The sequence below is a fragment of the Abrus precatorius genome, unplaced genomic scaffold, assembly GCF_003935025.1.
Source record: "Abrus precatorius isolate BTA unplaced genomic scaffold, Abrus_2018 Scaffold10, whole genome shotgun sequence".
Classification (NCBI taxonomy): domain Eukaryota; kingdom Viridiplantae; phylum Streptophyta; class Magnoliopsida; order Fabales; family Fabaceae; genus Abrus; species Abrus precatorius.
Window position 1 is genome coordinate 4,337,128 of NW_020874292.1, and position 71,923 is coordinate 4,409,050.

Genomic DNA, 71,923 nt, shown 5'->3' on the forward strand with positions numbered 1-71,923 from the left:
TATGCTGATATTGTTGAGGACAGTCTAGGGATTAGACCATCACGTGATGCTTTTGTTGGTAGCTTCCTGAAGATGAGTTGGTTAGACCAACATTTTACCCATGTCGCGATGTATGTATAGAATCCTTTACAGATCACCCGGTTTGCTAGGGCTTACATGTTGCGGTTGATTGGGGGTTTTATGTTGAGCGATCACTCCAGTAGTAGAGTGTCAGTACGGTACTTACCTCTACTAGAGGACTTTGCTGTTACTGGTGAATATAGTTGGGGATCTGCGGTATTGGCCGTATTGTATAGAGAGTTATGTATGGCCACCAACATTGATCGGCATGGTTTAGGTGGATTAGCTGCTTTACTTGTCATGTGGACATGGGATAGGTTTCCATTTCTAGCTCATGACAGTCCCCCCACACACAACTCCATCTTCCATATGCTAGCAGGTAATAATAAGACTCATTTTGAATTACTTTTATTAACATAAATTTGGTACTAACATTAGCTTAATTTTTTGTGCATGTGGTTGGCAAACCAAAGAAATAGAAAAGGGAGGAAGGACATATGTTATTATAGATATAAATTTGACATGCTTAGTCGTGAAGAGGTAAACCTTTCTGATTGATTTTGATATGAAAGTATAGTTAAATTGTGATTTTTTTTATCATTTATGAAAACTAACATTAATATTTTATCCTTTTTTACAGATAATTTGGCAACCATATTCGGTTGATTTGATTAATTCGTTACCACCTATATGTCGTGAGGGGATGGAACTGTGGAGGGCCGTAGTCCCTTTGATATGTTTTCAGGTGTGTGAGTGGCACCAACCAGATCGAGTAATGCGTCAATTTGGTATGTCCCAACATATACCTCGTACCCCATTCCAGCCAGATGCACTCATGACTTCACACTACGAGGGAAGACATAAGAGAATTGGCAAGAGAAGCTTAGGGATGTCTTAGACATTTGGGAGAGAAGGAGAGATTGGGTCATGACTAATGACCCCAGATTGGTCAGCTAAGTTCTAACTCTGAGTATATGCGGTGGTATAAAGCTCACACTAGACGTTGGATGACAAGAGAAGCAGCTATCTCATCATTACTTATAAGTGTAATCAACACACAGTTATATCATTGTTATTATGTTGTGTGGTGTTGATTTGTTATGCTATTGTGTTGTAGGGTGATGGTCTTGAGAGAGCCCACTATTTGATGACTGATGGCCATGATAACAAAAAACAAAACAAGTTAGTCCCTTTATTGTCAAAAGCCTTCACGAAATAACATTTAATGGAAAACTTACCAATGATGCATGAACAAATCAAATCTGAATCTAGCTTGGTATGATCTTGAGATATTGTTGGGTTGAGACACGTATGCTTACCCCCACACCTTGTTATTTTCCACTTTGTTGCATTTTTAAGCAATGATGCTCTTATTCTCCAAGGACAACCATTGTTATGGTTTAAACACCTCACATACAACTTTGTTGGTTTTGACTCAACAACATAATAACTTTGATGTATTTTCATTGCATGCTATTTTAAGGCATTTTTCACTTCCTCTTTCGATTCAAATAATAAACCCACATGTAACGCATCTCCAATAACCCATGAATTGTCATCACTAATTTCTTCTGCTTCAATTTCTTGGTCTGAGTGGTCCCAATTAATATAATTGTAGTGTAGGCTTATATTCCAAAAAGGTATTTCACCTACAACTGTATATAAATAGTAAATATTTATCCATAAAAAATAATTTATTTAATCAATATACTCTATAAATAATACCTCCAACACTTTCTTGTTGTAAATTTAAATTTGAATCAAAATCACCATCTACATTTGTGTCCGATGAGCTGTCTAACGGAATATGTCCTTCATCAATATCATAATAATCACTATTGACTTCATCTTCATCTTCATAACTGCATAATTCTGCACATCCTTCAAAATACATACACTTATTCAATATGTGTAGTCACTAAAAATAAAAAAATATATTAAAATTATAGTTTAATTTATACCTTCTGTAATATTTATATTCGTCATTTCCATAAGGTTAGGCGGTGACATTGATAAGCTTAAGTTCAACATATTTGACCCACCTCTTGAACTCTCACCAAATGCAATCTCCACATATAATTCAATAACAGTTGTAATACTTTGTTGTTGATACGCACTAATCATACAATCAATGTCTTCATCATCACATATATCCAATGCAGTATATTGTTTAGCGCTTGAATCAACCATAAAACGAGAAATTATTCTAGCTATAGAATTATTATTACTAAGATTCAACTTGTCATGAATCTTTTTTTTCAAATTCATAAAACTTATCCCTCTTCTTATCTTTATCATTTTTTTGTTACCTTCAAATGTCACACCTTCGTTTCCAACAACAATTTTTCCATTCCAATATACAATAATAATAATTTCACTCATCCTGCATTTATAAAAAACAAAAATAAATATCAATAAACAATTTAACTATACTTATTAATATAAATAATAAATTATTAAATCTTTATTAACATACACAAACATATTACAACATTTATATCATTTTATATTATAAATAATTTAATAGTTTATATACATATTTCACATATATAAAATAAATTCTTACAACAAATATAACATCATTTTTATTTATTACACAAGTTAATATTAACTATCTCCTAACTTTTATATTTTTTTAATAACATTTAAATAATTACATTTTCATTTTAACATTCATACTAATATATTTACTAAATATTCATAAATTTTAACTATCTTTATTTATTTTATTAATTAAAAAATTATAATTTTAATAAAATATTAATAACAAAAAAAGCCATAAAATATCTAAACTTTACTAACCTGGAGAAGAAGTCTTGGAAAGTTTGGATACGCTTCAGCACTTGAGCATGCTGGATTTTTGGATTTTTGGAAACTTTACTAACATAATATACTAAATGGCATGCTGGATTTTTGGGGGCAACAACGTACGAGGGACCCAGGAGTAATTGAGCAGATTGTGGCACGTTGCACAATCTTATGGTTTTGTCGAAGGTTGAGACGATTTGGACTTGATTTCGTCCAATTTCAAGACGAAATTAACAAGATTGGACCATGTGTCAATATCCAGTAGTTTTGTCCAAAACTCAGACGAATTTACCTACATACGGACACGTGTCAACATCCTACAATTACGTCTCACTGGTAGATGAAATTAACAGACTGTTTCGTCTCAGTCTTATACGAAATGCTTAAATAAAAAAAATATAAATTAGTTTCGTCTTATTTTTATACGAAACTAATGCTGAGTTGGCAAAAATTTGCCCCAGACAGGGAAATTGTTTGAATTTTAATTTATTTTGGTAATTTGTTTTTAAAAATATATTATTTTAATCTTTTAGCCTAGCTAGGGATTGAAAAAACAGTCAAGGATACGTGTAATTAAATTATGTAATTTAGAAACTTTTGAGAATTTCAAGCTCTCTCAACTTTATAAAAATTGTGTTTAAGATCAGGGTGCATGTTTGCACATGGCTATAAAAGTGTTATGGTTGTACTTGAATATGTATACGTTATCTTTCATTGTGATGAAATGAAGAAGGTTTAATTCATCCTTATTGAGGTTTCAACATTTTACATAAAAGAAATATACTTAGATTTTCAAATAGTTGTTTTAGCTTTTAGGTTGATGACGTAACTTGATTTGATTATTTTGTTTAAATTTATTCTATTTTAACTTAAAAGTTATGTGAAAATTTTATTTATGTCTATAAGGTGCTTTCGTAAAATTCTACTATTTTTTACGTTTAAAATGATTTGATATGATTTTTCTAAAATAATGGGTTCAAATTTGATGTGTAGTTCAAGGTTCTTCTACTGACCCATTAAAGGATTTTAATAAAATCTAACAAAATTATATTCAGATAAAAAAGATATAGTCATTTAATTTTGGATAGCTTTATGAAAGAATATATGATCATTTGATTATAGAGATAAATTAAAGTATGTGATTTGGACACAATCTAAATCAGAGTTAATATCTTGGATCTATTTTTTTTTCTATCTGGTTTAATCTGAATCCGATCTGAGTTGTGCACTTGAATGTAATAGATAAGTTTATTACTAGACATTTTTTGTATACACAATGACTTGAACTCGAAACATTACTTAAGTGATACCCAGCCGCTTGCGACTGGAACCAACCTCTGTTGGTTTTGAATCTACTTTTATGACCTATAATTCATCATAGATATTATTACACTGCTTAAATAATATTTATCTGAATTATTTTCTTCATACTAAAATTAAGGTGATTAAACTATTACATAGTACAACCATACAAATGCACCATACATTTCTGACACACTGACATTATTAGGCACATTGTCGCACATTGTCAAATACACATAATGGCCACAGCCACGTCCAACAACATGTGACAGGCGCACAATAAAAACAAAGTTACTCAAACCTATATATAAAGGATGAATATTCTTAAGACACGTATTTTTTTTAAACTAATTCATACCAAAATCTTGAATAACTCTTCTAACTTGGACATTTGAGTGTTTTCTTTTAGAACACCTACCATTGAAACATACGTGAGACCATTAAGCACCTTTTGTCACCCTAAACAACTGTCCATAAGGGAGAAGCTCCCACCCATATTATCCTACATAGAATAATATGGATAAGCAATTAATCTCACTTAATACTACTTTCTAAAATGATTAAGGTTCCTCTAATGTATATGGAACCTTATGATAAATGTTTATGGATAAGTGTACTTATCGAAAAGTAATAAAATATTTTTAAATTAAGTTTCTAAATTATGGTCTCACAAGAATTATTTCTAAGTACCAAGAAAGTCTTGATTTAATTGTTTAAATTTAAAAGAGCATTGGAAAGTAAATGAACTAATTAAACAAGTTAAAAATAATGAAGAGACACACTTTTAATTACTAATGGAAAAAGAACTTAAGGCTTATGAGTTCGCCTTTACACGTTTTGATGTTTTCTTTTAACTTAATTCTAATTCTAGTTTTCTTATGATTGTCAATCACTTATATAAATTTTATTGGCATCCAATGGTTATACAATATTGATAGTCTTTTCTTCAAATTATTACCCTTAATGATCATACAAGATAAAAAGATAAGAAAATGTGAATCACCTATGAGCTTGTTAATTAAATAATGATTGGAAAATAGTAGTTAAGTTTGGTCCACTTAATCTTTATCTCGTTTTATTCAATGAGTCCATTAATCATATTTGGTACGATCGCTTACTATGTAATTAATTACGACATGCTATAAGTGGTTAATTCCTAACATACAAATGTGCGCATTAGAATAAAAACTAATCACAAACTAAAACTGAAATTATTATTAAATACAAAGATCACACAAATTCATCCTTCAAACACATTCCCGATCACTTGCTTGGACTTTGAAAAAGCTTTCTTTGTCTTTGCTAGTGACCCTAGCTCTCTGACTCCAAACGTTTTCAAAGGTGTAAGTAAAAATCAAGATGTGTCTCATCGTTACTCTCAAGGTCCTTTTTGTAGAGGTTAGGGTATATTCCAAGATAATGCTAATGCAACTCACCAGTTTGATCTGATTTATTTTAAATTTTAAATCCTTTCCATGCAAATCAGATAAGAAACCTCATCACTTGGTTGTAATAGAAGACAAGCACGGTCACGCTTGCCATTATGCACGATCGTGCATAATCTCAAAGCATGGGTGCACTGGTTGCTTTAAGGTTTAGGCGTGCTTCATGCAAATTGGCATGATTCTCTTAAGTTTACTCTCAAAACATCTATGAATTTGTTGTATACTTAAACATATTCAACTATAGCAAATAACAATGTAATTAGTATAAAAATCTATTCAAATAAAGAATAAGTACATGTAAACATGTTGAAAAGATGTCAAAATACGATCTTATCAACCTCCTTATACTTAAGTTTTACTTGCCCTCAAGCAAAAAGTCATGAAAAAAAGTATAAGTAGACAATTTATAAACTTTATATCATGAAAATAATTTTTTACAAGAAAGAATAGAAAGAAAAATGAAGGTAAAATCACTTAATCTAAGCAATCAAAGAGGTACTTAATTAGAATCTTATGATCCTTGACTCTATTGTCTACACACCAACTAGGATACTTTCCTTGGCTTTCTTTCAAAGTGTTTATGGAACATATGAATTATCACTCAGATCCTCTAAAAGGAAATTCACTACTATATGCTTGACAATAAACCAACTTTTCATTGTATAGATTAAATACAAGTAAAAATTATGAGTTATTTTTAAGGTTACAATGGAGCCAGAGGTTTAACACATGGGTGAGATATATGAAAAGGAAAAAAATATACAAAGAGCAATAATCATCATAATCTAATCAATACCTAAGTTTATAAATGAAGCTCTTAAAGTACATTCACATTTATTTAGCCTCGTATTCCTTTTTTTCTCTCATTCATTTGTGACTCCAATTGTTTTTTTTGTGTTTTTGTTTATATATCTCTTTTATTTATTTATTTATTTATTTTTCTTTCTATGTGTTTGGAAGAAAGCAAAGGCATTTGCTACATCTCAACAATTTGCTGCAATTGCTCTAATTATAAACTCAAGGTCACAAATAATATAATGTAAGGGATCAAGAAATATCAATCAGGCTCAACGTAGGCAACTAAGTGAATTACAAAACATGCTAAAAGTCAGGAATAAAACAATCCTAATTTGCTTTAATCATATTAAAAACATGCAAATAATCAAAATAGTTTCAAGTTGGTTACAAGTCAAGTTCTATAGTTAAAGTCCTGAGGAGAAAAATGCACAATTCAATAAATAATAGGGTATATAGGTGTACCCTTAAAGGGTCAAAAACTCACATATGTAGCTAAGTATGGTGTAAAAACAAACATTTAATAAGTTTAGATAATTATCAATTTTCTTTTGGCTTACTTATATTTTTTGTCCCTATAAATATTGGACATTTTATGATAAGTTTTTATAAATTTTTTTGTTAGAATTTATTTCTTGAAAAGTTAAGAAATTAGGATTTAGTTCTTACCGTCAACTCCCTTATGTGAAGTGCTGAGCTGACTGAGTACTCTTACGTGACGCCATGTGGTATGTCATGTTATTTTTTTTTATTTTTTATTAGTTAAAATTATATAATTACAAATAAATCCCTAAACACATATATAATTACATAAAAGCCCTTTTAACTTTTTTTTCTTCTCTGCAGCCCCTCCCCTCCCCCACAAGCTCCTTCCAGCACCCTTTCTTCCTCCCTACTCCCACCCTCACCCTCCCCCTTCCCTCTTCCCCCTTTCTCTTCCCTCACTCCCACTCCTTCTCTACCCCCACTCATAGGTTGTGTATACTTCTTGATGTCTTAAGAGCTTCAGCATGGCTTCAATTTGTAAAGCATACACCTAGTACACATAACCAATTTTTAATCAGCATAAGACATACCAAAGTCGCTTATTGATCAATCATTATGGAACTTATATAAAATAAAGTGGAATTCTTGAATACCCATTTGAGAGCCTTGTTGGCCATATAGTGCCTATTAGATGAAAATGAATACAAAATCAAATGATATGTAGGAGTACCCAAAAAAAAGGCATAGGAAAAAAATCTCAAAAAATAAAACATTAGACCAAGAAAACTAACTTGTGGAGCTGAAAGAAGTTTCTTAAAGCTAAAGTTTATCAAAACCTACTTAAAGTCATCAATATCACAAGAACGGTTGAATGATCTCGCAATTTTATCGATTGAGAAAGAATTTTTGGAGAACATTGATGTGGATGTTATTATTAGTGATTTTACATCTTAGAATGCTCGTAGAACTCATTTTTAATAATTTTTGTATTTTTGTAGTTGATGATGACATAAGAGTTATTTGAATAAAAAAATATTTTTTTGTAATTTTATTAGAAAAAATTAAATTTGCTTAAAAATATATATTATTTTAATAGAATTATTAGTATATGCTTTTATTTTGTTTTGTTGCATTCGATAACTTTTTTGAAAGGGACTCCAATTTACTGTTTCACCTAGGGCTCCAAAAAGGTCAAGAACGGGCCTTAAAGTGTTATGCTTGATGTATTAGTATTCTTATCTTATGAATGTAGAATATAACCTCACCCTTTATGTTGCTTATGTGTTTTCTTTTTTGTCTTTCCTTTCTTCATGATAATTTTTACGTTAGATGGACCCTGTATTAATGAAGATACATGTGATGTTATTGGATAATGGAGTTTGGTTCTTTGATGCCTACACCTCTAAAGTAATGTACTATGGGTGAGTGTCAAATGACATATTCACCATTTGTGATGATGATAATGTATATACGTGTGAAAGGAAACATATTTTTTCAAGTTCATAATTTTGACTTGTGTGATCTTTGATAACGTAAGTAATAGCATGATTATCATGTCATAGGTTAAGTAATTATATTGCAATGATGTATTTATACTAGGGTGAGCATAAGAGGTCTCATAACAAGTATGAAATATTTATTTAAGAAAAGTCTACTTAAGTTTTAAGAAAATTAAATTGAACCCTACAAAATGATATGTTTCATGCTTTGTGTTTAATTTGATATAAGGACAAATGATCTAATCATACACATTGTCATATAACTGAATTATGTTAGTTTAATGACATTCTTAGTATTTTAAAATGATAATGTATTACTAGAAGTTGTTTACTATTTATGATATTATATATAAATTACTTATATTTAATCTCATAAACTAAACATTAAAAAAGCTAAGAAGTTGCATAAGAACAAGCTCACTAGAGAAGTTGGATTAGAATTATTATCTAATTAGGTTAAACTCATAAGGAATGAACTCATAAATTGAATTATGATTATTAGAAAATTTCTTATTATAAATGAACATTAAATGCATAACCCTAATCATATGTAATTGTATTCATTTTTTTGCAATTATTAGTATAATGATGATGAATGACTCTAATGAATTGTTTATAAGGATACCTAAAGAGACATTGTTGTAACTGTGATATTTATCATAAAAAAAACTTTAAAAATAAAATTGTATGTGCATATGTTTTTAAAATGTGAATACCTCGTAGACATTTAGAGATTATTATGTTCTATTATCATTATTATACATATGATTTTTAATAAAAATTAATACAAAAAAGTTTAATGATAATTTATTTTACAACTTTTGCAAATAACTAAATAGAGAATTTGAAATTTATTGAACAAAAGGTAGAGTAAAAAACTTTTATTTGGACTCAATTAATTATGTCTTAGGACAATTGACTTGGATAGGATTTGTGAAGTTAGTGAAGACTTAAAAGCTCATTAAATGAGTTATATAAGAAATTCGTTTTCTCTCTTCTTCATATTTTTTATTACTTTTTTTTTTTGTAAAGGCTTTATGGAAGGCAAAATACTTTGGATTGACTTGTTGGTGCATAATTTTAGAGCTTTGATCTTGAGGTTTGTATCTTTTTTAATTTCCCTAAATTCCTTTACATTATTAATATATCTTGCATTTTTTTTTTGAATTGACGAATCAATTTCGACTTGCATTCTATTTTTTTGGTAGTTAATCTAATCTAAAGATGAACTTGTGAGTTTTTTTAATGCATGAATTTCGGGTATGAATTAAGAAGATTTATAATTCTTTATTTTAGGTTTAATTGAATTTTAGTTCCTATAGTTGATTTAGTGCATTAAGTAATGCTTGGTTATTCAAATCTAAATTAATCAAAATTCTAGATGCTTAAATCAGCTAAGATTCTTAAATTTAATTTGTGCCTATTTAATTAAATTTGTATCAAACAAATTTTAGAGAAACAGTTGAGATTAATCTCTTTTAACTTACAATGGATCCACTTGAAAATTGAGCCAATAGGTTAATTTAACATTTAATTTGTTTTCTTCCTCGTGCTCTTAGCATTCTAAAATCTTTTAAAAAATTCCTCCCCTACCATCTTAGTTGATTAATTGCAATTAAATTTATCCTTGAAACAATTAAGATCATATTACTTTCTACTACACTTAATTGTAATTATTTTGAGCTGAACATGACATCAGTTTGTTAGCTCCCTCTGTCGGCTCCTTATTAAACCACCATCATGTTGCAAAACCAATTAAATTTACAAGCAGTAGGTATAAAAAATATAGAGAAAAATCAGAGGAAAAAAATAATACAAAATAACAGGATGAAGAATTTATTTAAACTAAAAAAGCTAATTTAAATAACCCAAGATACCTAACCATGAGAATAGTTCTAATCTATATAAACACCTTTTATTGGTTTGATTATTATTTTTTCTTAGTTTTCGAGTTACAAATATATATAAAACATATTTTGAGCTTGCATAATGCATTGCAATATTGTGCGTGCTCTCTCTCATGCTTTAATGGTAGCTCCTGCAGAAGCACAGGCAATCCAAATCTTATCGAGTTAGGATTATTATGAATTTATTATAGAAAACCAATTGCAGAGCATTTTAGTTGTGGCATTTTATTGCCGGAATTAGGAAAGGTGAGTTATTATGTATCTGAAGAGCACATCCCAAAAGCTTAACTACAAGCAAAGTGAGGATAAGATAACAGGGATAAAGAGAAGCGAATGAATGAGACGCTTGCACATATGGGTAGGTGACGGAGTGATGACGATGGATGGAAGAGTGAGAAGTGGTAAACGTTTTTGAAATTGAAACTGAAGCAATGGCAGGGCTTTTGGCTCATTCACAATAAATCTACCTACTTTTGGGGAGATTCTCAGCACTCTGATTATGGGCTTTTACTCTTCTCTTTACCAAAAAATAAAAAGGAAAAAATCAGCATTGTGTGGGTTGTGACTTGGTCATCTTCCTCTCGATAAGGTCTTCATTTAATAATAATATAGGAAGAGAAAGAGAAGGTGCCAAAAGTACAGAGTTTGAATCAGAAGCAGGCCAACATGCTTTTTCCATGTGTCTGTCTCTCTGTCCCTTCTTCAGCGGTTGAGTGTGTAATACTGAACACACTTCAAATTTCAAGATTCTATCAGACATTGAGCTGCGCGCCATGCCCAACAAACACACCACAATTTTCCCGCCTTTGCTCTTTGCAAACTCTTTGCTCCTTGCTCCATCACACTCGGAGAAACTTCCACCACGTGTCAAACACACATTCTCAATTAACGTTTGTTAAACAAAGTCACATGTTTTACCCTTCGAAATCTTTAAGACCTTTTTGTTGTTGTTGTTGTTCCCTTTCCGACTCCATTCTCCAAAATGTCTCTTATTTCCTCCGCACAATGGAGGTTAGACCCCCTGGGCAATGCTTAACTAAATAGCCTGTTAAATGTTAATATACTTCTTTGTCACTATTCCTAAATAACAATAATTTTAAAATTATATTAAAAAGTTTTTTATTAAATTTTTAAAGAGTATTTATTTTGTTTAATATAACAAAATATTCATCATTAATAATTCTAATGAAAATAAAACTAATTATATAATAATAAATTTAGAACTCATTCCATTTTAACATTGACATTATTTTTTCAATCTTCATCTTCATAAACAAGTTTGGAACAAACTTAAGTCTTGTTAAGACTTTACTCAATAGTTTTCTGGAAGAATAGACCAAGCAAGTAGAATGCCTAAATTAATTTTTTTCAAAAATTTATTCTATGACAAAAATACTTTTGCATAAAATGCACGAATCACGATCTTATCTTCAAAGGTTAATTATTAAGGGCAATGAGTAAAAAAAAAGGAATACTAAAATTCATATTGATCGACTTTCCAATAATCAGTGATATGTCAAATCTTTGATATGGTCTATTCCAAATGTGGTGAAGATTTTCACTAGTCTAATTATTAGAGTACAGGATAAATAATTTCATATCTCAAATATTATTCGAGAAACTTTAATAAATTCGAATACAAAGTACTCTTGTACACACTTCTACCGTACATATCTAATGTATTTATAGCCCATAATCTTGAGAGAACAATATTGCATCGATAAAAAAAAAATTATTTGTTTTAATACAGATCCTTTCACTGAGTTCACATAATTAGATGTAATAAGTGAGTTTATTATTTAAAATATTTTACATACACAATAATTTAAATTCAAAATTTTATTTAAACAATATTAAATTACTTGCTTGAATTAACTTCTATTAGTATTTACAAATATATTTTTAACATTACTATGTTTATTTAATGTATATTATTATTGAATACAAATGTTCTTATATAAAGGTTATTTTTTATTATTTTCTCTTATTGAATCAGTAGATGTCAGTGTCAGCGTATTTTCACTTATAGCTTTCAATTCTTAATTTAAATAGATACTAGAAAAACAAAGTTAATTTCTATCCCATCTTGCTTTTCTAGTTAGGTGTCAAGTTCAGGAAAAGTCTTTATAAAAATCGTTGATGATTTGGTTTTTCTTTTTAACTCTTTTTTTGTTTTACTTGTTTGTTTGATTTTTTTTATTTACTAGTTAAAGATGTAAAATAGATAAAATCCTAACACAATAGTTCAAAATTACAAGCAAGAAAAACACAGAATTTATTTTTTTTATTCTTTAAGTTAATTGGTACCCATGAACTTGTAGAAGCGTATAAGGGCAGCCTTTAAGACAGCTTTGAGACCATACAAGCCTAAAAATCTTTAGACGATGTGATTTTAGATTATCCCTTCATCTCAGTCTTGAGCATTTGTTTCCTCAAACATTTATTAGATAATGTGACTTAAGAAAATTTATTATTATTTATCTTAATTTTGAGAATCCTGCACGGTTAATACAAGTCGTCAATTTTCTTAATGCATTCAATTATACATTTGTTTATATTAGAACCGAAGGTTAAACGATCCTAGTTTTAACACATTCTAAATTTTGTAATATTATTTATAATAATTATACTTAATTTGTAAAGTTCTTTATAAATAAATGAAAAAACTTCTGATAAAATCATGCCTAAATTATTGGGCGACCCAAGTGAATCAATAGTAATGAAAAACTAAAGAGTTATTAAGAAAATTACGCTTAATATCAAATTTAATTTTGATTTGATGCAAAATATTTATGACAAAGGAGGATCAGGATTTGGATCTCCTCATGTTGAATGTCGAACATGAGGGTCATGTTCTGTTATTTTTTTGCATTCGCTTAAGCGAGTAAAATTTTCGCTTAAGCTAATGCAAAAAAATAATGGAACATGACCCTTATGTTCGACATTCAACATGAAAGGATCCTGGAACAAAGTATCATGTTAACTTGTGCATAGATAAATTACTTAAAAACATATAACATTTTTAATTAAATAGTCCCAATTATTTATAAAAATAAAGTATAAATACCTATTTAGTTTATATAATTTATTTTGATTTTAGTTTGCGTTTCTTTATTTTAAAAGTTTGGTCTTTGATATTTATCATTTTAAAAATTTTGGTTTTGACCGCTGTTATAACAATATGCCAAAACATATGCCTGGCAAAATTTTGAAAATGTTTCTTTAAAAGATATAATTACTTTATTTTTTCAATTCTTTTAGGAAGCATTAAATGAAAAAATTACCCCAAAATAAATTATCTCAAAACAATAGTTGATATTAAGTATTACAACTTCTATTTTTAAACACTCAAATAATATCAACACTTATTTAATACCTTGCATTCTTCTCCATCTCTCTCTTCATGCAAATTATATTATCTATAATTTCTCTTTTTTCTATATCTTTATCTCAAGGAATGGAATGCCTATCAATCATTTTAACGAAGTTTTGAGGCTAAATGATAAAAGATGGACTAATAGATCCAGCACCAGCTATTTGCTAACATGAGCAAGAACATGAAAAGTGAAAAGAGCGAGAAGTGGGCTGCAAGGATAATATAGATATAGCAAATGTTAAACAATAATTTACCGGTATTAATTAAAGAATTAAAAGTAAAATCATTTTAAAATGCTATCAATACACATCACCAGTAATTTTCAGTACAATCCAACATAACTTTTAATAAAATTTTCTAATTTCAATTTCTTTATCCGTGGCAGTAGTTCGCATTACCATTACATATATATAGAATTTGGTGCCAAAATTTCAAGACATAGTACCATACCATACCAACAAGACGTGTATTCAGCAAATATATGCACTAAATGGTTGTTTTGTCATTCTTTTTGGCGTCTTTCTTTCGCTTCCTCTCATATTGAGGATCTTTGGTCTTTAAATCATTAGAGAAGGTCCTCAACAAGCCAGAGAGATGTTCATTTCGATGACCTGAAACCAAAATAAGGAACATCAAAGAACATAATATCAGATACCAAAAGATGAACAAAGTCATTTCATTCGCATCGAAAATCAGCCAAAATTCAACGAAACTGACCACAGAGTATGACATCTTCCATATTTACAGATTTACGATTCGCATGCTGCGCAAAGAGCTGAACATCCTTAGCCACTCGCTCTGCTCACAAAACACATTGTTTAATTTCATTGTTTCAAACGACCATTATGTCATACATGTTGCAATCAAATTGTACTGATCTTCATAAACGGCATTTCCATTTGATGTCGTTTATCTTAATTTTAACAAGGAACAGCAAGAAAGGATTGTTCAGCAAACGATAGCGATAGTGATGTTACCCGCATATTTGAAGGCCAAATCAGCGACGCATGAGACTACGACTTTTGAAACTTCGATGCCGTTTTGTTTTGCTGCAAAGACGCATCGCCGTACACAAGAATTAGGAACTCGAGTGGGAAAAAAACGTGAAATTCATGAGATGAAGAATTGAACCTTGAGATTCGGCGATTGAGATAGCGGAGAGCCTGAATCTATCTCTCAAGAGCTTCATTTCCGAATCATTTTCCACTTCGCTGCTCCCATCCAAACCTTCCATCGAGTTTGTTTCCAATGGAGGGAAACCAAATGACTCCAAAAATGTGGAAGCAATATTAATGGGCTCCACTGAGAGTGCACATTCATATGGGTCCAATCTCTACATGCCTTTTGGGCCACTCCAATACAACTTGGTTCATAACACTGTGACCCGATTCAAATTCAGTTTTTACTCTTGACAAAAAAAAACACTCTCGAAATAAAGGGTCTGGCTAAATTTAAAACAGAAAAAAGAAATTATTATTTTTTAAAATAAAACGGTAAAAAACTCTAAAAATATTGATATAATTGATTTTGATGTTAGGTATTATTGATATTAATTTTGACATGTCCTTTTTTTTTTCTGGGTTTTAAAAATCTATTTCTTTACCCCCTTGGTTGATATCATTATCAGCAAGTACCATATGTGAAAGATGAATCCTGGAAAAAGAAGGAACGTAATATACCTCTGTATCAAAATTGGGTTCAATTAACGCACATTTCAGTGTTCATAAATTTGATATTAATCCTATAATTTTTTTATTGATTTTGATTTTCATAAAATTGTTTTCTTAAATGGTCCTTGTTAATTCTTAGCAATAACGTAATCTATATTTAACTTGATTTTGTATTTTATAGCATTTGACTGCAAGAATGTATATAAATATTAAAATTTATTTTATAAATAATTTTAAAAAATAATAAACTTTAAAGAAGTTATATGTTGAAGTAGGGTAAATTATACAACTACAGATGGATTTAATAAAAGACATGAAATGAGCATGATAACATCAAACTATGATATCACTTTTACATCTATCTCGTATTAGACTATAATATCTCGTATTTTGGATCCTAGTCCGAAGGAGAGGCTTGCTCTTATTTGATGCATTGATCAACCTAGTATGGTTTTGGAAGATTTTTCATACTTACGGGATGTAATAAGATTTATTTTTAATAAATGATGAATAAAATAATTTATTTTCTTATCCATTATAATTTAATTTGAAATTATTGCACCATCTATCTCATTACACACGAGTAAATTCAAAGAGGTAACGGGGCAAGGTTTCATTACGTTCATATATTTGTAAGTATTATTTTTTAATCCTACAATGTGCAATTCTTTTTTTTGACCGATAAAAATAGTGAACAAAAATTAGTTGTTAACTTTTTATATTTTGAGACAGCTTGTCATCTTTTGACATTGAACACAAAAACAAATAGGAAAATTATTAGTAAATAGTGTGAATAATCAATTTTATCTGGACTTCTTTTTAAAATAATTTTAAAAATTAAAAATTAAAGATAATGATTAAATTTTGTAAGAGGTTAAGATATAGATAAAAATATTTAAAAATTTAATTTTTAAATTTAAAATAGATAGTAGATTAATAAATAAAAACTAACTGTGTAGATTTTTAAGAGAATGCATGAGATAGTGGAGAAAAGAATTTATTGATGGTCATTGAAAAATAAATGATTGTGTAAAGTTGGAGTCTTTTATTTTAAAAAAAATGATATTAAATAGAATTTAGAGTTTGGGATGTGTGAACTGTAAATAAGAGTTGTATCCTCAAATAAAAGGAGAATTATAGAGAGTACGGGAAACAAAAAAAAAGGGGGGAAAAGAGAAAAAAAAAAGAAGAAAGAGAAAAAAATGAGAAAAAAATAAATATTCTGTGAGCATTATAATTTTCAAAGCAAGCATCTTAAAGCCAATTAGAAAAAACAAAAATTTAAAAGTTGAAATAGAAAGGTCGAATCAAAGAACCTAAATAATCAAGTCAACAAAAATAATGTGAAAGAAAACCTATTTTTTTTATTGGTCAAATTAAGTAAGAGTTCTAATATTTGTTTGCTTTTATTCTACTATATTTTTTCTTTGTGAGTTTCTCTCTTGTTTTCTACTTGTTCATTAAAAAAACTTAAACTTTTCTAACCAGACAAACATTTCCCTTTTGTTTTTGTAAATCCTAAAAACCTAATTTTTTCTAACCCTAAACATCTTTCTCTTTTACAAACTCTAAAAATACGTAATCTTTTCTAATCTTAAATATATTTCTTTTTTGTCAATATTAAAAAATTTAATTTTTCTATCCCTAAAAATCTTTACTTTTTTTTTTGTTAATTCTAAAAAGCTAATATTTTCTAATCTTAACAATATTTTTTTTTCTTTACAAACCCTAAAAACCTTTTTTTTTAATCTAAGACAAAATCTTTTTTTTTTGCAAACTCTAAAAACCTAAATTTTCTAACCCTACAAATCTTTTTTTTTTTTTTACAAACCCGAATTTTTCTAACTCTAAAAAGCTTTCCTTTTTCAAACCCTAAAAACCTAATCTTTCTAAACCCTAACAATCTTTTCTTTTTGCAAATCTTAAAAAACAATTTGATTCTTTCTATACATATGTTTTTTTTTCTCAAAAAAGGGGGAAGGGAGTTTGAATCCACGTAATGGCCAAGAGATATTGATAAAGTGGTGGATCTACCTTTAATATTGTTTAAATTGTAAGAGTTTGTTGAGTAGTTGTACGCTAACTTGAATCTTGTACAAAAGTGAATTTATTTTTAAAATAAGAAAAGTTTAATATTTTTAACATATTTTTGAATCCACGTAGCAACCAAGTGATGTTGATAAAGTGATGAATCTACTTTTAATGTTGTTTAAATCATAAGAATTTATTAAGTACTTGTATGCTAACTGGAATCCTGTACGCAAGAGTGAGTTTATTTTTAAAATAAGAAAAGTTGAATATTTTTATCATATTTTTGAATCTATGCAACAAGTGATGTTGATAAAATCATGAAATCAACCTTCAATATTGTTTAGATTGTAAGAGTTGATTAAGTAATTGTATGCTAACTCGAATCATGTGCAATAGTAAGTTTATTTCAAAAACAAGAAATCAAGGTGTATCCACCACTCTATCAAAATCACTTGACCGTCAGCGTAAATTCAAAATTATTTTAAAAATATTAAACTTATTTTAGAAATAAACTCACCCTTAGATTCAAGTTAACCATAACTACTCAATAAACTCTTACAATTCAAATAACATTGAAGGTGTATTTATCATTCTATCAATATTTCTTTGTCATTGCATAGATTCAAAATCTCTTTTTTTTTTCTTTAAGAAAAAAAATAGTGTGTATATATTTTCTAATAAAAGTAAACAAAAAGGAATTAATTTTTTTTAAGATTTGCAAAAAGAAAAAATTTTTAGGGTTTAGAAAGATTAGATTTTTAGGGTTTGGTTAGAAAAATTAGGTTTTTAGGGTTTGTAAAAAAGAAAGATTGAGTTTTAAAAAAATTAGGTTTTTAAGTTTACAAAAAAGGAAAGATTTTTAGGGTTAGAAAATGTTAGGTTTTTTGGACCAGTAAAAAAAGAAAAAAATTTTAGAGTTAGAAAAGATTAAGTTTTTTAAGATTTGCAAAAAAAAGAAAGATTTTGAGGATTATAAAAGATTAGAGTTTTTAGATTTTACAAAACAAAATATTTTTAAGGTTAGAAAAATAAATTTTTTAGGATTTGCAAAAAAAAAAAAAGATTTGTATGGTTATAAAAGAGTAGGTTTTTTTATTTTTTTTCTAATGAACAAGTAGAGATTCTTACTTGATTCGGCATATAGAGAGAAATAAATTCTCTTTTACGTTTGTTTTTGTTGAACTTTTTGTTATGGTTTAGGGTTCAAACTTTAGGCGTTCAGTTCTTTTTAATTCGTGAGTGCTTTAAAAATTGTATTACTTTCATAATGTTTGTTTCTCTTTCAGTTTCTCCTCTTTTTTCTTTCTTTATACTCTCCTTTTATTTCTTTTTATCTCTTGTACTCTCTAAAAAACTCATTTTTTTTTTCTCACAATACACCTCCTATTTATAGCTCACACTCTCTAAATCCTATTTAATATACATTTTTTTATTTTTAAAATAGATTTTCAACTTTTCATAATCTCTTATTTTTATGACTACTAATCAATTTTTTTCTCTACTATCTCATCTATTCTCCTAAAAATCTACACACTAACTTAATAATTTTTATTTTTTTAATTTTTATTCACTAATATATTATTTATTTTAAATTTTAAATTTAAAAATTTGAATTTTGAAATTTTAAATTAGTTTTTATTTATATCTTAACCTCATATAAAATCTAAGTATTATCTTTAATTTTTAAAATTTTAAATTATTTTGAAAATGGACTTTAATAAATTTGGTTATGCTGTAAATTGATTTGTGGTGTATTTGACTTTACAATTTAGACCCCAGATGAGTAATATAAGTGGTCAAATGTTCTTGTTTGGTTAAAAAAGATAATTTTGCTTTTAAAACATATTTAGATAACTATGAAAAATATTTTTTAATATAAAATTTCTATATGGTACTAGTTCATATGAAAAAAATAGCAACTTTTGATTAGAAAACATAAGAATACACTTATTCTCGTTATTTTTAATACATTTAACAAATACTATAACCAAATTTATTTTAAAATGGAAGTATTCATAAATAAATTACCTAAATTTAATTTTAAATAAAGATAATTTTATAAAATTAAAATAATCTAAAATTAAATTTATAATTATTAGTTCAAATATACTATTAGTTGTCAATTTAGATTATTAGATTCACTTCGACGATGCAAGTAACATAAATTTTATAAAATATTTAAGAAAAGAACAAATAATTTAAACTAGTGAAAGAAATAAAAAAAATGAAGATTTATGTTTTAAACAACCTAAACAGATGTCTATGCAAGAAACTAGTCTAGGAGTCTAAGTCTATGCAAAGAATATTTTAGATACAAAGAATAAATGATTTGAACTAGTAAAAGAAAAAAAAAGAAGAAATTTATATAACATTTTAGATACAAAGAATAAATGATTTGAGCTAGTAAAAGGTAAAAAAAAGAAGAAGAAAGGATTTGTTTCAAAGAACCTAAATTGATCTTGTAAAAAGGTAGCAACATAAAAAAAAGTTATGCAAACAATATTAATTTAATATAAATTGTCATATACAATGCGCTGAACAAAGAGTCCAATAAAAATGTAGTCTTTTCTCTTCTAACATTTTATCAGTTAAGACATAATTGCTTTAATTATTTGTTATAACTAGTACAACTTTATCCTCTTTAATCTTCTCCACAAGAGCATCAAACATCTTAAATAACTTTCACCGGTCTTCACAAAATTAGATCCATTAATGGATCTCACAAACATAATCCCAACAGGAAAGTTGACTAAAAAAATTAATCAAACATCTTTGCTTTCGATTAGCTCATGCATATTGTTCCTTTTGATCTTTTATAAGAGAGCAAGTATAATTTAGCTCTTTCTTAAGAAGTAGAACTCTAATATCATGATAACTCAGAGATGACAAATTTGGACTAAAGGCACTAATAGTTGTATGCATTTCTTGAAAGATTTTCATTTTAACAAGATTAAAGGAAAGACTAGATTGATACCAAAATTAAGCTATGTATTGATGGATCCTTGCCTTGGCTTCCTTATCTCATACTTCTCTTATATTTGCTTACTTCAATTTTAACTTCTTTCTTTTCTTTGACACTTTCTGGGCTTTCTACAAAACATGTTCATTGGCCTTTTCTTATTCCTCATAGCAATACTATGTGGTTGGCTATCTTTCTCATTCTCACTTTTATCGTAACTTATACTTTCAATGTTTCTTACATTTGGCATCTCCAAGTATTATTGACTCTTTTTATCCTTTTGATAGGCCATAAGCTCTTTTTTAACTTTTTTCTAGACACCTGAGGCAAGCTTTGACATTACCATTCTTTCCAATCAAATGTTGTTTCACTCTAATGATTCTAACCCTAATAATTTTTTCACAAAAATTACATACAATATTATTTGTATCATTCTCTTTCAAGGAATAGGCGCATTTTTATCTTGGATTAGAATGATTAGAAATTCTTAAAAATTTTGATGAAAATTCTTGTTGAACCATGCTAAGGAAAGCTGAAATAAAAAGAGAGGGAAAACTCAATAATGGAGAGAAAAAAATAAAGAAAAAAGTAGAGAAGTGGGAAAGGGAAAAACTAAAAAATGGAGAGGAAAAAAAAAAAGAAATGGGAGGGGGAAAAATTGAAAAATAGAGAGGGAAAAACTGAAATGAGAAAAATAAAGAAAAACTGAAAGAGGGAGAGAGACAAACGGAAAAAAAAAGCTATAAAAAAAATAGAGTTGCCAAAAATAGAAAAATTAGTCGCTAGAGATGGAATAATTGTCACTCATTAGAAAAACAAGAGTTGGAGCAACCCGAATAAAGAATGAAGAAGAGAGAAACTAGAGATGAAGAAGATAGAAGTGAAAAATGAAGTAGAGAGGCAAGATATTGGGATTGGACTCGTTAGTTCTTACTCTGGGTCTTTTTTGCAGAAATTTTTTTTATTCTTTTTTAAAAACTTTTATTTTTTTTTACCATAATCATCATTACCATGGTGTGGGTAATGACTGTTATGCTGCCGCCACCAAAAAATGCCATAAAACATCATGCCGGTACAGAGATGCATGGAAGCAGCCACCCCCATTCACCTTGGCCGCCATTCGACAACCCTATTTCTTAGGTAATATTTGCTACTGGCTTTTAGAATCCATGCATTTCATATATCATATAGGGCTGAATTAAGCTTTTATATTTACATATTTATTTTAAAGAAATGCTTGTTTATTTTTATTTTTAGTTTTCTAAGAAATTAATAAAAAAAAGTGATTATTTACCCCCAAAATAAGCTATACACTAAACATTTACTTATTTACGACTACGAAACAAGTTGCTCCGGCAATGATAATAGGTACAGGGACCGACGAAGGAATACAAAAATACAAGTGAAACAGCAATATCTGAACTACTACCACTGAAGTAAATGTTTCATTTAAATATCTTCCCTCAATAATCCATTACATGGTCAACAAATCCTTACATGACACCAATGCCCCCGGATATATGGAAACAAAATTACATGAACATTAAAGACAAAACAAGGAAAACAAAACCAGCAAAGCACCCCTAAAACCTGCAATGATGCACGTTGACACAAGGGAACTGCAAATTGTCACATTGTCCATTAATAGCTAGCCAAAATTTTAAGTTTCAGTTAAACCGTTCTCTAAACATGTAAGATGTAGCAGAACCCGATTCAAAATATTAGGAAAATAACAAAAATACTAGAATCAGTGACTTCATTTTGGTTATGTACCTCAACCTCCAAAAACCCTAGTAAGGCTCCTCTATAGGCAAAAATTGTGAGCCTCCTTTTCCTACCGGCTCCAACTCCTCTCTTTTGCGAACACAGAAAATGTAAATATACAGTCTTAAAGTTGACATCCAATATTCAACTGTTAGTGCATGAGCCTAAATCAGTCAGAGTCTCTTGAGAAACTCAATGAAGATTCTATTCCATTAGCAGACTCTTCTCCAATTGTCAAAGTTGACGGTTCCCTTGGCTGCAATTTTCCTCATTACCATTAATGCGAGATTCTCCAGGCCTCACTCTAATATTGTTACCCAAGGGGAAAGGTTCCTGCAGAGATAGATTAGGTCCATTTTGTCTCAGTATACAATATCAGCATAAGAACCAGGTATCAAAACTCAAAAAGTATCGCATGCTCATATAGCCTTTCTGAGGCACATAATGCTAGAAACAGTTAAAACCACAAAAACAGACTGCAGTATATAGCCATCAGAAGCAGCTTAAGTCAGACTCAGAACCATAATGCTTTAGTTATTTGCAAGTCAAATAATCATTTACAAAGTATTCCTACAAGAAAATATTTCATGTCAAACCAAATGAATGTTACCATTAAATGTCAGGCTAAAAAATTTAAAAGAGAGAGAACCTGTAATGTTACTCTCATTTTGCTTGTATCAACCCAACACATTAATGTAGACATCATTATATCAGATCTTTGAAACAAAATATCAGTACTATGATAGTTCCATTATATATTGTAGTTAGCAAAAGGAAAATAGTTACTGCTGAAGAACGAAGTGGATTTACCGGATTGCCAGCATTTGGCCCATCTGTATAGAAGAGAATAGGGCGACAACGTTTATCTTCATCCATCAGACTTGAATTCTGGAAATGAGCAATAAGCACAGCTTTTCCTCGAATCCGAGTATAGGCTAGTACAGCTACCCTTTCACTGTTGAACTTCTCCTATTTTTTACCCTTTAAAAGCCTGCCCAATGTTTCTTATCTATTAGATTTATCAACTAATAAAGAAACAAAAAGAAATGAATCAACTCAGAATTCATATCACAAAGATAAAAAAATCAAAACAGTATTGCATAAGGATTCCCAAATAACCTTGTGGAATGGAATAATTTGACCAGGATCAATCATATTGATGAATGCATAGCCAACATTACATGTGTTCTGCAACCATTTTTAGAATTGACTTAGAAACACATTAATGATTGCTTCATATAAGGGAAGAGTCAACCAAGTCCAAATAAATACTTGCCTTGAAATCACTGGCAAAAATACAAAAAATCATAGGTTCCGCGGCACTGCTCATCTATGGCAGCAAGAAGCATCTTTGAGGTATACCTGTCAAAATATTTAAACAAATATAATATAAAAAAGAAACAAATCAAAAGATCAGTGCCAAAGAATTTGCATCCTTTAATCCCTATAAAATTTGTAAAATCTGTCATAAAAAATTGATTAATCAAATAAAAGTATATGTACAATATGCACAGGTATGTGAACAAGAAAAAAGAGAGAGATGGCATTTGTATGGCTAATGCATCCAAAATGAAAAGGGCACAGGCCAAATAAGCAATTGCCTATGTGCAATGTTCTTCATTTAGAAATGGATGAAAAGATAACATCATAAGCAGCAAAAATGTACAAAAAAATAGGGAGACAATTGGCATACTTACTGGGAACATTTTTTTTTATCATAAGTGCTGTTTGGTTGTGTTCCCCACGCAATATGCAGCCTAGGTTGAGTTCATATCGTTTTTCATCAGCATTGTTAGCGTTTGCTTAACTTCTATGATGATAGAGATTTCATTCTTTCATTGGTAGAATCAAATTTAGACATTGGAATTGTTAGGGTCTGAGAAGTAAAATCAAGAAAAAGAAAAAGACTGAAGAATATTGTCAATTTTTATTGATATCTTTAGAAAGAATCATGCTTACAAGAATCCCCCAGAGCTGTTAGCTCCTATACAGAGAATAATTCCCCCTAACAGTATTTTCAGAAAAACCAGAAGTCTCCTTAATCCAGAATCTAACTTTATTTGTAGGATCTATTAACCATATTAACAACTAACTAGCAGTTGACTCCTTCCTTCCCCTCCTCCTAACATAAACCTTCCACACTTTAGGTCTCTTATTAGTATCAATCATATGTTCTTCTTCCATGGTTCTAACAGGAATCATGGGAAGTTTCCCAGCGAAAACATGTGATAACTGCTAGCCCTGCCCAGCATTGGATGTCAATTCTGTACCATTCCCACCAACATGAGGAAATATGTTATGAGAAGAAAAATCAGGAGGACGCAGCACCCAGCTACCAGGAAAACCAGGATTTCCTACAGAACCCAATCTATAACCAGAGCATTAGGTGACTCTCCCAAGTAAGAATGTTATCTTTCCCAGGGTGAGGCTGTAACAACTGATGCTGATCCCACTTGATGGTCTATATGCGATGCTCTCAGCATGAGGTGGTGTTCTAGTAAAGCTGGATATCTGTGGAAGACAAGAAGCACAAGCACCATTAACAAAGGATGGTGTTTTCTCCAAAGCATGCCATTTGATGGAGGTTGCTGATGCAAGTTGGAACTTGGAGCCATTCCACATATGATGAAGTCCATGATGGGGCCAACTCCCATTTCCTGAAGGTCCAAGATAAAACAATATTTTATATACCAGCAATCAAATATAGAGCTATTAAATCTATATTAGATATTGCTTCGTCCTACAATTACCCAGCACCAGCACCTTCTACCACTTACAAGTTGATAGAAAGACTGACTTCAATACCATGATTCAATTCAGAATGCTTAATCTCATATACTCAGACAGGCAAGTCTAAATTAATTTAGATCAATAGTTAGCCTTTTAAATAAAAATTAATTATTTTGGTGTTATTAAAAGAAAAGAATATTTTTGCATCATCATTAAAATTAAAAGTCAAGTTCATTATTGTAAGGTTCTAAATTCCTATTATGCCATTAAGCAGAATGTCCAACCTTGTACATGACACTTTCTAAGCACATTAAACTTACCTCCTTCATGATATTCTACTAGGCTCCCAGTTGAGCTCATTCCCTGAATGTGCCTGAAATGGAACTCTGTGAGTTTACATACAAGTAGTTGAACTCTCAGATTCAAATATCAAAGGCTGAGTAAACTAAATCATGAAATGGAATGTCAGTGTGCAGAAACATGGCATCAATCAGTTCTAAATATGTGATAAAAAAGGGCCAAAATAATTTCAACCATATTTTTCTTGACTCGTTATCTTTAGTACATGAAAGACCAGAAGTTTCATCAAATAAGGAAAATTGATCTATCAAGTTACTAATGTTAAACGATCTAATGTTTATACAACTGATAATAGACTTAACAAAAGAGATAAATGAAAGCATAATGTTCTCAAGAATCAGAACAAAATTACTTTGTCACCTACAACAAGAAATAAACCAAGTATCAGCGTACATCAAAGAAACCAGTCCTTACTGTTGCTGCTATACAATGCCAATAAAAATCAATCTGACCCCTTTCATAAAACATTTTATCGTCAAAGTCCCTTACACATGCCAGTCAACTGGTGCACAAGATCTTTTTCACCAGATTTTGCCAGGAAAACAATAACACTATCTTTGTACAGAGGTCTTAACAGAACTGATTTCTTAATCATTATCTTGGCCAGCTTTGTGGCCTCTGTCAAGTGGCTTCTTTGACAAAGGCCAAGTAAGAGAATAGAATATATATCGGAGTCAATAGAAGACAAGCATCCCATATTGTCAATTGCTTCAAGCAAGTAGAATCCATCCAATACTCGTTCCTTTGTACAGAGCTCCTTCAGCAAAAGACTAGATGCCAAAGTATCAGGTTTGACATCACCAGCAAGCATTTTCCGAAAGAGCTTTTCTGCTTCCTCAAGCCTTTTTATTTTTATCAAAGAAATCACAAGTGAACTGTGACAATCACTGTACGAAACACCATGTTCCACCACAAACTTATCAATCAACCCATAAGCTTCATCAACATGACCGTCGGCACAAAGGCTCTCAATCAAAGTAAAAACAGTAACATGATTAGCATGACACCCAAAAGCTCTCATTCTATCCAAAATATCCAATGCTTCACTCCACTGCCCTCTCTTGCAGAAATTTTGAATCACACATGTATAAGTAACAACATTTGGACTACAATCCCCACTTTTCTCCATTTCCTCCAACAACTCCAATGCCCGTTCCATAGATCCACACCTACACAACCCATCTAAAACGGCTGACAAAACCACCAAATTGGGCAAACATCCATGCCCTCTCATAACCTTGAGCACAGAGTAAGCATCTTCAGCTCGACCCGCAACACACAACCCCTCAACTACAGCCATAAAAGTAATCAAATCAGGACTAAGACCATTCGAACTCATCTCCCTCACCAACTTCTCAGCCACTTCAATATCACCCTTCTTGCAATACAACCTTATAACTACATTATACATCACAGTGTCAGCATTCAAGTCAAAACTCACCACCTTCCTCAACACCCACAAACCCACATCAGCAAGCTGAGCCTCTTTACACAGCTTCAGCACCTCCCTAATCATGTTAACAGTGACTAGACACCCTTCAGCCTCATAAGACTCAACCACATCACAAATAATCTGAGGATTTTCACTAATCCCAAGCAAATTGCAAGCTTTTCTGTACATATAAGCACTGTGCCTATACCCATGTTGAAACCCAGCCCAAACAAAAAACCTAACACCCAATTGAGGTTGCTTGGGATGGCACTTGCTCAGAACTTGAATGACACATTTTGAGTCCAATTTGGGTTTAACCTTAGACAATGAATTTTCAACACTGTCATCGTTTTTGTGAAGATGGGTATAGAGGGTATCGGCAACAGAAGCCATACCCATTTGGTGGATGGAAAAAGGAAAGGTTTTGAGTCTTTGTAAGGATGAGAAGAACCGAAAGTTTGCAAATTGAGGCATTGGGTTTGTGAAGATAGAATGGGGTGTGAGGGCCATGGGAAGAGAAAGATGAGGAAGAAGATGATGGACACAAGCCAGACATAAAATAGTGCTCACAAAGCTTAACGTTTGATTTTTTTGAAGTTGTTCAGTGAGTTCAGTGTGTGCTGAAGAGGAATAATGGATTGATTATCAGCTTAACTTTTCATCATATGAACATGATGGAGGCGGAGTTGTGGGTAAATAGTGTTCCATGAGTGCTTGATGGTGATCTGGTTTAGTGCGTCCACAATGGAAGTCATCCATGAACAGTCTCTGCTTCCTCAAGCTGCACATATTTTCACAAACTTATAATCAGCTTACAATTTTAAAACAAAGCATTAGACAGAGTTAATATTGTTTGACAAAGACAATGAAATTAAAGATAAGGGTGTTTCCGATGCAGTTTGATTCAGTTTTGAAGTCAAGGATCATCCGAGCAAATCATAAAAAGTACATGCGATTTGGTTTGGATCGGTTGGAGTCCAATATCAAAACCAATCCAGACCAAATCACTTAAATGCGGTTTGGATTGGACCTAAATCGGTTTTCAATTTTCATACACCTGTTGTCATAGTTTATATAAAAAGTACACACAAAGTGCAGAAACATATCAAATTCTCACAATAAATTAGATCTCCAAATTGTTATAGAAATACATAATTTATACTCAAATGCACAAACATAAACACGTTTACTTGACACTTTTTCAGTTTTTTATAACTAATTCTTACGAATAGGTATTTCAAAACCAACTGTTCACACACATAACACATACAAATACAGCAAACACGAATACATTAATTATCATCCTTGAAAGTTCATTAATTAAATAAATTGACAGGCAACCTAATCTGTGTTTAGTGAAACTCCATTATAGGAATTTTTAAAACCTCAGAAACAGGTTGGTTTAATAACTATTGGTAGAGGGTTTCTTTCGTAGTTTTGTGATTCCCAGGCATCTAATGCGCCGGCACTAGGGTTTATAGAATGATCTCTGGTATCTTAAGTTCATAGTTGAATTTCCTAACATAGTTATCCTCCGCCAAGAATGAAATGACCCAGTTGTGAATGACAGTTGAGCACTGAACAAAGCACAGCAAAACAACAATGCAGCAGGACATGAAAGCATGAGAGAATGTGGGGATTAAAGTACCTGAAAAGGCCACTAAGCGCTGAGCTCGATTGCCATTGTCGATGGCCTATATAGACATATCTGAGATGGAGGGAGAAAGTGAGGTGAGGCAGAGCGAAGATGATGACAATCGTCAGAGAGGTTGCGGCACAACGGGAGGGTAGACATATAATAGAAGTTGAAGAAAATCAAGGTTTCTGTGTAGGCTCGTTTAGTTCGGGTTTCTCAGCTGGAACCAAGCCCGAACCCAAGAGAAAAGAGCGTCTTTTTTATTTTATTTTATTTTCTGTTTGTTTTCTTAATTTTGTCGATTCTTGGTTATTTTCAGTTGGATTATACAATTTAAAGAGTATTGGTTTGCTTATTCAACACTTCTAATAAATAGTCAGTTTTCAGTAAAATTATAAGATTTAATATTATTAACGCATTAAATTTAAATAGTATTATATAATTTTTTTATAAAAAATTACTATATGTAAATTTTTATTATATGTGATTAATACACATTAAAAATTAGTTAATAAATTATAGAAACTAATTAAAATTTAAAATTAATTATTTTTTAAATAAACATAATATTTTTACTTTTATTTAATATTATTAAACTTAAATTCACTATCAATATTTACTTTTTCGTATTGGACGAGGCACCCTCACTCTTATCATTACTCTTTTTTTTTAATCTCATGGGAAACCTCACCTGACAGTGACTCCTCCTTACTTTACTCACCAAATTGTCTTACAGTACCCCTTTCAAAGCAAAACCGATAGAGCTACATCGAAGGTTTCTTGCTTAGTTCCATGGAGAGTGGTTTGTTTCCATGGATTACGCTCTTGGTGGTGTGTGTGTCTGTTCTTTCCTCGGAATCCAAGTATATAAAGTACAACACTACCTCGTACATTGTTCCTGGGAAGCTCAACGTTCACTTAGTTCCTCACACTCACGACGACGTTGGATGGTTGAAGACCATTGACCAATACTACGTTGGTTCCAACAACTCCATTCAGGTCACTCACACGTTCATTCATGCTCTTTCTCTCTTTCTATCAATGTATCTCAGTTAAGATCTTGACGTGTTGGGGAAGTGCAGGGAGCGTGTGTTCAAAACGTGTTAGATTCCCTGGTACCTGCATTGTTGGCAGATAAGAATCGCAAGTTCATATATGTTGAACAGGCAAGCTAGCTTAATTTGCATCCAATGTCTTGCTTTGAACCATGTCATGGATTCATAAATGTTACTGTATGTGATTGTGTATTACTATTGCAGGCATTTTTCCAGCGATGGTGGAGCGAACAAAGTGAGGCTGTTCACCGCGTAGTCAAGAAGCTGGTCAACTCTGGTCAATTGGAGTTCATGTATTCATCTATCTCATCTTTCTTCATACTGTTTCGGTTAGCTTGTAGAAAGTGGAGATTTGAAAGATTCATAAATGATAGCTACCTTACCGCTTTCTGCCTATTCAATGAAGCACATGATTATTAGTTATTGAATTTTTTTTTTCTTTTTAAATCAAGTTGACAATACATTGCAAATTATAGTTAGGAATTAATAACATAATTTGGGTGAGTTTGAATACACTGATTAATTAAACGCTTATTTAATAAGTTCTTTTTAAATGATAGCTTATGCATTAAATATAACTATGAAACCTTTTAGGATAAGATAAAACAATTTATTTTGATAAGTTATATTAATAAATTTATTGAAATAAACTAAAAAAAACTTATTGGAGTCTTCAATTATTTTGATAAGTTATTTATAAGCTCTTCTAAACAGGCCTTTTATCCAAAACTTTTGGTTATTCTTTAACTAGTGTTATAAGGATATTGGTTAGTATTTGGCTTAATTATTATAACACTAAGCAAAAGTATTTTTGTTTTCCATTATTGCAAGTCAATGGAAATTTGATAAGTGACAGCTGTTTTTCTGTTTTGAAGTACTAGTATTACATTGAGTTAGCTTCAAGGATTTTCCTTTGCAGAAATGGTGGTTTTTGTATGCATGATGAGGCTGCTACTCATTATATTGACATGATTGATCAGACAACTCTTGGGCATCAATTTCTCAAAGAAGAATTTGGCGTGACTCCGAGAATAGGATGGCAAATTGATCCATTTGGGCATTCTGCAGTGCAGGCCTACTTGTTGGGAGCAGAGGTACTGTTTAGCCCAAGTATATACTAGATTTGATTGAGAGAAAAAAATTATATTAAAGTTGATTTATCAACATAATCTCCTTATTTTTTCTGTATAGCGTTGCTACTTGTTTCTTGAGCACAATCGTTGTTGGCATAGGTTGGATTTGACTCTCTATTCTTCGCACGGATAGACTACCAAGATAGAGCTAAGAGAAAAAATGAAAAAACTCTTGAAGTTGTGTGGCGGGGCTCTAAGAGTCTTGGTTCATCTTCACAGGTGAGTAATCCAAAGTGGTTCATGTTTATATTGATGCTGCATAGGACAAGAAAACAATGTTCTTTGCTTGCTTCTGTTTGATTCACTTAATTGTCCCTTAAATTCTTTTACTTACAAATCCTTAAAATTGTTAATGGTTACAGATATTTTCTGGTGCATTCCCTGAGAATTATGAACCTCCCAGTGGATTCTACTATGAAGTAAATGACGATTCTCCCATTGTTCAGGTAAGATCCAAGTCAGATATTGTCATAGGGACAATTTCATTTTGTTTGAGTGTTAAGTAGACTTTTTCCTTTTTCTTTTTTCAACCTGAAGGATGATGTCAATTTATTTGATTACAATGTCCCCCAAAGAGTAAATGAGTTTGTCACAGCTGCAATATCACAGGTATGAAATTTATCATAAGACTCGATGTTTGGTTCTATAAACTGCAGTTGGCTTTATTTAAATGATTTTACTATATAGAATTGATGTGTCTGAAATTATGAGAAATGAAAATAGAAATACTCCAAATGAAATACTATTTTCAATTCATATTTATTGTGATTCAAATGATCTAAAGCTTATCAGTTCGACATAGAAAATGATTTGAGTCAGAAATTCCAATGGCTGTCCTGTTTCAGGCCAAAATTATGCGCACAAATCACATAATGTGGACAATGGGGACCGATTTCAAGTACCAGTATGCAGAGACCTGGTTTCGGCAAATGGACAAGTTTATTCACTATGTTAATCAAGTTATTATCTGTTACTCTTTGCTTAATTGAGATTTTCTTTTTCTGTTTACTTAATTATTGCATTTTAGCTATTTAATATTGTTCTCCTTGACCTGCTAAGTTTGACTGATCTAATCCAAGGTAAAATATATTCACTTTGCAGATAAATGACATTTTATATGATTTACTAAGCTACCTAATTTTCCATTGTCCATCTGCACATGAATTCAAATCAAATTCACCTTTTCTTTTTAGTTTAGAGTGCTTTGACATACTAATGTGACAGATGGATAATGCTTATTTAGGATGGCCGTGTTCATGCCCTATACTCGACTCCATCAATATATACTGATGCAAAACATGCTGCAAATGAGGCCTGGCCAATCAAGACTGATGACTTCTTTCCGTGAGTTCCAAATGCAAAATGTGCAATATATGAGCTACCAACTCAATCATGTTCAAGAAAAAGCTACACATTGTAGCTTATGGTTGCAACATGATTTTGGTCTACTTGGAAGAGCTTATTGAAACAACTTACTACTCCAATAAGCTCTTTTAAACTTATTTCAATAAGCTTCTTGTTATAGCTTATCCAAATAAGCTGTTTTCATCTTATTCCAATAGGTTTCATGGTTAAATTGATGGTGTGAGCTATCATTTTATTAAATAGCGCTTAGTTAAACTATGTCTTCAAATGCACCTTTGAGAATAACATTTGGTTGGCTGCACTTCCTACATCAACAATGGCTTCATGTTTAGCTGCATATTTAACTTTCTTCTTCTTTCTCAATTTATAATCTCATATTTTAGACCATGCATTCATTAGGTATGCTGATCGTGTAAATGCCTATTGGACGGGATATTTCACAAGTAGACCAGCTCTCAAAGGTTATGTTAGATTGATGAGTGGCTACTACTTGGTAAACCTTCTAACTGTTGTTAATTGAATTAAGTATTTGGTTAGATTTAAGATACTCTAAGAGGATCCTCTTTTCAGATGGAAGCTGTGATTAAGAGTATGATAAATTTATAATTGATTCAACCTTGCTTTCCACTGGAGTGAATATTTTGGAATGTTATCAGAATTCCCCAACTTGCCTCTTATTGCCCTTCAATCTTGAAACAGGCAGCAAGGCAGTTGGAGTATTTTAAAGGGAAGAGTGCCTTAGGTCCTAAAATTGACCCTTTGGCTGAGGCTTTAGCTATTGCTCAACATCATGATGCAGTATCTGGTACAGAAAAGCAGCATGTTGCTGATGATTATGCTAAACGACTTTCAATAGGATACACAGAGGTAATAATAATGTTTTTTCTCTTTGAACTTTATTGTCTTAATTATAACCCCAATTTTTTTTTTTACCTTTTCAATGTCTTATTTAGGCTGAAAAAGTTGTTGCAACATCACTTGCATGTTTGACAGAGGGGGCAACTAAAACAGGTTGTAGGAGTCCACAGATTAAATTTCAACAGGCAAGCAGTGATGTTCCTTTGTTCAACAATTGTGAACTGTTGTACCCTGCTTACTTTACTAGCCTACGGTCTGTTGATTACTAGTCTTCAAATAACATCATAAGGCATATGGCTTTGTGATGACTACAATTTATTGCATAATTCAATCTATAGAGTAGATTACGTTCAAGATAAATTACTCAGTACTATGGTTACCCCTAAATGTGTATCATTTTCCTTCCCTTTTCTTTTTCTTTTGTATGACAAAGAAGCTCATGAACTTATGCATGTCAATGCTCTGATAATATCACTTTTGACAGAGATAATCCAAAAATTCAATGCTGGTAATCCTATGCCTTTTTTTCTAAAATTTTTACATATATTTCATGAATTAACCATTGTTTCTTTTGAACATTTTTTATGGAATCAACAAAATTATTATTCAAGAAAATAGTGTCTACAGATTTTGAGAAGAAGAGACTACAAGGATTTACAGGCCTTTCATGCGTGTTTTACTGGAGCAGATGCATTTAATAGACTAAAGCATCAGTAATTGTTATGCACCATTATCTATGTAACAAATTTGAGAAGGTTTCAGGTTTTTTTGAATCCTTTTAGACATTCATATTTTTTCCCAATGAGAAATTATCAAGGAAGTAAAACAAAATCAGGAATTTACAATTCATAACTATCAGAAAGCTTATTATGCAATTTCTTGAAGTAGTTTCTAGCCAATTATCCACTCAGCACAAAATAAAAGCAGTAAATGAAGTGAAAAGTTGCATTACTTTAAGAAGCAAAGTTGAATAATTGGTCGGGTCATTTCATTGCATCCATTGTTTTCTATTTTAACTCGTTTTATTTCTTCCATCTTGTCATTACAGTGTCCACTTCTGAACATAAGTTACTGTCCTGCATCAGAAGTTGACTTCTCAAGTGGGAAAGATCTGGTGAGAAGCTATGACATCTAATCTTTTGCTAATTACAATGCAATAATCTTACATAACAAGATTTTCCCACTGTATTGCTTCCTGTAGGTGGTTGTTGTTTACAATCCTTTAGGATGGAAAAGAGAGGATGTCATAAGGATTCCTGTGAGTTTCTTCCTTCAATCACACTTCAGTACCTCCTTTCTTCTAATATTTTCTTGTTAAATTATGAATAATCCATGAGCCATATAAATATTATCTGCTACATGCACAAGCATTTATTCAATATTTTGCTTATATTTGCCAATTGATGGCTACTAGGCATAGCATTGTTGTGCTTTTTTTCTTGTGTTGTTGAATTACCTCAAGTATCGGCATGAATGAAGAATGTTTCAATCACAATTTGGACAGTCATATTGCAAGGACAAAACAGTTCATCCTCAAACACCGCTTTTGCTTGACATGACTTGTCTATCAAATTTGTCATAGGTTGTCAATGAAAATGTTGTTGTTCGGGATTCCAGTGGAAAAGAAATCCAATCCCAGCTGCTGCCAATACTTGATGCTATTCATGGTTTAAGAAACTATCACACTGCAGCATACTTGGGGGTGTCTCCAACTGTAAAACCCAAATATTGGCTTGCTTTTTCAGCAACTGTTCCCCCACTTGGTTTTAGCACTTACTATGTATCCAATGCCAAACAAGCAGGTTAGTCCTGATTACTGACTCTCTTCCTGCAACTTGTGCTAACACTAATGCAAATACAAGACAAAACTATATTTTTCCGTGTGAAAGTGAACCTCAGTTTTTCCTAAAGAAGAGTATTTGCAATTGCATTGCAGCTACTATTTCAGATAGATATACAGCATACAAGTCAGAGAATCAGAGTGACACAATTCAAGTGGGCCTAGGAAACTTGAAACTATTTTATTCTGTGAAGGAAGGGAAACTAACCCAATATATCAACAGCAGAAGCAAGGTTTGTGATTTGGATAGCAAATTATTATTTATCCCAATGTATAGCCAAAATCTTAACCCTTCTACATTAATGCTTCCAAAGATGTATTCTGTAAGGTTAACATGACAGTGCGTTCTAAATTTCTGTTCACAATGAAAGGTCCAAGAATCTCTAGAGCAGACATATAAATTTTACACTGGGTATGAATATGATGGAACACGAACTGCTCAGGTGATGACGTTTTTTCTATCCATAGAATTTGAATTGATTATTCATTTTATCAAATGATAGATGGTTATATCATGATTACTTATGGCAAGATATTAATATAAATGTTATGAATTGTTAAAGGCATCTGGAGCATATATTTTTCGCCCCGCTGGTTCAGCGACTCCCATCACACACGTGAAGGTGTGAAATCTTCTTATCTAAATATTTACGTTCAATGGCTAATATTTAATGGTACGAGAAATTAATGAGTTTTTATTTAAAAACCTTTCAGTCTCCTCTCGAAGTTTTTCGGGGACCTATCGTGCATGAAGTGCATCAGGAGATCGATTCGTGGATATACCAGGTATCGTACGTAACATTGTTTTTGGCCCTGATCATTTATTTTTAATGTTATCTCTATATTAAACGAGTTTTTAATCGATTTCAAATATGTCTTCAGAATCTGTTATCGTTGTTATAACAAAGTATAATGTCGTAGGATCAAATTAAAAATGAGTGTAAGTTTTAAAGACAAAAAAAATATGTTATGTTTGGAACTTTGGATGTTATTTTTAATTTGGTCTTTGCAGTATTTCCATGACAATTTTATGATATTATAGAATTTGATTCTTTTAAAATAAAATGTGTAAAGTGAGAAAATAAAAATATATTTATTATTAGTTGAAATTAAAGTACAAAATGAACTTAACCTTTTTGAAATTAATTTTGGATACTTTATTTTATTCAATAGTTATTGGTGGCAATAAGAATAATGAACTGTGTAACCTTGAGTAAACTTTATTAGCAATGTCAAAAATTCAAATCCAGAGCTTTGGAAAGGCTTTACAAACCACTATAAGGCTTGTCAGTCAGAAAAGGTGAATGGTGAAAAAACTCTTAATTTATTGTTTTATGTATTTTTTGTTTTCATTTAAAAAGAGTTGAATTAGAAAATATAAATCATCATGGATTAAGAGTTGTTCATGGTCTTGAAATCGAGTTTTAGTGAACGCAACTCCGTTAAATATTCGGATGGAGAACTTTTTCGTTTTAGTGGTCTAAAAAAAATAGATATTATAGACATAACAAAGAAAATTAATGGTTCTTGATTCTTGATTCTTGATTCTTTCAACCATTGATGGTTCTTATATAGTTACACAAGTGTATGCCACTGAGAAATAACATGAATTCTGTTAAGAACACGAATAAAAGTTCTCAAATCTCTAGAGCATATCCAACGCTGGTTTCTTAAAATTCAAAACCTCTTAAGCAAGTGTATCTTAACATGAATTACCGTTAGAGTGTTCCAAGCTGGCATTTTAAATAAGCAATTATTGCTAATATAAATTCCCGCATCTTATCGGAGAAACAGGGGTTCAATTACACGGGAAAATAAAAAAAATTAACACAAACAGAAAAAAAAAATGAGATATAACTTGGGGTCTATTTAAAAGAAAATAAAGTTGAATGATTGAAGAATATAATTTCTTAAATTATTAAAAGCATAAGAGTGACGTGTCTTTATATGAGTATATAAAAAATATTCAATTAAAATTTAAGCAACTTGATTGTAGTGCAAGGTTTAAGATGCTCTAATGTTTCAATTTATACTTGCGAGAAAAAATAATTATAAAATAATTATTTTATTTTTAATATATTGTATTTTTTATTTTGTGCAAAGTTAAAAAAAATCAGTTAACAATTTTTCTTTAAAAATATTGATTACTATGAAAATATGATATTTTGTAGGAATCCATTTAAGAGTTGCAGAGTTGGAGTTAAAAGTTGCTTAAATAAAGAAAAGTAATGTGTTATTATGTCACTTGCATGAAAATAAAATATAATATAACCAATTTTTAAGAGTTTGAATTTATGTCCCTCATCGAAAGCATCAGTACTCAATATTCGACACCATGGCTTTATTGAACAGATCACTAGACTATACAAGGGGAAAGAACATGCTGAAGTTGAGTTTATTGTAAGTCTTATTTTTCCTCCCTACTTTACCGATGTGGGTAAAAACTTATTCTCTAAGAGCTACTAATCATGATAAAGCTCTTAACATCAGGTTGGACCTATACCCATTGATGATGGTGTTGGCAAAGAAATTGCTACTGAGATTAAAACAAATCTTGCAAGCAGCAAAACCTTCTATACTGATTCCAATGGACGTGATTTCATTGAACGGGTAACTCAAAGAGTTGAGCAATTGAGTTCTAGTTACGGTTTTCCATATGAATGCCTAACCTAATGAATTGTTATGATAATGCATACCTTTAACAGGTTCGAGACTATAGAAAAGACTGGGACTTGGAAGTAAACCAACCTGTTGCTGGAAACTATTACCCTGTATGACATGTTTTGTTGAACCATGTGTGTTGCAAGATGCTACATTTATACACACGAAGACACAATCCTTGAACTTGTTGATTAATGAAATCTAGATTCATGTTTCAGATCAACCTTGGGATTTACCTGAAAGATAAAAGCAGAGAGTTTTCTATATTGGTAGATAGAGCTGTGGGGGGCTCCAGCATTGTAGATGGACAATTGGAGCTAATGGTTCATAGGTTTGTTATGTGGTTCAATTGTTTATGCTCATTATGTATCATTCATAGGTTTGTTATGTGGTTCAATTGTTTATGCTCATTATGTATCATTCAATAACTCCACTGTTTTCATTCTTTCTCCTCCCCTTTTATATAGGAGGTTAATTCAGGATGATTCCAGAGGAGTTGCAGAGGCACTGAATGAAACAGTTTGCATCCACGATAAATGCACTGGATTAACTGTAAGAAAATCTAAGTAGCATTTGAGTTTTGGGTTGGCAAGGATCATAGTTTTCACTTCTGGCTTATTCATCATGTACAATAAATTTTGCAGGTACTAGGAAAGTACTATTTCAGAATTGATCCTGTAGGAGAGGGCACTAGATGGCGTCGATCATTTGGTCAGGAGATATACTCACCCTTTCTTTTGGCCTTCACAGAGGTGGTTAAAGAATGGTTGTTAAAAGTGTTTGTAAAGAGCCCAGTTGGCTGATGTGACTTAATGCTGATGAATGTTTTGTTCATTTTCACACATTTTCTAGAGTGAAGGTAACTGGAGAGATTCTCATGTCACAACCTTCTCAGGAATAGACTCCTCATACCACTTGCCAAATAATGTTGCTATAATAACCCTACAGGTGCATATCTTTCACCCTTTTTAATGAAGAGACATACTATGTCTTAGAATTATCCAAGGACAAGAAAACCAGAACATTTGTCTTTGGCACTTCCTCACACTCCAATAGGCAGTGTAATTAGACCTGTTGATGTTTGTCCTGAATTTAAATTCCTAAATAAGCTGGGTGGTCACTTTGAAAATTTATTTGGTTTTTGCTCACTGCTAATGTCAACCCATCTTCTTGAATTCTGCAGGATCTTGGTGATGGAAAAGTTCTCCTTCGCCTGGCACACTTATATGAGGTATATGTACTTGTTAATAATACACTCTTACATTTTCCTGTATAAGCAAGAGGTGAATAGTTCTAATCTTGTTTTGAAAATTATCCAACCATGTAATCTGGCTTTAGCAAGTTATATAAAACTTTTCAGGCCATATGATCTTTCTAATATACTACTAAAGAGTCATGATATGATTTTGTTTCTGTTCTGCATCATAGGCTACTGGTTATTTGTACAAGAGAAATTCTAGCAACATACGCTCTAACATACTTCTCTCTATTGACTAAAATTTATTGAAAACTATAAGAGTATAAGAGAGAAACATTAATGTAGGAGTGAGAAAGAGTGTGACCTACATGATTTTGATAGTTTCTAATAAATTTTAACTAATAATAGAGAGTGTGTTAGTGAGAGAGTGTTGCTAGCATTTCTCATTTGTATAATAGCTTATAATATACTATTGTGCAAGTGATTTCTTAGAAGCCAATTAAATGATTTTATCACACTGAGTTCTTTTTCTTTACCAATGCAAGATTGGTGAGGACAAGCATTTTTCAGGCAAGGCAATTGTAGAACTTCAAAAGGTGTTTCCCAACAAACAGGTAGAACAACATGATAACCTATAATCCTGTAATAGCTAATTATTTCATACTACTATTTAGCATGCTTTTTCCAATGCGTTTCATATGTAATTCCCTTGTATTCAGATAAATAAAATAACTGAAGTGAGCTTGTCAGCAAACCAAGAAAGAATAGAAATGGAGAGAAAAAGATTGGTTTGGCAAGTTGAAGGGTCACTTCCAGAACCCAAGGTGTCAAGGGGAGGACCAGTAGATCCAGAGAAGCTAGTTTTAGAACTTACTCCAATGGAGATACGGACCTTCATTATCAATTTTAGACATTAAAGGTTCACCAGGACCATATAACTAAATAAGCAATGCTAATTCTATCATATAAAAAAAATTGTATCTGGATCCAACCCAAGGTCATTGCCAATAAATTGCATCACTCTTCCCCTTATCTCTTGACATCTAATAATTTATTTTGGTCCATATCTAATTAAAATTTACGACTCTTATATAAGTATTTTGTCAAATCAGACAGAATTCCTTAAACTCCAATTTTTGGCAGGAATAGTTGTTAGCTATTTAGAAGCATATAACTTGATAAGCACGACCTTAGCAAATGTCATCCTTCTGGAGGTTGACTTATTTTTTCAGAACTAATAGATGTTAGATTGATCCAAATAGGGTTATTTTAAAAACTAATTTTTAAAAATAGGCAATTTCATAAACAAAATATTGAGATTGGTAATTTCAACGGGAAAAATTAAAGCAAAAGGTGATACAAACCAAAGTATGACATGCGTGATGCTCTTTCAAAAGATGCCACATATATAATAAATATTTACAATTAAAATAGAGTTAAAAAAATATTAAAATTGAACTTTTACTATGTGAAAAGAAAAGTACAATTTTTTTTTTAATTACAAGGAGAGAACAATAACCATAGTATATATAATACATATTTGCAAAACTAAACTTTTACTATGTAGAAAAAAAATACAATTTTTCTCTAATTATAAGGAGAGAACAATAATATCATCTCTTAATAATATAGAAGAAAACAACATAAAAGAAACCTCATAGGAGAAACTCTAACTTCTCTTCTTTGTATCTATCTATACTTAGGATACTCAGTGCTCTAAGAAATGAGATGCATTACAAAATGACTATAACTTTTCATTGTAATACCAAAATTATAGGAGATTTATTCTCCTTTCTTCACAGTTTAAGGATAACTATAGTAACGAAGATTTGCTATGCTACTTCCTTTTCAATTATTCCTTTATATATGTCTAAGCCATAAAAGTGGCTTCACCACAACATCATCTCTTTACATGTGTAGCATGTTTTGATGTTGTGAAATGCATTTTACTTTTATCATGTTAATATAATAATATTAAGTAATATTTAATTTTTTAATGTATAACAATAACTATTATAATTTACATAAGTATCATATTATCTTGTTGGAGTAAATGTTTACTAATTAAATTTGAAGACTATATTACTACCAAAAGTAATGACGCTATAATGTGTTATTTCTTGGTGTGTAACACCTTTTCATTGTACTTAACACATTTAATATTTTATTTTTGATAGAAAAAAGTAAAGAAATAATTAAAATAAAATAATTATAGTCTTAGATATCAGATTTCTCTAACATCAACCTCAAGAAATAATCTCAAGTTTATAGGAGATGAGACTCAATATTTAAAACCACAATCTAAAGAAGCTCTTAACTTAGCTAAAAAATATGCACATTTGTTGCCTTCACATAGAATGTGTCTAATAGTGATTTGCCAATCTTTTCTCAACCACTTCTTTATATCCTAGATGAAATTAGCATACTTATGAAAATGTAGAACAACTTTCATCACAAGGTTTATGACTTTTGTCACATTAGAGTAACATAAGATATGCTGGATATTTAGATTCATTTTTAACCCTTAAAGCATGACTATAAGTTTAGCATTCCTCTAAGCCAATTTCCATACTTAATTCTAATAAGAGCACCAAAACTAGCTCTTCTTGTACTCTCTATACACTTTCATCAACATTAAGAATGAATTCAAAATTTTGATCAACCTCCTAACAAACCTAACACTTTAGGCGGGCCTAAGATTGTTGCACTTATTCACATAAATGAAGTTGATTAGCAAGATTTATAACATCAACCATCATTTTGTAAATTGAGATCTTTTTTCCAACAATACAATCAATATTCCTAGCCATCATATCAACCATAGTGTAACTAAATATAAAGGAGAATTTCTTTTATGTTGAGTCATATCCAATTGTTGACAGCAAAAGAAGATGCAAACCCTTCAATCTATATACTTGCACGAACTTAGATTTTTCGAATTGTTGGACAGCTCTGACACAATGAAGAATATCTTCAGTGTAAATGTAACACCTCGAGTAAGAAGGTAAAGACGTCAAGTTCTTATTATGCCTTAAGAAATTTATGAGAAGGACATCATAATAAATAAGGCAAACTAAGAATTTAATCTTTTAAACAAAAGGAAGACACCAAATCCACTTCCAACTAATGTACTAGTATGGTGTTCTCCCACCAATAAACCAATTAAAGTCTCATTTTTTGGTCAAAATCTAAACAATAGTCTTATTGGCGCTTCTCCTACTAACATTCCTATTGTATTTGTTTGCTGTCATGGTTAGTTATATAATTTCTTTTCAAATTGTTTGACCAAATAAACTTGTCCTCAACATAACTATTAATTGATAGGTTCAATTCATGAATGACTGAGGTAATTGATGTTGGTATTAAAGTGGCAATTTGAGAAAAATTTTACACTTGTTGGATCTAAACGTCTTTAACTTGCAACTCTATATCTTGAATGTTAACATAAAAAGTGTAATCACATAATTTGCCTAGTCTCGATAAATTATGATACAACAAGGAAACTTATCCATTACCAAGTCGAAAAATAAATTTATCCCTCATAATATTTTTTTTTTTTTGATTATTTGTCAAGAGTGAGACCCTTTATCTTTATTATGATGTAACAAATTATCTTCCTTTACATATTTTATTACAAGCAGTTGAACCCAAAATTTGTCTCTTTTGTTCATCATTTCTCAAACTTTTATACCCAATAAAGCCACATTAGCTTTCTTAGTTGTTCTCAGACCAAGTCTACCATTTTGGATTCTATGAGTGATTGTGTTCCAGTTCATCAGGTTAATTTCCTTTCTGTCATTATTCTGCCAAAGGAAATCCCACATACACTTATCAATTGAGTGACAAACAGATTAAGACAGTTAATATAATTATATGTTGTATGTTGAGAATGTTGTAATACCTAACTTAGTTAGAGTTAAATGTGCTGCTTTATTAAGGAAACTATACTTTCAATTAATAAGTCTATGTAAAATTTTCTCCCCAATGAAGTCAAAGTGTCTTCTTTTCACTCTACATAAGATCATTAGAAAACCTAAATATTTATAAAGAGAAGAAGTAAAACAAATACCTAAAATGAAGGTGAACTTGACTTGTTTCCAACTATTGGAACCAACTGAAGCATAAATCTGATATTTTTTCAAGTTAACCTTCATACCAAACATAGTACTAAACTAGTCAAGAATTTCTTTTATGATTTTGATTTTAGAGCTTTTAACTTTGACAAATAAAAGCACATCATCAACAAAAAAGTAGATGGGATAAGCTAGGTCATTTTTACTAACCTTGACTGGGTGCACTGATTATTCTTCACAAAATTTTCTATAGCAAGAACCAACACTTCCATACACAAAAGGAAGAGATATGGAGAGAGTGGATCACCTTGGCAGAGGCTGCAATTTGAAGAAAAAAAAAATCTTATTTGTAACACCTTATATTTCTTTCCTCAATATATGATAAATTTTCATAAAAATTAATATGGTAAAATAAATTTTCCTTCAAAACTTTCTAATAAGGAAAGACATTGAAATGATATAAGGTTCATAGAGTAAAATTTCATTAATTCATAAGTACTTTAGGAAAACAAAGATTCTAAAGTTTTCATCAGAAATAAAGAGGAATAGTAGTTTTACAACTGTTTCAAAAGAATGCTATGGAACTGAAAATATTCATTACATAACTCAATATAACTAAGTCCTATAGCAGTTCTCATCCATCCATGCACTGTGAGCCTGGTACTATTCAACCTGGTTTCCTGAAAAATGTTGTGTAAGGGTGAGTCTCTACCCTACCACTCATACATAACATATACATTCTTCACAAAACACATCTTATCACGATTATAGAAAACATCATGGCATTACATATCACAAGGTTATATAAAGCATATTCTCATCTCAACGCGTATTACATTACACAGATTCACAATTTCTTTTACTTTTATCCGCGCTTACCGCACCCTGTGGCCACAGTTATCCGATGCCTCTATCTCGAGGTCTTACACATTCATGTAAATAGTCGCCGGATGGCCCAATGCAATACGGATACAACGCATGCAATAGACAGCCCCTTAGCAAAGGTAATGGTCAGGAGTCAAGTCGAGAAATGAGTGTGTGGCCATGTGGTGCATTCGAACACAATATTCCGTGCACAATCCTGAATGTCACTCACCACCCTACATTTCCCCAAGATATCCCATATCGTCTCCATCTTCCACTTCCCCAGTGTATCTCTGTAACTATTTACATCATATCTTTTTCCATCTCATACTCTTTCGAGTATATTCACATGTTTACATATGCTATTTCTCATGTTCACACATATTTTTCATCATATTTCCACATACTTTTCATCATATACATCAAACCATGGCATATTAACAATACACATCATTTTTACATGAAACACAATATATTCAAACATAAAACTTCCATCTCTTTGTATATTTCATATCACAAAATCATATAATCATATCAACTATCCTCAATATACCTTATCATGCCTTATTTGGACATAATATCACATTTTCACCATGTATTCATCATAAATCACATAAACAGCCAATTATTCTCACTATTCACCGATTATTTTTCATAAAACAAGGATTATTCCACATATAATCACATACATGACAAGATCTATGAGAATACAAGTAATAAACATAACAAAATGATAAAGTAGAGCCCCCTTACCTCAAAACAGAGCTTTTACAAGGATTTAACCGAAGGTTTAACTCTAGAACGGAGGTTTTCCTAAGAATATCATGAACATCTATAAGAAGAAGAAGAAGAAGAGAAACGAACGGTAAATCTAACTTCAAACTTAGAAAAACTTACTTGTAATCCTTTAGATCGAACGTAGAATCACAAATCTGAAGAAAAATCTAAGTTTAGGAGGTTTAGTATGGGAGAAAATGGCGAGATATGACCTTAGAACCTTTGAGAACCTTGGATAGGAGTGAAGAAATGAAAATTTCGTCTGCAACCCCCTTTTTATAGAAAATTTTTGAAGTTACTGTTTCACCGTCGGAAACACTGTTCACCGCCTTACTGTTCATGCCGGAAACACTGTTCGCGGTAACTGTTCACGGATTGTACGCGTACTGTACGCGGATGTGACGTCAGCCATGACATCATGCTGATGTCATTGATGACGTCATCGTCACTGTACAAAGGCGGTTTAACTGTTCATACGCGGTTTACTGTTCATCGACACTGTTCATAGGCGGTTTTACTGTTTACTTTTTTTTTTTTTAATAAATTCTATCCAAATCTATTCCAATTATACTTTAACAAACCTCATTTTATTTAAATCAAAATATAGGATGTTACATTATTTCTATTCCATAAAATGCTTATGGATGGGTAGTAACATAATGCATAATAAGAGTCACAATTTTATTTGGAAACCCTAAAGTTTAGGAGAGTATGCTTAAGAATCTCCAATCAATGTGGTCATAATCTTTTTCTAGGTCTAATTTAAAGGCAACATTCCATTTTCTCCTCTTGGACTTTTGTATTATATAAATTTTTTTTGCAAAATAATTGCATTGTTTGTAGTACTCCAACCTAGAAAAAGTACTCTAAAGAGGCCCAATAAAGTCATTAAGAACAGTTCTCAAGTACTATTAACAAGTACTATTATAATGATTTTGTAAAGGACATTGCAAAGGCTAATTAATAGGCTGAAATTCTTTGAAATTGCTAGGATGATCCACTTTTAGAATGAAAGAAATAAAAGCCTATGACAACTTGCTTTCAAAGGTGTCTTTCTCAAAAGCATCAGTAACTAATTTGCTTATATCACTACCTATTACATATCAATATTGTCTATAGAAAATTGCTTGGAACCCATTAGGTTTAGGAGCCTTGTAGGAGTGCTCCACATTAAAAGCATCATTGGGCATGAAAAAATGGGGTGTTATGGTCTCTAAGCTTAATCCTATTTTGTATGAACTTTTGGTACCATAAAAGTTCTTCCTAAAAAGGAACTTTATTATACTCAATTTGTAATTGCCTTTCGATATGAGTAAGGTAAGCTGAGTCATCCCTCTCGAACCCCTTTTGAATCCTTCTAATTATGGCTTTAATGTTTTTCTTGTTCTGAGTAATATTACCAAAAGTCTCATAGTTGAAAAATGATAGAATCATTTATAACTCTCTGAAGTGATAAGAAGGGATTTCCCCTACCTTTCTTCTAAGGCTTAGAAACAACTAAATCACCATTTTTGTGAACTATCCAAGTTGCTTGAAAGAAAAAAGGTCAGGGCCCACACACTTGGGGAAGACAACTATACCTTAACAAGTAGGGACTATGATCAGAATGCAAAAGAGTAAGTGTTTCCATAAAGGCTTCTAGAAAGCTTCATAACAAAGTTAGATTTGTCACACATTTGTCTAATTTCTTTGAAAGATTGCATTTACCATTTTGATTCCTATGCCAAGTGAATACACAACCTGATGAAGAAATATTGGTTAAGCCATACTCATTAAGTCTGGTACTAAACATCAAAGTTGTGTTGTATAAATAAAACTCTCATTTTTGCTCAAAAGGGAATTACACCTCATTGAAGTCTCTAATCAACATCCATAGAGTAGAAAAATTGAATGAACACCCATTAAGATTATTCATGTATCTTCTCTTTTGGTTGCCACAGGGCTAACATAAACATAAGTGCAATGTCATTTTTTGTCCATTACTCTTATTTATTGGTGATAAAATGAGGGTCAATATGAGTTACCAATAGGATGAACTAATTATTTTCTTTTGCAAGAATCCATAAACCACCTGAATGTCCTTAGGCCTCAACTACTGAGACCTGTAAATAACTCACTTTTCTCCAAAATTGAGAAGTTTTAGTGAACTCAATGTGAGTCTCACAAAGAAAAAGCATCATAGATTGATATCTATTAAGAAGATCATTGACATGCCTTTGTTCCCTCATGTTACCCACTCCTCTAATATTCTAGGAAAGGATTGAAAGCTCTTTAAATTCTAACATCATGACAAGGTGAGTCATAAGGATATGAGATTCAAGCATTAAAGGGTTTATCTCCAACCATTTCCACCATAAACTCCCATTTATTTCTTGTCGTTGATCCTAAAACTATGGTGTTTGTTAATTGTGTCTCTAAAAATTTAAAATGATTTTTTTGGTTAAGTTCTATGTTCATGGTTTGACCTCTATCAATTGTTACACCCTTACTGAGTTGACTCAGTGAGTTGGGATTAAGCGTTTATTTATTGTCATGTAAATAACCTTATGCTGCATATGACCTGTCACACTCTTGGAATGTGGGTCTAAAAATTTGGCTTGCTGAGCCCGCTACTTGTTGCCCTTTCATTCCTTGTTTCCCATGACCAATTGTATGAAGATCACCCTTTTGTCTTTATTATTATTATTATTATTATTATTATTACCAAATTTGAGAATTTTGATTTGCGGGTCCTGATTCTTTTTAGAGACAGCATTAAAGGCAGCTAAAATAGTCTTTTCTTTTTCTTTGCAAGCTCCTTGTCTTGCTTAGGTCCAACCGTTTCTTAGTTAGGTTTCTTTCGCCTAGTAGCCACAAGTCACTCCTCATGTACCTTATCATTATTCTTATTTTTTGCAAACTGTTACAATAGCACAATTGCCTCCCTCCATGATTTTCTCATATCATTATTATCATCATTATTTGTAACCGTTACAGTTTTCATATTTGCCCATTACTGTATCGTTCCACCAACCATTTCATCTATTACCTCTAGTGGGACAGTAGAGGTAGTGCAATCCATTGAACAATGGCCACATTTGCACTAAGAACAAAACACATAAAGCTCCTCGTATTTAACCTTGTACTAGTGACACTTTAACCAAACCTTTCCTACCGCTAGTTGGGTTAAATCTAACTCCACACAGACCCTAGTGAACCTTTTCCATTCTACATTCAATGTATTCTTGTCAACATGAACATGTGTCTCATACATAAGCCATTGCCAAGAGAAAACTTTCATAATAAAAAAACCAAAAACCAAATTTAGACTTGGAAAACGAATCCATCGTATAAGTGACTTTAGTGGATGGAGAAACAAACTCTGAGGATCAATTCATGACAGCGAGGTATTGATTAAAGATCATCCAAGATTCTCTATTGATTATCATCTCTATTTTAGCGTAATAGTCAAATTTAACCATATAAAATCTATTGGTCACATCCATGATGTCAAAGTCTTTTATAAGCTTTCACAACTGCTTCAAATGATCATTCATTGCATTGAATTCCATAATTTTTTCTAATAGCTTAATTACTAAAACATCCGCTTATAATTGATATAATTCACAAAATATTTTATTGTTAACATAGACCTTTTATGTTAGTTTATTACTTTCTTCTAGTTTTACATGCACAAACTTTTGCTCTAATTAATCTATTTTTAGTTGTAAGTGGGACTTTGACTCCCATGACAATTTTTCTAAATGATATCTTCAAAGGTTATAAGGTAGAACTTCTATCCAGCAGTATTTTGGCCATAAAAACATTTTCCTCCCGATAACATGAGAAATAGTTTCGTTTGCGACAAGTGCATCGAGGTCGGCATAGTACAATTTTGTTATTCTTGTTCTACCAAAGTCGCCACTGTCCTTCTTCACTCGACGGGTATTATTATTAAATTTGGCAACGTAAAGGAATGATTATTCACAGTGATTCCTCCTTCTAATTGACACAAATCGAAGAAATAGCACGCGATGTGTGAAACATTGATTCTCTGTTCTAACATGGAATTGTATAGAATAGAAGACATGTAGTAATCACAGTGCACTTGAGCAACCCAAATCTTGATGATGGAAGTAGAAGTTCTAATATTTTGTTTGCAAAATTACTTATTTTGAAAAATTAGTTTTTAAAATAATAATATTTGAGTCAATCAGCCACTAAGATAGACCTGTCAAAAAGGGTCAAGAGGCCAGCCCTACCCAACCCTAAAATAATCCATCCAGTCCTAAATATTATATTAATTAAAAATAATAATTTAGCCCTAAGTTATTTAGCCCATAATATATGGGTTACAGTAGAGTTATCCATGGGTTAGCCTTGACCCAGAAATTTTACCCGAAATCTCAAAATTTACCCAAATCATAAGGACCCTAACTCTTCACGGGCTCTTCAAGGTTGTGCCTCATCCTACTCCTTTGCGCTCTACTTCTCTTCACCGCTCATCCTACTCTAATTGTAACTTGCTTTTCTTACTCTAATTGTAACTTGCGCAGAAAGCACGCATTCAAATTTGGCTCTTTGAGCAAAAGGATTTGAGGATTGAAGGTCGAATCATCGTGAATCTTGTTTTTTATGCTTGTTTGTTGCCTGGGTGCTCGTCAAAGTTGTGTTTTAAAATGCTTTTCAAGGAGATGGAAAGTCTTCACCAAGGGGGAAGACATTGTAACATTGTTTAGAATTATTATGTGATTATCGCTATACTGGATTATGAGGGAATTTCGTTTAATGACTGTGTTCTATTGTTGTATTTGTAGTCCTTGTCTGTGCTAAAGTTATATTATTATTATCTTAATTGGTTAAGTGGTTAAGTTCATTTGAAATTAGAAAAGCTCCTCTGAACTGAACTTATTCTATGCCTCCTGTTATAAATTAGAAATGTGTCACTATTATTTCTCTTTCCAAATTCTTCATTCAATTTTTGAGTTGTCAAGATGTCATATACAACTAGTACGAAAAATATAACACTATGTTGAGATTAAAGAAAAAAAAAACTGACAAAGGTAACTTTGGTTTAATCAAATCAAATTAAGAATTATATTTTTCTATTTTATATATACACCGTTTCAAAACAGATAAGATAGAAAATAACCCAGGAGATCATGATACAAAATTAAAAATCATTGCTTCATAATAAAGATATCATTTTAGATGACAAGATATGATGTCCATCTTTATACATGCACGTCATTTTGCTGTACTTTATCAGGATGAATGCACAATGTAGCTTTCCTATAAGCCTTTTTAACAATAGCAGCTGTAATCAAATCAGTCAAAGAAACTGGCTCATAGAATCTCTCTTAAAAGTTTGTGATATAGTCTTCTTATTTTTTGTATTCTTGGTGCACCGAAAAATATACACACATTTTCTTTTCTTTCTCCATTTTTTTCATATCAGAATATTGGCCATTGCTAGCAGCAGATGTATTTCCAATAGGCTTGAAACCTCCTACCCAATTTTTAAGTCTTTTTGATAAGTTTTCCCCCAATTTGTTGCCCCACCTGAATGGATATGGATACACATGCCATTTGGCAGTATGACTTGTTGAAGAACATGTACAGCTAGGTGTGCAGCAGTATCACAAGATCAAGACAAAAGCTTGTGCAATAATTTGTATAATTCTTATACAACAAAGTAAGAAATAGTAAAAATAAAGATATAAAATAAGATGATTTGTTGTGCTTTGCTTGCAGTCTTACTTTTGCAGGTTTTTGTTCAATATTTACATACATGATAATATCATATTGACTTTAATATTGCAAGTTGTTGTTCTACTTCATATAATCATTACTTCTGCTGCAATTTGCTATTCGATTTTAGTAATTCTCAGGTTAGTTTAGTGTTTTTGTGTATATTCTTCAAATTTTATACCAAAGCCTTAATCAAGATACCTTTATATTTTGACTTTTGTGGTTACTCATGTGTCTATTTTGGAAGAATTTGCTAATAGAATATTACTTTAAATTGCTAATAGATTTAGCAGAATTTAGTAATTTCATAAAATAATAGTTTGCTGATATAGTTTTTATAATATATTTTGCTTTAATACATTTATCAAATAATACTTAAATGTGTTTGTTCTAATTTTTATCTTATGTTTGTTTTAATGCATAGGAACTATAATTATATTATAGTTTCTATGAATAAGACTGTGAATATAGATACTGAAGTTGTTTCTGAAACTCCTCCTGTATTATCTGGAAGTGTCGAAAGACTTAAAAAACAATTTTCAAATATTTAAAAATATTTTAACAAAATTGGTGTAGATAAGGATGGAGTTGAAAGAGTTGTGTGCAAATATTGTGGCCATGATTATGCTATTAAAAAAAATCCTAAGACAAAAAATTATTATGGAACTTCACATTTAAGTCGACATGTTTCAGTTTGTAAAAACATTCAAAGTTCAAGTGTAGATGCAATTCCTACTCAATATGTAAATTTTAGTGTGAGAAACATTAACCAAAAGACTCAATGTAATATTCTTGCACAAGCCATAATCAAACATGATTTTCCTTTCAACTTTGCAGAGTATGATATGACCAGAGAGTGGATCAATTATGTGAATCCTAATGTTATAATACCTTTTAGGAATACTGTTGTGTCAGATGTTAAAAAAAATTACATGAGAGAGAAGGAAAAACTCGAATAAGTCATGTGTAATATTCCTAATAGAGTATGTCTTACCTCTAATGTTTGGATAGCAGCTACAAGTGAGGGTTATATTTGCATAACTGTTCATTTTGTTGATAAGAATTGGAGATTATTAAGTAAGATTCTTAATTTTTGTTGAATAAAACTACCTCATATTAGAGTTGAATTAGAAGCCACTTTATTTGATTGTTTGAAGCAATGAAGAATTGATAAAAAGAAAATTTCTATTACTTTAGATAATGCTTCTGCCAATGACAATATGTAAGATATTTTAAAAAATTATTTTTGTGTGCAAAATAGTTTGTTGTGTGATGGAGAATTTTTTCATGTGTGTTATTCTGCTTATATACTTAATTTGATTGTACAAGAAAGTCTAAAAGTAGCTAATGAAATACTTTTTTAAAATTAGAGAGAGTGTTAAGTATGTAAGAGGATCCAATGGAAGGATGGTTAAATTTCAAGATTGTATATAAGCTGCTGGAATAGACACAACAATTGGGTTAAGATTAGATGTTTCTACTAGGTAGAATTTGACATACTCAATGCTTGAGAGTGCAATCAAGTATGAAAAAGCTTTTGATATTCTTCAAGTGGTTGATAGGAATTATAAATATTGTCTATCATATGAGGAATGAAAGAAAGGAAAGTAATTATGTGAATTTTTAGAGCTATTTTATGAGACTACAAATATGGTTTCTGGTTCTTGTTATGTGTGTTGTTAGCTTTTGGATCTATTCTTGACCCTCGTTTGAAACTTGATTTTTTAAAATTCTGCTACACCAAGCTTGATCCTTTAACCTCTCATGAGAAGGTTAACAATGTGAAGGATAAGTTTGATAAACTTTTTGGAGAATATGTAAACAGTTTAATGCTACAAGTGGCTCTCAACCTTCCAATGAATCCAATTTGTTGTCAAAGTCACATGGAGATGAAAATAGGTCAAAGAAATCAAGATTGTTCAATGTATGTTCTTTTATATCATTTTAATTATGGTTTAGGGTTTAGGGTTTGAAACATTTTAATTATGTTTTTCTTATTTTTGCTTGTTTAAAGAGTTATTATGTTATATTTTGCAGGAGTTTAAAATGTTTCAAAATGAAACTAAGTCTACCATTGGTAAGAGTGAATTGAATTTGTATTTATATGAGTCACAAGTTGATTATGATGATACTAAAGAATTTGATGTGCTTCATTATTAGAAGAATAATTAAAAGAGATTTCCAACACTCTCTATACTAGCACGAGATGTACTTAGCATTCCAATCACTACAGTGGCATCAGAATATGCTTTTAGCTTTGGTAGACGTGTTCTCACTAAATATAGAAGCTCTACACTGTTAGAAAGTCTAAGCGGTAATATTTATTCTAACCACCTTTTATGATTATTATATAATTTGTACAAACATAATTATATTTTTATTGCTTGAGTTTAGATAATTATGAAACAAAAATACTAGAGTCTACTATGCAATAAGATGTTGAAGAGTAACAAGCAGGTGAAGTATGAATCTATTAAGAATTAATATGTTAATTTTTTTTTACTAGTTGTTTTATCATCTTATTTTTGTTTCTTTCAGAGAGAAAATGACAGAGGTGAATGACACTTAACAATTGGTACATTGGCTTTGTGAATTTTGTTGTTATCTTCTTTTTTACTGTGCTGAAAAGACAAAGGAGCTATTGAGATTAGTTCTATTTGCACTTGGACTGACTTTCTTTTGTTATAAATGATTTTATGTAAATTTAAATTATTTATAGAAATTATGTTACTATACTGATGTTTAATTGCTTACAAAATATTTGGTTGTATCTTGCATGTTTAATTGTTAATAGAAATTCTCAAGGTTGCTTTTTAAGAGAGTGTAACTGTTGTTTTAATATGATTGATAGTTAAGAATGAAATTAAAATTGAATTAGAAATTTGTATTTGCTAAATTTTTTTGACTCTTAAAGCCCTAACCCTAACCCTATCCTTATAAGCTTTTTGACCCATAGGACTTTTGATTTATTGGGCTTTTTAACCCACAGAACTTTTTGGCTCTAACCTATATAAGCTAGAATTAGAACTGAGTCAGTTGGACTTTTTGACATCTTTACACTAAGAGATGTATCAACTCTTAAAACAACTTTTCTAAACTACTAATTGTAGTCAATTATTATTGTAATATTAATATTATTAAGAAGATATCACAATTAGCCTTTAGAATATAATAAATACTTTTTAAAATAAAATGTTATTATAATTAGATGCTTAAAATTAATTTTAAAAACTAATGTTAAAGAATTGTATTTTCTTTCTTTCTCTCTTCCTCTCTAAATTTTTTTTAATACAACCAAAAGTATTATTTTTTATAATTTTAAAACATCTAGTAAATTCTTTTTCATTAATTATATTATCCTTAACTTTGTTAATTATTTCTTCTTCTTTGTTTGTATAATTATTATCATTGTTATCATGATCGTGCTCTTATTTGATTGATATAGTTAAAGGTATATAAAAAAATTTATTTACTTAAATTTAAAAATTATAAAACAAAAAAGGTTAAGAAATTAAATTGAAATAAAAAAAATTTCTGAGAACTAGAATAAAATAAACAAATGATCAAAAAAATAAAATTGAAACATTAAAATATTAGTTTATCTTTCAAAACAAAAATCAAGTTTCTTTATATGAAATTAAAAATATCAAATATACACATAAAAAACTCGTATATATATATATATATACACACACACTTATATATAATTGGAATATCAAATTCAACACTTAAATTTAATAACTTCTCATGAAATGCAAAATTGATCAATCTAACCATTAAATCAACTCTTATTTCTATCATCACTTATAATAAATTTTATATAATTTAGATATTTGTTCATTGTTACAAATTATGAGATTGATCAATCCCAAGCTACTGATTTACTGATAGCAAACCGTCCAAGCCTTTCTTTTGAGATCATGCCAACCTCTTACACCCTTACCCATGTATTATCTCAAGAGCAGTGCCTTCTCTAAATAAGTAAATCGTCAGTGTTTCAGCCATTAAGTAAACACCTTATCTACAAACAAGCATGGTTACCACTTGCATAATCAACCAACCAATTAATTGAATTAAGCTCTGTTACGAGAGTGTTGCTGTTAGAGTAATAAAACATGCCACTTCTTCCACCACTTTAATTCTGTTCTACTTAAAAGACAATTTACATTTCATTGTTTTCCAAATTCCTAAGATGAGCTGAGCTGAGCTGCGATGACATATTAATTTATCTGCTAGGATGAAAAATGGTTAGCTCAAAATTATGCTGCAGCGTCCAACAAGATTCTGATGGCAAGTTCATGCAAACATTTTGCTGAATTAAACAATTATTCATGTCCCCAACCAAAACAGACATAGATTAGACTTACACAACAAAAAGTGCATGAGTCATTTCATAATTACAATGCATCTGTTGTATTGGCTATTCCTCTCCTCAACCTCCTGAGAGAATCACCATGAACAGCAGGCTCTAATAGGGAGGCACCCCTTTCCTTCTCATTCTCATTAAAACAGTACACAGGAGCCTGCCAATTTGGATCCTCTAGCACTGCTCCAACCTCAAATGTCATCACATGAGCAGTATATCCTGCAGTCACGGCCAAATTTCAAACAACAAATTTTTTTTCTTGCTTCATTCCATTCAATGTAAATCTCAGCCATGATGGAATATACAAATAAAACAGTAAATCCCTAAAATAGTTTTGGAGATTATACATGCCTAACAGTTTAAAAAACTTTCGATTAGTCCCAAATTCTATAAACTGTCTTTATTTCCTCTTCTATTTTACTTTTCATATAATTTGGATCCCCTCATACTCTTAAATAACATAATGTGGTCGTGATAGAGAGAAAAAAAAAAAATTTATTCAATAAAGATATACTATGATTAGTTATACGACCCACTGATCAAATTTAATAAACATTAAGCATTTTTCTCTCTAATATTCCGCATCAGGAATTCAAATTCATTTTCATAGTCCTTTTTTACTTAAATAAAAAAACTAAAATAATTTTTTTTTTTTAACATCAGGGACTAAGATGTCATGGTCATTAAAAGAACTAATTTGATCCCCTTACTCGCAAATAAACCCTAGGCATAAAAAATGTAAGATTAAAAATGGGAAGAAAAAAGAGGATGGTGGGTAAATAAACCTGAGTAGAAGACCCACTTAACGGGTCTTTGAGTAAGGACATCCTCGTAGTACCAAATGAAATCAACCTTCTCCCACACATTGCAGAGGAAATTATCAACATTTTGCTGACCCAAATAGGTAGCACCGTCGAGCCAATTGGGGCGGAGAATACCGACTTCTACGTGCAAGACTTGGCACTCCTTCTTAGAGGGATCGAGAGTGTAGATGAAGGAGGTGCCGTTGTTCCATTCAAGGTCGTATGTGACGACGTCGTCTAGTTGATTCTGGATTATGTTGAAGTTGCGACCGTTGGGCCAATCGTACCACAAGTCTAGCTTCTGGAGAGTTCCGCTTCTGTTCATGAACATCAACGCGTGGAATTGATGCGGCCAATCAGCTGGAATTGGCTCCTCTTTCGCCATTGAATTTGAATGTGAGAGCAGAAGGATCACCAACACTAACACACATATTGCTTCTTTTACGGCCATTCCTGCATGAATATTGATAAGATCATCGGGAAAATAAACAAATAAAGAATGTCATGTTTATTATTATTATTTTAATGTAATTCAGGGGCTTATTTATTCTTTTAATATTTTTAAAAAAATAAATTCTTAAAATAATATCTTTTGAAAACATATTGTCTATCTCTTGTCTTTTATCACGTAAGCACGTTTTATCCACTCTATAAAAAAATAATTTTTTAATTAAATTTCATCTTCAACATAAATAAACTTATGAAATTGGGGCACGAGCCATCAGGTAAATATCATTTGTGTATAAATAAAATTAACTAGATTAAGGCACATGTCATCCCAATCTAACTGATAATTTTTTTATTAGTATAAACTTATTTTTGTTTTTTGTTTTTAAGTTTTATAAGTAGGAGAGACAAAACTTATTATTTTTATTTATTTTTAAAATTATATATTAGACTTATTTAAAATTAACATGAAGATAGAGAAAGTGAGAATGAAGTTAGAGGAGCAAAGAATAAAGTAATAATGAGATTTGGAGAATAGGAGAGTTAAATTAGGTGAAAAGAGTGAAGAGTCTTTGAAAATAGACTAATTTTTTATACAATAACTTAGAACAAATGTGTGTTGGAATAAATAATAATACTCAGCTTCTTTATTTCTTAAAAATTATAGAAATGTTATTTGTGAAGTTCTCCTCCAAAAGACACTTTTTTTTTAAAATTATTTTTGTAAATTGGATCAACAAGATACAATTTTATTAATTTCATTTATGCAACAGAGAAAACTTATTAGATTATGACACATAATGCAATCTTATAATTTTGTCTCTGTTAAAAATAAAATTTAATTAAAAGTAAACTTTTTTTTTTTATGTCATAAACGAAACTGATACTAATATGACAAAAGACCTTATACATGTAATATGTTTTTAAAAAATATTATTTTAAAAATTTATTTTTTAAAATATTAAAAATAAATAAGTCATAATTTAGGTGAGATCTCTCACATCTCAACTTGGTCCGTCACACTTACTAAACAAAGATTCTTTAAAATTTAGTAAGTAATTAAAAAAAATAATGAAAGTCATACACTCTTCAAGGTATTTTTCTTAACTTATTTTTAATTATTAGTTAAAATTTATTTAAAATTAAAACATTAAATGAGTTTTACTTTTTTTATTCTTATATTTAAGTTTCTATTACACTTTTATAGTTTTTTTAAAATAAATTTCATTTAATAACTAATAATTCGTTAAAAAGAGTATATTAGAAATTACGTTATTAACAATTTTTTTACAAAAAGAATATAAATGAATGAAATTTAATATTCACTGCTCATCCACATTTATTATGAAATTTTATTTTATTATAAAAATATTATTTTATAATTTGAAAGATTAAAAGAGAAAAAAAAAGTAGGTGAATAATAAGTCATCTAACGAAGGAAAAATAATATATATATATATATATATATATATATATATATACACTTTATAAAAGTATATAATTATTAAAAAAAAAGAAGACGATAACAATATTAATTATTAAAGGCAGAAATCAACCAACATAGATCGATAGATTTGTTGTATATATTTTATAACCAAATATTAGGAAGAGATGACAGCTATACATAGGCTCGATTACAGGGATATCATTAGGATATATGTTAGGAGTGTAAAGTGTATATATTCCATGACTATATAATATAACAGACAAGGCTTTTGGCTATAATCTTACTATGGTATCAGATATGTCATAACCTAGTCGAGAACGGGCAAAAGCATCTATCCACGACAGAGAACCATTAGTATTTTTAAATAATTCTTTATAATTAAACAAAAATTATCAAAATTTTACTGATTATTAGAAAATAAAATTATATAACTTTTTTTTCCCCACAAATATAAGTATTTTATTAAAGAAAACATTTAAAAAATTGATTGAATTATACTAATTTCTCAAATAGCTTAATCGTATAATTATATACTCATGTATTGGCCTTGTTGATTTCTATGACACTGTAAGACATTTGTTTGTTCCCAATTAAATGAACTTAGAACAAGTTAGTTGGAAAAAGCATAGATTATAACACTCCGTGCATTTTGAATTACAAGCAATCTCAGCTATTTACAACTTTTTCCTGCTAATTTATTCAATTCTTTTAAATTTATTCAATAAAAATTTAAACTGAACTGAAGAGAATTCCTTGCCACAAACAGGCGACGCCATCCTTGTACCCTTCCATTTTTACTGGATACCGAAATATTAAAATGAGTTTCTCACGGTGTCTACATTTTTACAATACTTTAATTTTAGTAAAAAATATATATCTTTTAGTTTTTTATTTTTCTAAATTAAACACTTTTATTCGCTAGTGATAATGTGACTAACTAAAATATTGTCGTATCAAATTTTTTGTTGTATCATGTTATCACCAAGGAACAAAAATGTCAAATTTTAAAAAATAAGGACTAAAACCATAAGATAAAAATTTTGAATGACTAAAATCAAAATCTTACAATACTTAACAGCAATTAAAACATATTTAAATCAAACTCCAGTATATGTCCCAGACTCCCATGGCCAAAAGAAAAGAAACTAAAGAAAAAAAAATACAATATATTAACAATCACTCAACAATAAACTTAATATATATAAAATAGATAAACTGACGCAGAGTAAAGATTCTTAGGAAGTCGCAATCTTCCAATTTAGACCCATTTCACTGATTTATTGTTGGTAAGACAAACCTCTAAGTTGCAGTTACGCAGCCCTTATTTTAGTCATTTATAGTGACAAAAATCATGGACCAGATTTTGTTCATTGTTTACAGATGATAATCTCAAGCTACTGATTTCCAGAAACAGGACCGTCTCGCCCTTTCTTAATATCGTCCCAGCCTCTTACCCATGGTTGGCCAGGTGTTGCTCTTGCTTCAGGAGCAGAATGGCTATCAAGGTTTTTCATAACTCTTCCGTGCACTGCAGCAAAGACCTAAGCAATAGATGACTAACATGAGAATTGTACCCAAAGGAAAAACAAAATCAACCTAATAACCATATTGGAATTGCATCATTTAATTAATAAAACGAACTCACTGGGTTTTTACTGACTGATTCTGGGGGTTGTTCCTGCCCCGATATCCACTTCCATAAATCTGGATTCTCCTGCATAGCAGGAATAGAATTTTGAAGTGACTCAAGTCAATCAACAGAACTACATCTTTAGTATCTAGTTACTATCCCATTGTCATTTTCCATCAGAGCATGGCAAAGTAAATCCTCTAACAAAAGCATTACACAAACATGATTTTTCACCCAGCCTTCTAAATTTACAAACTCAAATCTAGTTGACCACAAACGAGCAAAAGTTGAAAAGTTCCAGCCCCACTACATGTGATCTACTATATTTCAACAATTAGCAATGATGCAAATCACCATTGCAACCTTTCCAATGCATAAACGAGAAGAGTAGAAGATGCTTTTTCCATTCAAAGATCCTAAATTTGGGTTATCCTCTCTTAAAGGAGGTACAGATCAATGGTTAACAAATAAATTAAACTGATTCAAGTATTGCTGTTGAAAAAATTTCTGGCCCTATATACAAATGAATTAATCAATGAAATCCTTTTCATTTAAAAGAATAGAAACTCATGTCTAGAACCACTTAAATTCCTGTTGCCAAATTCATATCAATTCCCAAATTTAAGACATTATGGATTAGGTTTTATATATAATTAAAAATCTTCCCTAAAGCATCACAATCATACTAAGTGTGTGCTTGGTTTTCTATTTAAATAGTGCTTTAATGGATGTTTGTTCAATGCAAATATATTTTCCTTTCACATTTTTTTTTTCTCTTGGAACACATGTAACGGCTTCCCAACGGGTAACCAAACACAAAACTAGTAATTCTAAACCAAATAGCCCTTGCCTTTCAATTTAAAAGTTCCATCTTTTGTGGTGCCAGTTAACTGAATTTGGGTCATCCTCCCAAGTCTCAAATCAGATAACTGTATCCTATTCCTGGCCTGCCTTTTCTAGATGAAGTTCAACAATAAATATCATTGAGCAAAACAAACTTGTCTAAATGATCAAAGTGGAATAAGCTCTAAAGCAACCTTATACAATCTGTCAGTGAACATGAACATTATTTTTCACAATTTTTAAAGATCATAAAAGTCATTTATTGAGAACTTCCATTCGTTTAAAGGGAAAAGACAGTAGACATCTTCTAGAATTATGCTATCGTAGATAGTGGCATTCAATTGTTCAATATGTTATAAATCATAAACAGAGCAGAAGGGGAAGTTCTAACTTCAAAAGGGATATGATTATTTGAATTTTTAAAAACTAATATGAACCCAAATCTATGCAATCAATCATTATAATGTGACGATTGTAACAGAAAGCTTCTAATGAAAAGATGATGAGTGAATACTTATTGAAAGAGACTGTAACAGTTATTCTGATCTTGATTGATCAGATTGATTGTTTATACACAGAATGAAACATCAACAACAGAAGATACAAACCAAGACTAACTTTAACTGTTATACTCACTAATAAGAGACCTCTAACTGAATACAGAAACTGCAAAATACAGCTATTGAAGGCAATACTTTATGTATTATCTAATAAAGATGAACATACCAGGTCGAGAACATGAACAAGCGCTTTAATTTTATTTTCATCCAACGAGTGGATGTTATCCTCAACCCATTTACCGAGAACCAAATCGAGTTCCAGAAACCCTCGTTGTTTGCTTCTATATAATAGCCTGTTGAGAAATCAAACAAATAAATAACAGTTTTACCACAGAAAATGAAATCAAAATGTGAAAGGTTTTACGAACCTGTTAAACAAGCGCCTTTTGCTTTCTTCGTTAGATAAATCAATTTCTAGGGATTGAGTTCGAGTGTGGGATGTGAAAGGGGTAAACATGGAATAACAAAAAAGAGGTCTGCAAAAAACGATAAACTTTGTTAGTGTCAAGGATATAATCAAAGTTAGTAGACAGCGGTATCTATTATTATCCATTTATTGTGTTAGATTCTGTTGTATAGAGAATCTCTCCTCTGTTCTAGAAATCTATTTAGCAATTGTATTATTCAATTTTCTGATTAATAGAAATCACCCTAAGTTCTTCAGTTAGGAAAAAAGAGAAAAGGGAAATGAAGAAGTGAAGGTGTAATTGAAGGGTACCTGAGAGTGAGAAGGGGGTTTGTGGAAGCAGCGACGGTGGCTTTGTTATAGTTGATCACTCGGTAGAGGTTCATCGCAGCTTTTCTCATTGTCGCCATTAGAGCCACGAATTTAAATTTGTTTCTATCGCTCTCTGAGCGAAAATCGGTTTTTTAAGGACAAAGTAAACACGGATGCCTCAAAATGGATACGCGATTCAGGTTGTGTTATTTTAGATGTGAACGACGTCCCAACCATGTAGTTGAAGTGAATAGTCGCTCAAATTACAATCTGGGTTCCCTGCATACGGACTTGAATAAAATATTTCACCATCCAAAATTCTTATATGCATTAAATAAATAAAATAAAATTTGAGGTTTGTATTTAATTATTGAATCAATTGTGCAGTTAAATTATATGTAAAAACAAGTATTTAAATTTTAGTTTGGTCGGAGCACTTTTAAAAATTTTGTTTAAATACTTTAGTTTTTTTTTTTTTTTTTTTTTTTTTCCCTTTGTTGCCTAGTTTTTCACTGTCTTTTGTCTTTCAGTTCAATGAAGACGCCTTGGCGTATAAGTCGTTATAATAGTTAATAGAGTCTTTTACAAAAAAAAATAAATAAATAAAAGAGAAATGCTAATAGTATAATAAATTTGAAATAAGAAAATTATTTTAAAAAGTGAGTGAGTAATATAATGAAAAGAAAAAAAAATAATATAAATTTATTATGAAAATATTGTTAAATGAAAACTTAATTGTCTATATTTGACACTTTTTTTAATTTGATTTTTACACAAAAAATTGCTACAATTTAGTTCATACATGAGTAAATATGAATTAATGTTTGTCACTTAAAATTGTGTTAATATTAACTAGAAAGAACCAAAATGTAAAAAATAAATAAAATTCTTGTCTAAAAATTAAAATGTAAATTTTAACTAATTGACTACTTTATAAATAAGTATTATATTCAGTAACAACTAATAAAGAATGGCAGGTGGTGGATTACGAATGATTGGAAATAAGTCAATGGGTGTGAAAAATTATTTGGAGAAAGCAATTGTTTTTATAGGAAGATGATTTATAACAGTAGTTGTGAAAAACTATGAAGGGTAAGAGGTCGAGAGAAAATATGAATGACATGTTACTGTAAAATTATGATGGTAATAAGAAATATAGTGTGTAATTCGCTTATTACTATATTCATCTTTTCTTCACAACAAATAGCAGTTTGGAGTTGGGTTTTATACAAGATTTGGAAGGTTAGTATGTCAAGAGAAGTAGTGATATTCGTTTGGTGTCTATTGCTTAGAATTTAACCAAACGTAAATTGACGATTCCTTTATAAGTTTGTGGGTTGTGTGATACTGAAGATGAGGACATATTGAATTTTTTTTTCATTGCGGTGTCTCCATGAAACTGTGGTACATATGGTGTTTGAATGGTTTGGTGTTAATTTATACTTACTTGAAAATTTGTACGAAACATTACTAAGCATGTGTGGAATCCAATATGAAAAAAAGAAATAGAGGGAGTTGTAATGGTATGGTTTGTGGTAGTATAAATAATTTGGCTTCAGCGGAATAATATTTTCTTTAATAATAATGTGTTAAATGTTAGTGAAATTTTTGATTCTATTTAGGATCGTTCTTAGAAGTGACCTGTAGTAAGGCCTTTGGGAAGATCGATTGCATATGTAAATTGAATTAATGATCCGTTGACATGTATTGTTAATTTCCTTTAGAGTTATAATAGGTTAGAGTACTCTTTGTACTCTAAATTTGTCCTTAATAAAATGTTGATGTTTAGCAAAAATAAATAAATAAGTATAAACTATAAGAACTAAATGTGAATTTTAATTTTTACCAAGAAATTAAAAAAAAATAGACTTGAATATAAAAAAAAAAGATACCAAAGAGAAATTATGAAATTTTAAGAGATTAAAAAATTGTATTTTCAAATAAACTTATACCCATTGTAGTTTTGTATTCTAAATGTAATTAATTTTTGAAAAAATTATATTTTTGTCCTCAAACTATTGTATTTGTTCGATTTTATTCTTTTAATTTTTAATTGTCTGATTTTAGTTTTCTTATTTTTTTAATTAACCAAATTTCATTCTTTTATTAAATTGTCATCCAATCTTTATGTTGTTTATACAATCTTCTTCCCCCTTTTTCCTTGGTTGAATTCTATCATTGCCGATGGTGCTCTTCTTCTTCCCTTACTCAGACTTTGTCATTGTTAATATAACTTTTCTTCTTTTTCTCTTAGTCAACAACTGTGAAAATATCTCAAGTTTAGCAATTTTATCCAAGTGCATTTTTCATTTTTTCGCATCCACTTAAACAACAATACTTCTAGTAGCATCATATTCAATTCGACCAATTCTAAGGTCATCAACAACAACACAACCTTTCACTATGCTAGATAGGAGATGTGGGAGCAATTTTGCTTTAACTTAAAAGAGTATTTAGAAATTCTCTAAAATGTCGCGCTATACAAGTGTGTTACATTTAAGAGAATGATTCTCTAATCTCCACTCGTGATAATGATTATTTGTGAATTGCTGTCCAAAGTTAAGTTTTGATAATGGTTCTTTAAACCTTTCTCTAAAAAAAGAGAAGGAAGTTGACAACATTAAATAGAGTCTCTAACTTGTGATCTTTGTTGCGACTTGACAAAACAATGTTCTTGTGCTATGAGTTGCAAGCCTGCAAGCATCACTGCTTGAAAAAAGAAAAAGAAGGTCAAAGTTATATCTGCTTGAAATAAGAAAAAGAAGGCCAAAGTTATATGAAAGAGGGTTAAGACAAGAAAACAACTGAGTGTCAATTTGGGGATATAGTTGTGGTTGTTGACAACGATATAAGAAGAAGAAAAAGAGTTTGTAGGGAGAAAGGAAAAAGCATAATCTGCAATGATAGATTTTGGCTAATGAGAGAAAAGGAAGAAGAAAATTGTATCATTAAAAATTGGATAACAACTTAATGAAAGAACAAAATTTACTCAACTAAAAAAATAGAGAGACTAAAATCGCATAATTAAAAATTAGATGATTAAAATCAAGCAAGTACAAAAGTTAAGAAATTAAGAATATAATTTAACTTAAATTTTTCTTTCTTACAACAAAAAGAGTATTTTTTTAAAATATTCTATAATAATTGACGTCCAATGAAAAGTATAATGAAAATGTTAATACTAATACTTTGTTTATTCATTTAAAGGAACGATAATAGATCAAATAAAAAAATAAAAAATATTAATTTTATCTCTAACTAAATTTAAATAACTAATTATAGTAAAATTTTATTAAAGAAGAAAAAATATTTATTACATTTTTATAATTTTAATATGATGAATGCATTTTTTTTTTATTTTTTTTTTAGATGTTTAAATTTAACTTAAGGATTAAAATTAACAAAATTATGTAAAAAAAAAAAGGTAATTTTTTTGTAGTAAAAAATTAAGTGTATTCATGAAAATAAAATTGAATTATAATATAAGTATTTTTCTTAACCAAATTTAGTATCTTATTTTCTTTTAAAAAATATAATATGTTAAAATGTATATTTAATATTTATAATTGACATTTATTTATAAATGAATTTATGTTTAATTTTTATACTAGCTTTTTTTTTTTCATATTTTAGTTTCTCTATTTCACACATGTATTAAAAGACAATGACTAATTCAAAATATTTAGAGATTAATTTTTTATTATATAAGAATCAAATTAAAAAAATACTATAACTTACATGAAATATTTACACTTATTTCTATTTTTATTTATTTTCATTTTACATTTTAAACAAGAGAAAATAATGAAAGAGACAGAGGGTAAAATTAAACACAAGTGAAAAATGCGAAGCATGGGTGATGCATGAAAAATATAAAATTTATTCCATGTTATAAAATGTGACGGGTCATTACAAAATAATAACAGAAAAGTTTCTTATTGAACTGTATTCAAATTAAATTTATTAAATGAATACTTAAAGTTATTAAAATTAACTAATATTAAAGTTACTAAATTTACGCATTAAGGCTATCATTAGTTTTGCACAATACAAAGAATTAACGTGCTTCAATATGACTCTAAATAAAGTTTTAATATTTTTTCTTTATATTTGACTCTAATATTTTGAGTTATTTTTACGTAAAAAAAAATTATAGAATAATATAACATGCAAGTTTCATATAATCCACTGTATTTCTAAAGTGTGCTAACATTATTAGACTTTTATGACATTTAGGATTTCAATACAACCTAATGAAATCTTCAAACTCAGGTTTTATTAGCCATCTAAGGTCTAAACGCAAAGACTCCATGTTTATCATCTTTAAGCAAAGGCAATAGTGTCACAAAATTATGCCAATAGCCATAATCTCCAAGGATGATTATGGAATTTGCAATTGGATTTGTGGTGGCATGGGTTGAGGATTAGGTTTGCAAAAAAGAGGTAGCAACAATTATAATGTGTAATTTTACTTTATATGGTAGGTAGAGGATAGATTAGGATGGATATGTGTGGATGGTTTACTCTATTTTATGAGTAATTATTTTCTATTTTTGTGAGTTAAATGTATGTTTCAAATGATTTAAGCCTTTAAGGGTAAATCTTTAAGATATATTACTAATTAGGTCGAAATAACTATAAAGATATATAAAAGGAAAGTTCATTAATGGTGGTTCCATTTGTTGAATTGATAGGGACTACAATTATGATAGCTTTAATGGGAATGGCAAATAGTAAGTTCCAATTTAATATAAGATTAGCCATAGAAGGCAAAACACATTGCAAAGATGAAAGACTGAAAACAATATAGAAAAGGTATATTCAACTTTCGATTACACATTAAACTCTCGTTTACAATGGTATAACGTTGGTTTGGGCAATATTAGAAAATATTTCAAAAATAAATTTTCATACAAGAACCATTTTATATATAAAAAAATGCACTGAATATCTAATATAAATAATTTAGTGAGTTTTGAAGTACATATAACTGTTTCATTATTAGATGTTTTGAATTTGAGTATAATTTTGATATATTGCTTCTGAAAAATGTTTACATTATTAATCAATTAGAATATATTTTATAAATATATATTTTTAAATTAATTATTATAAAAATTAATTATTATCATTAATATGAAATTCTATGATTTGATGACCACGCGATTTTTTTATACTATAAGTTATTGTGATTTAAAATTTAAAACAAAAAAAGCTGGATCGACACAAATTCAAAAGATTTGTTATGAATGCAACAGTTTGATAGATTAAGACAAAAACGAACTTCTGATTCGAAGAAAGGCAAGATATAACATGTAAAATAATCAAAATATGGAAATAAAAAAAAGGGATACAAACTTTCTTTTCTTTAGTTCTAGTGAAGCTCCAATATTGAACTAGCCACTGGAAATATATTATAACATGGTATTATAAAGTGAAAAAAAAAAAATAAAAATTCAGATAGTATGAACTTTTGCTTGATGACATAAATATGGTCAAACTTCTTAGGGATGAATACCACTTCATATATCACATTAAAGGACTGTTTGGGCATCTATCATAACATCTCAATCTCTTCATATATTGAAAACATGTTGTCCTTTGCAATTTGTTAGTAGCAATGTAATTCTACTAATCCATGATTGCTACCTAGAAGCTAATCTCCCTTCTTTCTGCAAAAAATTTTCCTGTGATTTCTTGGTCAGGAAGAAGGGCAATCCAAACTCCAGTATCAGCCCCTTCCTCAACTGTAACACTTCCTGCATAACCTGTTAAAGCAGTTTTTACCCAACCAGGGCAATAGCTATTAATGTAAATCTTTTGACCCTCTGGCCTCTCAGAAAGTTTCTTTGCCATAAACCTTGTGTAGCTATTAACTGCAAGTTTTGAAACTGAGTAATCAGTGAACGTTTGAGGCCACCCTGCTGAAGTCCAACTTCCATCTTCTACTTGTTGTAGAAAAGTTGACACAGCTTCATCAATCATTTCCTCTGTAAGGGATTCCACATCATTTAGCTGCTCCCTCAAAGCTTCATTTTCTAATCTCTGTTACTCCGGCAATTTATAATCAGTGTTACATCTACCAAAAAACTTGTATGAGGAACCAATGGCTCCATTCTAATCTCAAAGCAGCTATTCAAATATTTTTTTCATCACAAATTGAATACAGGAATGTTTCTCAAATGTATAGTTTTCATGCCAATGATTGACAAATTCTTTCATCATAATGAGCAAGATAAAGAAACCGATGGAAAAATACTGAGTATGTATATACATTCCATTCATGTTTAGCTTACCCTCGATAATGAAGGATAAAACTCATTTACTTAAACGTTGTTTAAAACTAATTTTCTTTTAGGGATTTCTGTTAGTCTTTAATATAATTTTTCAATAAAAATTTAAATTTATTTATCATTATTCTTTGTATATTTTTCATTTGTTATTGAATATTTTAAATTTCTTAATAATTAATACAATGTTTTTTAATGTTTTATTAAAATAATGAAAAAATTATAAATAATATTTTTTATTAAAAATGTAGCATTTAATTTTATTAATGTATTAAATCATACACTATTCTATGTTTTTCAATTAAAATACTTATCATATACAAGTTTTTCTTGTGTGTGTCATTTGATACACATTAAAAAATTAATAATATGCTAACAATTTTGTCAACATCAATTCTTAGATCAATTTTAAGAAGATAAAAATTATTTGTTAAAAATATATTTATTACTATTTTACTTTTTAATGTAATTAATATAATCTTTCTTGATAAAAATATTATCATTTTTAAGTTTCTAATCCTTAACCTGAAAGTTTCAGATAAACAATTTTCATATAATAATAAACTTTAATTTAGTTAGGAATTAATTTATAATTAATTTTTTAAATATCAATGCATTAACTATTTTTAACAATTTTTCTTAATTTATGTGATTTAATGAAATAATTTTTCTAATCCACGATTACAGAATAAACATTTTATATATAGTAATTTTTTATTAAAAATTATAAAATATTACAAAACCTTATATATTGATAACATTAAATAGTATATTTTTAATACAAATTAATGCTTATTAATTTTTTATAGTATATTCAATATATGTTAAAATATTATCAGTTAAAAGAGACTTATGAACAAAGGAATTGAAATAGAACATGAAACAAAATTTATTTACTTACATTTCGTTTGCCATTTATTCGACCTAAACGTGAGCTCACATTTACAATACGACCACCAGCAGCGGATGGCTTCATCAACGGAATCATGGCTTCGATCATTCTCTTAGTCCCATAATAATTTGTTTCGATAACCTTTCGAGCGTTTTCAACAGAGTTATCAGACCCTTGATTGAAATTAACACCTGCGTTATTTACCTGCAGATAATGATATTATTGCATAGAACCATATGATAAATTCTGGTTAAATCAATCTTCTTTTATTTTTAAGAATTTTCAAATAATTCTTTTCAATTTACATGATCAACTAATTAAATATCGCCTTAGATATGACTTTTAAAATAATCATTATGAATTAATGTCAATAACAATAGTGTAAAAAAATCTTTACATTAAATTATATTTTAATTAAATTCTTAAAAAAATTATAGATAGGTTTCTCAAATTTCAAAAACATTTTCAAATTCCATTCCTTGCTTTGTATATCAAAATCTCCGAGTTCTTTATTTAAACACAATAGAACGGCAGTGGATGCTGAGAAGGTAAGCTAGAAATAATCAAAATGAAGAAAACTATAGGATATCTCACTAATTCAATTTCAGAAAGATTATAAGGAAGTGATTACGTTTTAGAAACTGACCAGAATGTCTAAACCACCATAATTTTCCTTCAACCACTCAGCAAATTGATCGATGGATGAAGAATCTAATATATCGAGTTGATGACAAGCCACGTCCACGAAACCACCTTCTTGCAATACCTTAATTGATTCAACACCAACACTGTCATCTCTTGATGTCAGTACAACAGTCACACCATGATCAGCAAGTTGTCTACAAATCTCAAACCCAATTCCTCTGTTTCCACCAGTAACCACGGCTACAGTTTCCTTAGACCACCACCTATGAATACCCAATAGCACAGATAATCACACAGTAAATATATTACATGAATCCAATTCCCAAATAACTTATATAAATGAGCGTATAAAGTTACTTAGCGATCTATTTTCAATGCACATACTCAACCATTTTAACAATCATAAGCTCATGATGATGAGAAAGCAAAACATGAAAGGAAGGCTAACTGTACAAGAATAACAAATAGTACTAATCAACGTCGTCAGGGCATGGCTCAAAGAATCAAGATTAGAATTATTTTTTTATTAAAAATGTGATAATATACTCTTCATGTAATTTTAGCACGCTTCTAACGTAATTTAATTAAAAGAATATTTATTGAATTCTTAATTAGTATCTTTAAAATACTTATTAGCAAGATCCTAAAAAAAATTATAACATGGGTCAGGGCTGATAGAAAATTAATCAAACCTCTGGTGATCAGCATAAGGAATAGTTCTCAAAAGAGAGATCTGTTGCAATCTTTTATCTCTTCGCTCCTTTGATTTTTCTTTGTGCCCCATCTCTCTATGTCTGTCTTTGCGGATTTAGCACCAATGAAGCTAAATTGAAAGCTGGATGGCTTTGAGTCTGGGATAGTGGGACGTTGAACTTGAAAGAGATGTAGACTGCATCACATACGCTCTCCGCATGCAAAGGAGCAAATTGGGGCCCTTGTATGCCACGTTGTTGGTACAAGCACCTATGTTGGCCTTTGTTCAATGCAAAGAACTAGACTTTAGGCAAGAAATCAACTATTTTTTGTCCACATTCTTAGGGCCCTTGCTTCCCAATTTTCGGCTAGTTATTTTGGCTGAACAAGAATTTTAACAAATTGTTTTTATTCCTGTAAGAGTAGTTAGAAAATAGTAATAACTAGTTGAAACTAAGTGCCTGTTTCTTTTTTGAGTCCTTCGGTCGTGGCTTTTCAACCAAAAAAAGAAAAATAAACCCGTGGTTGAAGTTAAATTGTTTTTAGTTTTTGTTAGGTTAAATTGTATAACACTATTGAATGTTATGTATAAGTCTGAGGAGTGTTTTTTTTTTTATCAATATTATTATGCAATTTGATTTCTTGAAGTTAGAGTTATCTATATTTTTATGAAATTTTATGTTGTCTAGTTTTAGAAAAAAAAAAAAAACGTAAGAGGGAAACAAGAGTTGCAAGTAAAAACTAGAAACCTCTGTGTTCTACATAATAAATAAATAAATAAATAAAAACTTTCAATGTTCCTTATTCCTTCTAACAAGTGGACCGAATAGCCTAAAAGAGAAAGAAGGCAGAAGCTATTACAAACTGATTTTGATACATTATTTTTTAAAAGAAAAAAGTTACTTAATTATAGTTGCAAGATGTTTTGAAAAAAAAAAATTAGAAATTGCATCCAAAAAATGATATTTGACTTTCTGTTTTCTCCTTCATAGAACCTGTCCTGTAGTACAACTAGGTTGTGAAACAATTTATGGGTGCCGATGAAGCTGTGTATCCAGTGCAGGTTATTCGTACAAGGTACTGTTGTCAGTACTACTATTGCTTATCTGCTTTCCTTCCCCAAAAGAAACAATGGAAGTGAAGGATGGTATTAGTGGTGTTCGATCTTTAAAGATGGTTTCCTAGATCGATTATAGTTTGTATATATAGTAATATTACAAGGTGTTTCCAGACAATTGAAATGATGCTTTAGTAGACCATATCTCACGGTTAGTATTATTTTTGTTACTATAAGGCAACTGTACTGATGCAAATACTTTGTTAAGTCTTGAATTGTTGATGATGGGGACAAGAAAAAGGATATTATTAGTCGCAACTCAAGCTTAGAGAGTATTTTCCCATGCTTATCTGAAATAAATGTTGAGGAATTAAGTTGTATCTTTCATAGATGGAAAAATACCAAACATTGAGAGTTATACTTTCCACTATATAATTGACTCGTGGGAAGATGGTTAAAAACAAAGCCCTCAGTAGCTGAAAGTTTTGTCAAGAAATGTGAGGAAATATATAATTTGACAACAACGTAGATTCAAAGTCATGTTGCGTAAACAGGCACCATTATTCGTAATTTCACAACCAACCAATATTAATTAAATTAGCTTTCATGCTCACTATCATAATAATTTAGTATATAATCACTGATACATGTGTATTATGAAAATCCATAGTCATCTCCTCGAAGTTTAGAATTTATCACAATTTTTCAGTTAATTATTCTAAAATTACATGAAATGTGCGTGAAAAAAAAAAAAAACACAGCATAGATGATCGCCCTAGACAGCAATCAACGTAGACACTTATTGTGTACCGAAAAAAGAGAGAGAGAAAAAACACATTTTTTAAATTAAAGTGTACACTGTGTAGCATAATTGGCTAAATTTACCGATACCCGTGCAGCTAAACAAATTGAACCTGGAAGAAAGGCATCACCTTCAAATCAGAGAAAAAGAGAGTAGCTAAGTTTGCCAAAACTGGATTTAGTTATAGTATCATCTTCATTTTCTTTTTCTCCATTACTTGGCTTGGATTAAATATAGTTTACACTAGGGTGGAAAAAAGATGGGTGGACTTAGTACTACCACTCAAGCAGATAAATAATCTCCAAAGGCAAAGATTCTTGGATAGAATACCTTCAATATTCAACATGATGCAAGGATTTTAAAAGCAGACCAGAGATATTACAAATCAACAAAGATGAAAAATAAAATTTCAGATTTCAATTGTCAAATTGTTACTTCCCCTTAAAAGGGGATTTGTTATGATATATGCCTATCCCCATTCTCCACAGTCAGAATATCATTATTCTTTAACTTTAGGCAAATTAAAATAAAATAATATTCTATAAGAAAGAGAGACAGAAGTGGCGCGGAGCCGCCCCTCCTCATGCAACGTAAAATAGATCATAGAATAAGAAAGGCTTCTTTTTGCCAAAATATGATAAATTTAAAATAAATTTATACAAATAAAATATTTATTTAATATTACACCTATAGAGTACGATACACTCCTATATTTTGTTATAAAAAAATTAAATCAATATCACCTCCTATTATGCGCAATTAAAATGGGGTGCGCCAAAAATAAAAAGTAACAGAGAAAAGAGTTGGTGCATGCAGGAATGGAGAGAAAGAAACGTGTGTAGCAGAGATAAAAGAGTAAATTAATAAAGCTTAGTGGATACTTCTTGCCAATTTTGTCAAACTAGTAAACAACTAG

General features: G+C 30.4%; 6 protein-coding genes and 1 pseudogene across 14 annotated transcripts; 1 reads left to right on the forward strand and 6 right to left on the reverse strand.

Annotated features, from left to right (window-relative positions):
* Window positions 1–14,065: 14,065 nt before the first annotated feature.
* Window positions 14,066–14,990, reverse strand: LOC113853037 (protein MHF1 homolog). Its single transcript, XM_027483479.1, has 4 exons — window positions 14,810–14,990; window positions 14,656–14,727; window positions 14,396–14,476; window positions 14,066–14,289 (listed from the first exon to the last, which is right to left on the reverse strand). Exons 1-4 carry the CDS (start codon window positions 14,910–14,912, stop codon window positions 14,165–14,167), a joined length of 381 nt encoding a protein of 126 aa, XP_027339280.1. The 5' UTR covers window positions 14,913–14,990; the 3' UTR covers window positions 14,066–14,164.
* A 7,281-nt stretch (window positions 14,991–22,271) lies between these two features.
* LOC113868821 lies at window positions 22,272–23,451 on the reverse strand (annotated as a pseudogene).
* Window positions 23,452–24,006: 555 nt separating this feature from the next.
* On the reverse strand, window positions 24,007–28,567 carry LOC113847625 (pentatricopeptide repeat-containing protein At5g47360). 3 transcript variants are annotated; one of them, XM_027476856.1, is made up of 4 exons: window positions 28,273–28,389; window positions 25,682–27,405; window positions 25,153–25,205; window positions 24,007–24,759 (listed from the first exon to the last, which is right to left on the reverse strand). In XM_027476856.1, exons 2-3 carry the CDS (start codon window positions 27,132–27,134, stop codon window positions 25,189–25,191), a joined length of 1,470 nt encoding a protein of 489 aa, XP_027332657.1. In that variant the 5' UTR covers window positions 27,135–27,405; window positions 28,273–28,389; the 3' UTR covers window positions 24,007–24,759; window positions 25,153–25,188. The 3 variants fall into 3 exon arrangements, with proteins under 3 accessions (XP_027332657.1, XP_027332665.1, XP_027332649.1); XM_027476864.1 differs by having other exon boundaries at window positions 24,009–24,759; window positions 25,607–27,405; window positions 28,273–28,567; XM_027476848.1 differs by lacking the exon at window positions 28,273–28,389 and having other exon boundaries at window positions 24,014–24,759; window positions 25,607–27,438.
* Window positions 28,568–29,025: 458 nt separating this feature from the next.
* Window positions 29,026–39,307, forward strand: LOC113865966 (probable alpha-mannosidase At5g13980). Of its 7 annotated transcripts, none has more exons than XM_027500813.1 (29): window positions 29,026–29,259; window positions 29,343–29,426; window positions 29,520–29,608; window positions 30,235–30,409; window positions 30,548–30,667; window positions 30,811–30,894; window positions 30,986–31,057; window positions 31,294–31,407; window positions 31,692–31,792; window positions 32,213–32,306; window positions 32,513–32,680; window positions 32,767–32,856; window positions 33,720–33,785; window positions 33,873–33,929; window positions 34,254–34,473; window positions 34,608–34,744; window positions 34,883–34,954; window positions 35,075–35,134; window positions 35,226–35,297; window positions 36,864–36,911; window positions 37,002–37,121; window positions 37,217–37,282; window positions 37,391–37,503; window positions 37,640–37,724; window positions 37,817–37,927; window positions 38,025–38,120; window positions 38,356–38,403; window positions 38,916–38,984; window positions 39,090–39,307. In XM_027500813.1, exons 1-29 carry the CDS (start codon window positions 29,053–29,055, stop codon window positions 39,285–39,287), a joined length of 3,036 nt encoding a protein of 1,011 aa, XP_027356614.1. In that variant the 5' UTR covers window positions 29,026–29,052; the 3' UTR covers window positions 39,288–39,307. The 7 variants fall into 7 exon arrangements, 6 of the variants coding, with proteins under 6 accessions (XP_027356614.1, XP_027356605.1, XP_027356630.1 ...); XM_027500804.1 differs by having other exon boundaries at window positions 37,817–37,924; XM_027500829.1 differs by having other exon boundaries at window positions 37,817–37,924; window positions 39,121–39,269.
* A 14,272-nt stretch (window positions 39,308–53,579) lies between these two features.
* Window positions 53,580–55,475, reverse strand: LOC113852678 (uncharacterized protein At4g14100-like). The gene is made up of 2 exons (XM_027483019.1): window positions 54,966–55,475; window positions 53,580–54,399 (listed from the first exon to the last, which is right to left on the reverse strand). The coding sequence occupies exons 1-2, from the start codon at window positions 55,432–55,434 to the stop codon at window positions 54,212–54,214; spliced, it is 657 nt and encodes a 218-aa protein (XP_027338820.1). The 5' UTR covers window positions 55,435–55,475; the 3' UTR covers window positions 53,580–54,211.
* Window positions 55,476–57,951: 2,476 nt separating this feature from the next.
* Window positions 57,952–60,925, reverse strand: LOC113852538 (succinate dehydrogenase assembly factor 2, mitochondrial). The gene is made up of 5 exons (XM_027482843.1): window positions 60,629–60,925; window positions 60,279–60,386; window positions 60,077–60,203; window positions 58,523–58,591; window positions 57,952–58,418 (listed from the first exon to the last, which is right to left on the reverse strand). The coding sequence occupies exons 1-5, from the start codon at window positions 60,724–60,726 to the stop codon at window positions 58,272–58,274; spliced, it is 549 nt and encodes a 182-aa protein (XP_027338644.1). The 5' UTR covers window positions 60,727–60,925; the 3' UTR covers window positions 57,952–58,271.
* A 5,352-nt stretch (window positions 60,926–66,277) lies between these two features.
* Window positions 66,278–69,239, reverse strand: LOC113853206 (short-chain dehydrogenase/reductase 2b-like). Its single transcript, XM_027483704.1, has 4 exons — window positions 69,148–69,239; window positions 68,457–68,718; window positions 67,820–68,014; window positions 66,278–66,673 (listed from the first exon to the last, which is right to left on the reverse strand). Exons 1-4 carry the CDS (start codon window positions 69,237–69,239, stop codon window positions 66,278–66,280), a joined length of 945 nt encoding a protein of 314 aa, XP_027339505.1.
* Window positions 69,240–71,923: the final 2,684 nt, after the last annotated feature.

Coding starts and splice junctions, on each gene's coding strand:
- LOC113853037 (XM_027483479.1), bottom strand. CDS start 14,912: ATGGAAGGTTTGGATGGGAGCAGCGAAGTGGAAAATGATTCGGAAATG. Junction 14,477..14,655: donor TTTGGCCTTCAAATATGCGG/GTAACATCACTA, acceptor TTTTGTGAGCAG/AGCGAGTGGCTAAGGATGTT. Junction 14,290..14,395: donor GGAAGATGTCATACTCTGTG/GTCAGTTTCGTT, acceptor TTTTGGTTTCAG/GTCATCGAAATGAACATCTC.
- LOC113847625 (XM_027476856.1), bottom strand. CDS start 27,134: ATGGCCCTCACACCCCATTCTATCTTCACAAACCCAATGCCTCAATTT.
- LOC113865966 (XM_027500813.1), top strand. CDS start 29,053: ATGGAGAGTGGTTTGTTTCCATGGATTACGCTCTTGGTGGTGTGTGTG. Junction 35,135..35,225: donor CTCCCATCACACACGTGAAG/GTGTGAAATCTT, acceptor AAAACCTTTCAG/TCTCCTCTCGAAGTTTTTCG. Junction 37,928..38,024: donor TTTTGGCCTTCACAGAGGTG/GTTAAAGAATGG, acceptor CACATTTTCTAG/AGTGAAGGTAACTGGAGAGA.
- LOC113852678 (XM_027483019.1), bottom strand. CDS start 55,434: ATGGCCGTAAAAGAAGCAATATGTGTGTTAGTGTTGGTGATCCTTCTG. Junction 54,400..54,965: donor TAAGTGGGTCTTCTACTCAG/GTTTATTTACCC, acceptor CCGTGACTGCAG/GATATACTGCTCATGTGATG.
- LOC113852538 (XM_027482843.1), bottom strand. CDS start 60,726: ATGGCGACAATGAGAAAAGCTGCGATGAACCTCTACCGAGTGATCAAC. Junction 60,387..60,628: donor AACCCCCTTCTCACTCTCAG/GTACCCTTCAAT, acceptor CGTTTTTTGCAG/ACCTCTTTTTTGTTATTCCA. Junction 60,204..60,278: donor AAAAGGCGCTTGTTTAACAG/GTTCGTAAAACC, acceptor ATTTCTCAACAG/GCTATTATATAGAAGCAAAC.
- LOC113853206 (XM_027483704.1), bottom strand. CDS start 69,239: ATGGGGCACAAAGAAAAATCAAAGGAGCGAAGAGATAAAAGATTGCAA. Junction 68,719..69,147: donor CCTTATGCTGATCACCAGAG/GTTTGATTAATT, acceptor GGGTATTCATAG/GTGGTGGTCTAAGGAAACTG. Junction 66,674..67,819: donor GAATAAATGGCAAACGAAAT/GTAAGTAAATAA, acceptor CCGGAGTAACAG/AGATTAGAAAATGAAGCTTT.